Source organism: Seriola dumerili, unplaced genomic scaffold, assembly GCF_002260705.1.
Source record: "Seriola dumerili isolate Sdu_G_001 unplaced genomic scaffold, Sdu_1.0 BDQW01000092.1, whole genome shotgun sequence".
In the NCBI taxonomy this organism is placed as follows: domain Eukaryota; kingdom Metazoa; phylum Chordata; class Actinopteri; order Carangiformes; family Carangidae; genus Seriola; species Seriola dumerili.
The window spans coordinates 683,476-755,564 of record NW_019174347.1 but is presented as its reverse complement, the minus strand read 5'-3'; the positions used below and the strand labels follow the sequence as shown (position 1 = coordinate 755,564).

The 72,089-nt window shown below is 41.1% G+C and overlaps 2 protein-coding genes across 2 annotated transcripts in view; one reads left to right on the top strand and one right to left on the bottom strand.

Annotated features, from left to right (window-relative positions):
• LOC111222432 overlaps positions 1 to 12,184 on the top strand; it is a 13,890-nt gene extending 1,706 nt beyond the window's left edge. The window contains exons 3-19 of the mRNA XM_022746158.1: positions 592 to 743; positions 1,078 to 1,357; positions 1,478 to 1,611; positions 3,610 to 3,622; positions 3,981 to 4,061; positions 4,871 to 4,935; positions 5,603 to 5,888; positions 6,634 to 6,788; positions 6,932 to 7,211; positions 7,288 to 7,437; positions 7,790 to 7,808; positions 8,899 to 8,983; positions 9,737 to 9,805; positions 10,128 to 10,422; positions 10,747 to 10,901; positions 11,173 to 11,452; positions 12,034 to 12,184. Coding sequence (XP_022601879.1) covers positions 592 to 743; positions 1,078 to 1,357; positions 1,478 to 1,611; positions 3,610 to 3,622; positions 3,981 to 4,061; positions 4,871 to 4,935; positions 5,603 to 5,888; positions 6,634 to 6,788; positions 6,932 to 7,211; positions 7,288 to 7,437; positions 7,790 to 7,808; positions 8,899 to 8,983; positions 9,737 to 9,805; positions 10,128 to 10,422; positions 10,747 to 10,901; positions 11,173 to 11,452; positions 12,034 to 12,184 — 2,650 coding nt within the window. The remainder of the gene's footprint in view (positions 1 to 591; positions 744 to 1,077; positions 1,358 to 1,477; positions 1,612 to 3,609; positions 3,623 to 3,980; positions 4,062 to 4,870; positions 4,936 to 5,602; positions 5,889 to 6,633; positions 6,789 to 6,931; positions 7,212 to 7,287; positions 7,438 to 7,789; positions 7,809 to 8,898; positions 8,984 to 9,736; positions 9,806 to 10,127; positions 10,423 to 10,746; positions 10,902 to 11,172; positions 11,453 to 12,033) is intronic.
• Positions 12,185 to 19,476: 7,292 nt separating this feature from the next.
• dpy19l1 (dpy-19 like C-mannosyltransferase 1) lies at positions 19,477 to 48,325 on the bottom strand. Its single transcript, XM_022746186.1, has 22 exons — positions 47,939 to 48,325; positions 47,502 to 47,526; positions 47,313 to 47,400; positions 44,485 to 44,622; positions 43,392 to 43,512; positions 39,458 to 39,551; positions 39,126 to 39,183; positions 37,451 to 37,542; positions 36,159 to 36,258; positions 33,342 to 33,419; positions 30,947 to 31,033; positions 30,667 to 30,726; positions 29,841 to 29,921; positions 29,215 to 29,316; positions 28,689 to 28,760; positions 26,658 to 26,737; positions 26,138 to 26,162; positions 24,370 to 24,489; positions 24,047 to 24,221; positions 22,378 to 22,477; positions 21,422 to 21,547; positions 19,477 to 21,293 (listed from the first exon to the last, which is right to left on the bottom strand). The coding sequence occupies exons 1-22, from the start codon at positions 48,159 to 48,161 to the stop codon at positions 21,122 to 21,124; spliced, it is 2,217 nt and encodes a 738-aa protein (XP_022601907.1). The 5' UTR covers positions 48,162 to 48,325; the 3' UTR covers positions 19,477 to 21,121.
• Between the last annotated feature and the right edge of the window lie 23,764 nt (positions 48,326 to 72,089).

The following is a 72,089-nucleotide window of genomic DNA, read 5'->3' as shown; positions in this document are numbered from 1 at the left end:
CATAATTATGGCTGAATGATATATATGAAATAGAATAATCATATTGTGATTATTGTGGCAAATATTGCGATAGTTGGAATTGTCATTTTTGGCATTTTACTTTCGCTGACAAAAATTTTTATATGATGATGGTGTGATTTTTCTTGAGGCACCACTATGCTTATTTATGGTACATTTAAGGCACATTTTACCTTTATAAAAATAATTGCTTGCCATAATGCAATGTATATAATATTCCAATTAATTGTGCAGCCCTGGGCATACTTATAAAACTAATACCATTTGCTGTCATCAGCAGTTTGTTGTTTACATGGACAACATGGTTCCTGGTAAAAACAAACTGTGGGAATACTATGGAACTGGATCTACTTTTAATTTATAACCATAAGTTTTTAACAAAAAGAGAGATAAAAATGTATAAGTGACTGAATGACTGAAGATTTAAATTAGATGACATAAGAATGGCCAGGTGTTAGGTATTATTTCTTTACATTGTTATGTACCTTTCAAGTACTGCAATTATAGAACAAGATTCATGCCCTGCTTCCTCTCTCGCTCTCTCTCTCTCTCTCTCTCTCTCTATAAAAAATTTGGTATAATTAATCAGATCCCAGCAGGAAAGTCTTTCAGAATGTTTTTTGCCAGACGTGTGGAGGGACGTTATGTGACCGTGGTTCTACCTGGTGTAGACAAGACGCTCACACTCTGCGAAGTGGAAGTCTACGGTTACCGTTCCCCAACTGGTGAGAGATGTGATTTGTCCCGTGATGCTGCCGCCTCAGTTTGCTTCTTCCTGTTACTAATAGATATCTACCTGTATATCTACCTGTGGATGCTGACACATAACACGCTACTATACTACTGCTGCTAGCTGCTGGTTTTGCAGTGTTGATCCAAGAAAACAACAGGCATCAATGCAACTCTCCATTTTTCTTACCACTGCAAAGGGCAACAATGTGCAAATAGCAATACATTTCAGGTTTAAGACATTCAACCACTGACATGTTTTTCTGCAGATAGCATTGAGGAGGACTAAGTATTACAGGGCTGATGTCTGTGACTGTGTCCTTTGTGCAGGAGAGAACCTGGCAATCCAAGGAAAAGCTACGCAGTCATCACTGTATTCTACAGGCATCGCATATAATGCCATAGATGGGAATCGTGGCACCAACTGGGATCAGGCTTCTTGCACTCACACAAACTATAACTTAAATGCCTGGTGGCGAGTGGACCTGGGCAAAACCTTTAAGGTGTTCTCTGTTACCATAACAAACAGAGATACTTACCCACAAAGACTCAATGGAGCGGAGATCCGCATTGGAAACTCTATTTCAAACTTCGGCAACGACAATCCCAAGTAATTTATCAAAATACTACTATAACTATCTACCATATTGTTTATTTGGAACAACATATTTGGCATTAAATATTATATTTAGATTACTTATCCATTTTCTCTCCTTTCTTCTTCTTCTAGGTGTGCTACTATCTCAAGCATGCCCGCAAGTTTCACCCAAACCTTCGAGTGTAAAGGGATGGATGGTCGCTACGTTAACATCGTCGTTCCTGGAAGAAGCGAGTACCTGACCCTGTGTGAGGTGGAGGTGTATGGCTCCAGATTAGATTAGGTTTGAGGAGGTTCAGTGACATTTAAAGTACAGATGTTTAACCTTAACAACCTTTGGGCTGTAGAATATGAATTATGACAGATCCTGCTGTCTTGAGTCTAGTTTATTGTTCGTTTAAATTGAGCTCTTTTGTTTTATAGTTCTTTGTTTAAAATTTTCTTCAATAGTCGAGTGACTGTTCAGTGAATAAAATATCAGAAAATAATCAAATAATGAGAGAGATTAAAAATCACTCTTCATCGGAGCAGGTACAAACCAAACCTCTGTCCTTCTTTAGTTTCATAAGTCCTTTTGAGCACAGCGGTGAGACTGAACACTGGCAATTATCTCCACGTGCAACACCTTTCTCGTTACTCGTGATCATTTCATTCAGTGTGCTGTGAATAGAGGTGCTGCTCGGTGTTAGCAATCACGATGCAGGATGTAGTTTGTGGTGCTTTTGAATTGCAAAGAATTCCATGTTTGTATTTGTTTGGAATATATTTCATTTGGTCTAATTTTGTAAATTAGTTTTATTTGAAGATTTCTATTTCCTTAGTTAAATAAACCGAAACAACAGAAACAGCCTGTCGTGTCTTTTCTTGTTTTCAGTTAGTTGGAACAGTCTGTAATGAATTATCTCCAGAGATGATTCTACTGTTGCTGCTACTAATATTAAATGATATATGTTTGAATCATAGACAATCAAGAAACTGCCGAGTTAGTTTATCATTTAACCCAGAATGCTTGGTTGTTGATTCGGGTAACACCGGGTGATTTCCTGCCTCATTCAAACTGGTGGGAGTCTGCAGAAGCTGAAGTTAAACTGTGTCTCTGCCTTGAGTTCGTATGAAGAAGACGAACAGACATTTCCCCCGAGCTATTCTCTTGCCACCACATTTTCAAAACTCTTATTTTGCCACATTGCAAAAGCAGCCTAGAAAACAAATAAGCCTCCTTTCAGTCATCGGGCCAAGTGGCTAATTTGATTTTCATTGCAACACAAGCTGCGTTATCAACAAAAGTAAACATCATGTCAGCTGTCTGGCATATCGTTTGGTCAATGCTGACATCTCTTACACACTGGAAGCCACATCACAGCATTTCTTAAGTTACAGAAGAGAGAAAAGACGATGCAAAAGTTTAAGATGAACTAAAGTTGCGTCACACACAAGTTATAGTTGAGAGTTTGGAACATTTTGACAAGTGATGCTGCTGTTACTGTCTGGGACTGGTGAACCTGCTGCATTATTAGAGCCTCTCTGTGGTTTTAAGGATTTATTGCAGCAAATTATTTGTAATTAAATAATTGATCGACTTACTACTGATTAAAATGATCATGTAAACTTGAAAGTTCTAGGATTACACTGGACTTGACTTAATGAATATGAGCAAAGCAGGAGAAGCAGTCAGCAGGTAAAGTACTTTTGGTACTTTAAGTACATTTTGCTGCTAATATTTTTGTACTTCAAGTCGAATTTTGAATGCAGGACTTTTACTTTTGGCACCGTATTTCTACACTGTTGTAGTGGAGATCTGAGAACACTCATTGTGGGCCATAATCAGAAAAAGGCATAACCACATATTAAATCTGAAATAAATTCATGAGGAATTGGATGTGTTTGTGTGTTCAGAGACCAAAACAGAGAAGTAGCAAAGCATTTGAACATTTGACATTCAAGTGACGCATTAAAGAAGAGAGAAGTTCCTGGGCAAGTGAACATTGTGCAAGGTAAAAAAGTGCAACTAAGCATTTTCAGTACAAAAAGATTTTTATTGTTTGCCTTTAACTACTTGATACTTTGGTAACTTTCCGCTGCAGTGCTGCTCCCCAAAACCACACGAACCCCTTTAATGTATCATACACTTGTCTTTTTTACGTTGAATTATTGCAAGAATAAACAGACAAATATCTGTGCTGGTTGGTTATAAGTATAACTATATATATTATACTCAGTTTACCAGTTCATGATGTGCAAGTTATCTGCCCGTGCTCCAGCAGGCCTTCTGCAATGGTTCGTTTAATTCACTCCAGCAGTTGGTCCAGTGACACCACTGTGACATTGATTTTATTACTTTGTTTTTATTGTAAACTCTTGACTCAATACTACTAATAAAAAAAAATAATAAAAAATCAGTTTATTGTGTAATCTTCTGCAACTTCTGGGAACGGTCTTGGCTAACCTCTGACACATGAATCACAAATAGGGAAGTGAAATACACAGGCATGGGAGTAAACCAATGGGATGTGATTGGATAGTGTGGAAGATGAATCTGATCTGATTTCTGATGATTGGCTGGATTATGGTTAAACTGATGGAGAGGTGAAGAAAGAGATGCGTATAAAGAGCAGAGAAACTGCTGAGATTTTAGGGGTTTGGAAGATTTTTTTTTATCTCTTCTGTTGAACCATCAGACTCCAGGGAGAAAGTTTTGCTCTGTCAGAGTCTCCAGGTAACACGTCTCGTTTCTTTGCAGCATCAGATCGTCTAAGTGCATTCATTTCTGTGTATCATGCTCTTTGGATGTTACTTAATAAACATTTTTTGTACAGTGGGACAGTGGTCTTAGACTTTTGGACCTCTGCAGCAGAAGGAAGCAAATAAAGCCTGCAATATTTTGAATCTTTGCACATTGGATTGAATTTATTGTAAAAATGTTAACTTCTGATTTGTGTTTCAAGTAATGCAATTTAGAAAACTTGATTTTAATATATTTTTAAGGTTCACATTTTGAGATAGGATAGAAATTCAAGCGTCTGGTTTAAAGTGGGCAGGGCTGAGCTGATAGACCTCTAAGGACCAATCAGGATATAAAAACACATTTAAATAAGAATGTGATGATGATGATGTTGTTGTTTACTCATGTTGCTGCGTCACTGTCAGTCAAATTGGGTCAGACCACACCCACACAGTTTGTGTTTTTCACTGTTAAACTCCTAATAAACAATAGCTAAGGACATTTTTTCCCCCTAGACTTTGAGTGTTGCTTATTTTGTCACAAACATTTAATGTTATAAAGACACAATCAGAAGCTTTGATTGTTTTTTGCCACATTAAAGTGACGATGGTCCAGATTCTTTCACTCAGAAATACAACAAAGACACAGCTGTGCCAGTAACTGTCAGACTTGTAAAACACAGTGATGTTTTTTTCCAACACAATCTCATTTTTCTGTTGTCACACTCAAAATCTAATACAAGAATCAGAAGCGTAAATTTTGAAAATATGGTCTATTGATGACTGTTATTTGTCTCCTACCAGAATGATGAAAGTCAGTGTTGTCCTCCTGCTGCTCCTCGTGTGGACACGCTCAGTTTCCACTTATGGCAAGTATCATCTGAGAGGATCTGTTACGTCTTCACTCTTCAAACATCAACAGATCCAGTGACGTGCGTTCCTGAAAAAACATTTGTCAGTTCATGATTATGTGTAATGACAAATGTACTGTAAAATACACATTAGAGGATAGGAGGAGGTGGATGAAGGTCTACTCTGTAAAGAGAAGGTGCTCTATTGAAAAGTGCCTTGAGATAACCTCTGTTGGGATTTGGCACTATATAAATGAAAAATTGATTCTGTAATCAGTAAAAGTAAATAGTATTTTTTTTTTTTTACAAATTATGTAAAATCCTTGGAGTAGTAATTGGTGTAAGGAAGCAAATAATTTTCTCCACAGCAAAATACATTCATCAGCAAGTCAATAAAGTTCAGCTTTACCACAATAAGTGTACGTGACTTTCAAATGTAGTTTTACCACCAGCAACTCAGGCCAAAACAAATGCTGTGACTCAGTTCTTTCTGTGAAGCTTGCAACATTTCCACGTTGGTTGTGTTGTCTGGACCTGATGGTTTGTCTATTTCCACATGTTGTCCTTGGTTGCAGTGTGTTGAGCTCTCCGGGAAATGTAAAATTATCAGTTGAGATACCGATTTAAGTTCAACAATTCACAATCTTCAATCTTTTGATGTGTATTTCACCTGTCTCATTGATAGAGAATGTGGCCCTGCGCGGGAAAGCGACCCAGTCAGACCGTTACGAGCACATATTTGGATCTGCCGAAAGCGCCATCGATGGAAACCGTGACTCGACATTTGCGGCGGGGTCGTGCACCCACACCGACGAACACACCAACCCCTGGTGGAGGGTGGACCTGCTGGAGTCCTACATCGTCACCTCCGTCATCATCACCAACAGAGGAGACTGCTGTGAACACAGAATCAACGGGCTGGAGATCCACATAGGAAACTCACTACAAAATGACGGTTTATTAAACCCAATGTGAGGGAATAAAAAAAACAGAAAAATAGAGCAGTTTTTATTTTACAGAAGCCTAGAAAGGCCATACTCGCAAATATTTTTTCAACCTGTTATCTCGAGATAACAGACCTTTGTTTTCTCAAGATAACAGAGAAATGATCCTGTTATCTCAAGATAACGGGATAAAAAAATGTTTGCAAGTATGGCCTTTCTAGGCTTCTGTAGTTTTTCCATTTTTGTCGTCAGAGTTAAAAAACTAAAAACAAAAAACAAGGAATTATTTACCTTTACTTCCGTGCCATCTGACTACCTTTCATTATTCTTCAATTCAACAAGGAAAAATAAAGAAAAACAAACTGCCTGAAAGTTCACACACACTTATGGAGAACAGGATTTGTTAAAGGCTGTTAAAAGCAGAACGACAGAATAAAAACTTACTGTCCTTCTCTCAACATATGGAGTGAAGAGCAGCAACATGTTCTCCAGTAAATTTTGAATTTTTAGTCAGTCAAACCTTAACTTCAAAAAAAGGTTTTTATCCTCTTTTGAAAAATGGGAATTTATGCTGTAGTTTCATTATAGTTCATATTTTCCTTACATGAAATCTGAGGACAAATCAATTTTCAGTTCAACTTTAAAGAACCAAACCTTCAGTCACCAGTAACAACAAGTCTGTTCCTTTAATCTTCATGTTACTCTATTCAACCCTGAAGGACTGCAGGTGTAAAATCTGATTCGAGTCTCTCTCTCTCTCTTTCTCTGTTAGTGTTGGTTCAATTCCCGTCATGGGTGCAGGCGTGTCGTCCACTGTGGAGTTCACTGATCGTGTGGAGGGACGTTACGTGATTGTGGCTCTACCAGGTTCAAAGAGGATGCTCACACTCTGCGAAGTGGAAGTCTACGGGTACCGTGCCCCGACTGGTGAGAATGTGAAAACTTACAAAGCCACATTTGCATTAGAGAAAGACATGGTTAATCCTGCCTTTATCCCGAGTCATAGGACAAAGGAAATGGAGCGATGTAAGAAAAGGATCTGCATGTTTATATTGATGTTCTTTCTGCAGGAGAGAACCTGGCAGTCCGAGGAAAAGCCGCACAGTCGTCTGTGTATTCGTCTGGCTTTGCTTATAATGCCATAGATGGGAATCGTGACAGCAACTGGGAGCAGGGTTCCTGCACTCACACGAAGAATAACATCAGCCCCTGGTGGCGACTGGACCTGGGCAAAACCCACAAAGTGTTCTCCGTCAACATAACAAACAGGAATGAAAACCCAGAACGACTCCACGGGGCCGAGATCCGCATCGGAGACTCTCTTGAAAACAACGGCAACAACAACACCAGGTAGTTTTCAGAGCGGTTACTCAAAGTCTGTGTGTGCTGCGTAGAAAACTGACACAGGTGTGCTTCTTCTTCCCAGGTGTGCTGTGATCATGAGCATCCCGCCAGGTCACGTTGCCGAGTTCCATTGTAACGGCATGGACGGTCGCTACGTCAACGTGGTCATCCCCGACAGAGAGGAGTTCCTCAGTCTGTGTGAGGTGGAGGTGATTGGATCCAGGCTGGATTAGTTTCTGAAGAAGCTCAAAATGCATCACAATAACACTTTGCTCTTGCTCATACTAACCAGAATCACAACTTCAGCTTCAATATTGTCAGAAAAAAAAACAACAAATGGCACCAATTTATGTCTGAAATCACTTCATGAACTTATTAATCAGCTCCTGGTATCAGCTCCATTTTTGTTCCATTGTGGGATTTTTTTAGGGCAATATTTTGTGCATAAATATTATGCTTACAGTCGAGACACGGATACAGTTTTGGAAGGTAAATGTAGTGCTAGATAAGGAGCTCTTTCAGATAGTTTGTCATAAAAAAATAAAAAATAAAAGTGTCCTGTCCTCCTGTTGATTCACCTGAAGCGATGAGATGTTCTGGCCTGTGCAACGTGCTGCCAATTCACTGTGAATGAAACCTCAAAATTTTATAGTTAAATGTAATCTTTATAGTAACTGTGAATGAAATGACAGTGTTGGATCAGCGCAGTCGTCTCTCTGTGAGCGTGTCGTACACATTATAAATGTCATGCTGATGGATGCTCCTTAGATGACCTCTGAAATGTAGTTTAAATGTGCGGGAGGAGACTCCATGACATCTGTGATTAATGTTTTATATTAATGACTGACTATAAGGGGGATGTCGTTGAATTGTCTAAGTCTGTGAATAAAGGAAAAAGTTACACACAGAGCGAGCTGATGTCTTTTCAGTTAAATTGTGTTGTGCAACAGGAGGAAATACACAACACCAGAAGTCTGGTCCTTTCACTAGAATTCAATCTTCACTTGTGCATCTATGTTAAAGTGTATTTATAGCCGGCCTACAAGCTACCTGCTCCCTTTAGCGCACACATGCTAGCACACTGCAGTTTCTACTTCCTGTCCCTGAACACAAAGCTCCTTTGAGATAAGACAAGATACAGTTGCATCTCTGTCCATTCGTAAGGTCACAACCTTTACGTAGCCCGTATGTAGCATATTAACAAACTGGAATTAAAAGGAGACCTTACACACTGTGCGATTTAAATCAGATGGCAAGTTTGCTACAAGCAAGATGATCTATATATATATATATACTGTATATATATATACACAAGTTTAACTTTTTGGATGTTTGTTGAAAGTCAACCACGGAGAAGATTTTTGTTATTGTTGGTTTAGTAAATCTGGAACGATAGAACTGAACTGAAGGGGTGCGGGAGCAAACGAAAGAAGTTGAAAATGAGTAAAGGAGTCGCCATAACGTAAGTAGAATAACATAAGAAGAGCGCAGTCGTCTCTCTTTGAGGAATGTAATGAGTGTGTATTAGATGAATCTTCTGGATTAAGTCATGGTGTGTCCTTAGCTGACCACTGAAATCTAGTTCAAATATGTACAACCATGATGTTTGCGATTAATGTTATCTGTATTAATGATTGACTGTACGGGGGAGATTATTGCACAAACAACTTGTTTTTAAGGGTGTTGAGACCAGACACAGGAGCTCATCCTGTCAGCTGAAGAAGAGCTGAATAACTGGACCTCAGGGATCAAAACATTTGTTGTCACCAGGAATCAGGGTAAGCATTTCTTTTCTCATTTCTTTCATTGTAAGCCTCTCTCAGACTCTCAGACGGTCAAGTCTTGGTCGTATTTACAGGCAGCGTTGCAGACTCAGCGTCTTTATCCTAGATGTAGAAATATAAATATGTATGTGAATGTGAGCGCAGAGTTTTACAGCGGTTCCATAACAGTTTGAATGTTGACTGATACAAATCCATCACTTTAACAGACGGATGAAGCCATCAGTGTTACGGCTTTATTTATCTCATTTATGCCTGTTGTGGTCTGCATCCTTTGCTGTTCTTTGATTCACTTCACAATAGTAGAAAGTCCGAGTAATGTCTGATTGACCCGATGTGTGAACAGAGCAGGTCATTGTCCGGAGAATTGACAGTGAGCGAGCGGGCGTGTTGATGGCCTTCTTCTATCCTGCCTCCTGCACGCTCTAACGAGGAGCCACACTCACCTACAACAAATTAAGCACTGAGCACTTTTATACTTTCACAGTATTAATATAGAACCTAGACCCGCTTTATAATTAAAAAAAAAAAAAAAAAAAAGACATGGAAATCTTTCTACAACATTGGATCTTTAATGTTCCTCTTGTCCTTCCTTAAAAAATCCCTTATTGATTGCAGGTGTTTTCTCTTTCTTCCTTCTTCTTCCTGACGGTCTTTATCAGTCAAACGGTCAAAATATACTTGGAAAGTGTAAAATGCCACTTGAAACTTTAATTCCATGAACAAAGCTCTCTGTTCTGACTCAAACAGAAACTATGAAGCACGCCGTAGTTCTCCTTTTGCTGCTGTTCTTGCGGACGTGCTCGGCTTATTCTTATCGTAAGTATGATGTGAGAATATCTGTGTTTATGTGTCAACTATAAAACATCAGCAGAGGTTTACATTTCTACCATTTAAATAATGGCTAATACGGAGGGTGGGATATTGCTGTTCAGCTTTTATGTAGGAGTGGAGGGAATCGACATCTGTGTTAAAGGAAGAGTTGGCATGGCGGGACAGATGTCGAGGCTGTTGTGTCACATGTTGCGCCTCTGATCCCGGGACCCTGGCACGCTGTCTAGAATCACGCACCGCCGCCTTTGTTTGGTTAAGTGTAAACAAAGTCACCAACAACATAAAGCCATGTGTATTTCCGTCACAGAAAATGTGGCTTTGCGTGGCAAAGCGACTCAGTCGCACCGCTTCGAGGGACTGAAGGATGTTTTCGCGGCTGCCTACAACGCCATTGATGGAAACCGTGACTCCAGTTTCACAGCTGGTTCATGTTCCCATACTATAACACAAGCCAATCCCTGGTGGAGGGTGGACCTGCTGGAGTCCTACATCGTCACCTCCGTCATCATCACCAACAGAGGAGACTGCTGTGCAGAAAGGATCAATGGGGCAGAGATTCACATCGGCAACTCGTTACAGGACAATGGTGCTGCAAACCCAGTGTGAGTGCTCATTAGTGGTTATAGGATTTAGATGAAAAAAACTAAAAACAACAGCATGGGCAGCCATTTTGTTCCTTTCTTTCCTTGTTCAATATTCATCACCACATTTTCCCTCAGGACTGGGAATGGCTCAAGGCTAAAGCAAAGGAGGAATCATTCATATTCATATTCTGCCCAGGATTTCAGAGTCCAGTCCAGACTGCCCAGTCACAACTGACCTGTTCCATTAACCATCACACTGCTGCATCCCAGAATCCCCCAAGCACATACTGAGCATCATTAATAAAACGATTCCTCTCTTTTTGTCTCTTTTTTTAAATTTAGGGTTGGTGTAATCTCTGAAATCCCTGCAGGGAGCTCACACACTCTGACTTTCACCAGTCAAGCAGAAGGACGTTATGTGACTGTGCGTCTACCTGGTTCAGACAGGGTTCTTACACTCTGTGAAGTGGAGGTTTATGGGTATCGTGCCCCAACTGGTGAGAACTTGAACCATCCCACGATGTACAGTTAAAATGAATGTCATTCTCAGATTATTAGTGGCTTCGTAAAGATTTGGGCCACTCTGGGAAAATTAAGAAGATTTGAAGTGAAAAGAAGTAAATACAACTCCTGCAAACAGGAGACTGACTTTCAAACTCCACAACTACAGGTTGTGACACGTTTAAGAAAATCCACAGTTAGTCATGACTTTAACGTGATTGAAACATAAATAAAGGTATCAGTGCTGATACCGTGTTGTTTTTGCAGGAGAGAACCTGGCACTCCAAGGGAAAGCCACACAGAAATCAGTGTTTGGATATGGCTTGGCATACAATGCCATCGATGGGAATCGCGCCGCCAAGTGGGAAGACGCCTCCTGCGCTCACACAGATTACCGCTACAACCCGTGGTGGCGACTGGATCTGCGCAAAACCCACATGGTGTTTTCTGTTAAGATAGTCAACCGAGATGTCTTTGCAGAACGACTCAATGGAGCCGAGATCCGCATCGGAGATTCTCTTGACAACGACGGCAACAACAATCCCAGGTAGTTTACAGACTGTTAATTATAGTACTAACATAATTAAAAGTAAGCAGGTCAGAATCTCCAATCTTGACAGTACAGATTGTATGATACAGCTCGACCGATACTGATACAGATATCTAACTTTCTCTCTGACTGATCATTTTATAATTAAATACAGCTGAAATCTCAGCTCAGTTTTTGTCTTTAATTTACTGCATGCGTTTGGTGATTTTGTCAGATGATGTCGCAGTTATAAAATCAGGATATGACCATAGGTGGGCCAGACATATACTTAGCTTTGACCAAGTCTTGTTTCTCAATTAGCTCAGTGCTAGTTTGGCATTTCTTCACTTTATGTTACTTACTGGTCAACATATACTGACACATATGCAGTAAGCTAATATTGGCTGATAAATCGGCCAGATGATAAATCAGTCGAGCCCTATTGTGTGGAAATGAAAGAAAATGTGGTCACTCCTTTTATCATTACCAAACCTCAATAAAAACATCTGACACCAACAGTTAAAGAAAGTGAAGCCTAAAAAAGAATCTCTTCAGCCGGTCAACCTTTGCAAAGATAAAGTCATTTCTGCTTCTTCCAGGTGCGCTGTGATCTCACACATCCCGCCAGGTGCTGTTCATGAATTCCAGTGTCATGGGATGGACGGTCGCTACGTGAACGTGGTCATCCCTGAAAGAGGCGAATACTTGACCCTGTGCGAGGTGGAGGTTTACGGCTCTGTCCTGGATTAGTTTTAGAGGTTTAATTCATCTGGAAGAATTTAGCCGACACTGTTATATTTACTCAAACTAATCGGAACAATAGATTACGCTTGAATTTGATTGTTTGCATGAGAAACAAGTAAAATTCATTGCAATGTCTGGTCTTAAACTAAAACGCTGCCCTCTCACTCATTTCAAAGAGACCTATGGTAAAAGAAAGCAGGTTGAATCGCGCCTGTGTGTTTTTTATTGATAATGCTGTTTTGAGCTCTTTGTAATGCCAAACTTGTGAACTGCACTGCCTCTGCTGCATAATATCACATCTTTAATCATCATAAAAGAGCCTTACACATCGGAGCATAACATTCATAACAATTGATATTAAAGCTTTAACAAAACTGCATCAACATGGAACTGTGTTTTCTTTTTTCTACTTGTTTCCTTGTCTCCACAGCTGCCTTCTGCCTCAGCGCCATGAGTTTTAACTGGTTGACAAATGTAGTTTTACTTTAGCTCATTTGTAAACGCAGTCACGGTTACAGTATTTGTCCTTTCGTCTGGTAACTCCTTTCTAATATGAGTCCATTACAGGTGACGTCAAGCTCACTCGGTTCAGGTAAGGCCCTTATGTCCAAGAACAATTTCCATCGTGATCTTTGACGTAAAAAACTACAACTAACAAATACAATGTGTATCACCAATACAATCAACAATACAAATCACTCCAATCGATCTAAATATTTCCACTGCAGAAGCCGTTAAAGTTAAAAGTTAAGATAAGAAGAAAAGCCTCATGTTATTAATGCTGGTAAGTGCTTATGTGGGACTGCTGCAGTCTCTCCCATCTCGCCTGTTAAACGGAAAAATCCAGGCAGCAGCAGCAGCAGCACAGAGACACAGACGGGACATTTATTTAGCTTAGTGTTAATTAGCCCGCCTCGTAGCACAACAAATCACCATCTCCAGTGCTTCCTGCACCGTGACGACAGGTTATCTCTGCAAGTTAAATGCATCTCCCCCCTCGGCCAATCCCGAGGTTATTAAAACGTACGCTTTCCACTGCTGTGAGACGAGTTTAGAGAATCTGTGAAATCACACAGAATCAGTGACAGAGTGAAATGCAGACGAGGACACGCTGTAGATTCAGCTTCACTGCAGGAACACAGAGGATCCTCAGCTTAGACCCTCACTGCTTGTTTGTCATTGAAACATCTTGACTGTAACACAAGATTATTTTCATTATCGATCTGTGGATAAGCTTTTGATTAAATTAATTAATCGTTTTCAAAGAGATACAGAAGAAAAATGCAAATCCCAACTTCGCAGAGTCCAAGGTGACACTTGAAAATGTCTTGTTGATCTGAGAAACACCTCGAGGGGAATTTCTTCAAACTTGGCAGACATTCACTTGGACTCAAAGATGAACTGATTCAAATTTGGTGATCAAAGGTCAAAGGTCAAAGTCACTGTGACCTCTCTAAAACACATTTATGGCCATACCTCACGAACTTGAATTTATACGCTACTTATGACACAATTAAACTCAAATGTCTATAAAGGATAAAAATGAAGTGATGACGTTTTATATCCAAAAGGTCAAAGTTCAACTTCACTGTGACATCATAACATTCTGTAAAAACACCTCTGGCCATTGTTCAAAGCTGTAACTCAGGAAGGAGAGACTGTGACCACACTTCCTGCAACTTGACTGGTTGGCGGAGGAATACAACCACGAGGCGGAAATTCTAGTTTTTCTGTTGATTGACACAAGATTGTTTCAGTTCATATTTACTTTATTCACTTCCTGGTCGACTTTCTCCTGTTTGAGACTGATGAGTCAGGATCAGCTGTTTAATTAAGCCCCAAAAACCCAAACTCAGATTCAGTATCACCACTTATCAGTAAAATCAGAACAATGTAGATCCTTACAGGTCCTCAAAGGTGCACCTGACCTGTAGGTTTGCCTCAATATCTGTAAATTTTATGACTGTAGACTGGATTCATTTGAGCAGCCTTGGTTCTCTCCAAGCGGCAAACTGCCGTGATGAAGCCTCGAGTTTGGCTTAATGGAAGTCGCCATCATGGTTTTTTGGAGCCAGAAGAAACCATAGTTGGATGAAAGGGTGGAGCTGGGAAGTAGTGAGGGGTGGATCTGACATACAGTATGTCCCCGACAACACTGAGTACGCCCACCTGCATCGGCAACCTGAAAGCAACAAGGTCCTGGCCGAGCCCTGCGAAGATGCTGCTAACACGGTTAGCTGTAAAACCACAGTGTAAAACCTATTCTGGTTCTGCAGAACATGAACAAGCTTCAGAACAGCTTCTCCCTCAGACTGTGAGTCTGCTTCATATAAACTGTGTCACACACGAAGACTGATGGTGAATAATGGCTCCTGGACTTTTTGCACCTTCCCTCCATCACTAATGAACAGCAGCAATAGCTTACAGTCAACCTGTCAGACTGTTGCACTATCCTCACTGAGCTATTAAGTATTATGTTTACATTTCTACTATAATTTATACTTGTTAATAAATAAGATTTATCCACTTTATTATGCAAGCTTGTCTTGTGACGGTGAAGTTCACCTGTACCTTCATTCATTCATTTAATTTGTCAGTTACATTTGATTGTAAATTGTCTGTGAATGTTCTCATTCGTCCAGGTCATAGTTATCTCTCTCTCAAATTAAATCGAAGGCAACTGGACTTGTAAATTCTGCAATCTCCAACACAAGACAATTAACTCAGGTAACAAAGCAGGAAACTCAAAAAAGGAACAGGAGGCAAACCAACACACAAAAACAGACAGATGGGTAAAGAACTTATCTGACAGGGAACTTACCCAGCCCGAGAAGGAGGTCCTAACCAAAGGGCTAAATTTTGCTGTTACACCAGAACAAGTTCCTATAGTTGAACTCATCACAGCTACAGAATCAGCTATAAGGAAAAACAACCTGAAAGAAACTGAAGCAGAACAGCTAAGGTTTAAGGTGTCAGCAACCCTGTCCAATGCTAAGGCCCCACCTTCGAACCTCACCTTTCATGAAAGAAAAGCTGTGATATCCCTAAGCAAGGATAAGAACATCACTATCCTTCCAGCTGACAAAGGGAGATGCACAGTAATTCTGAATACAAGTGATTACCATGCTAAGGTTGCCACTCTTTTAAATGACACAAGCACCTACGAAATATTGAAGCGAGATCCGTCCAGTGGCTACAAAAGAAAGGTCATTGAATGCCTCCAAAAACTACAACAAGATGGAGCCCTTGACCGGCCACAATACCTCCGTCTCTATCCTCAGGACACCATCCCATGCCTATATGGACTCCCCAAGGTCCATAAGGAAGGGGCACCACTCCGACCCATCGTAAGCAGCATCAATTCAGTAACCTACAATATCGCTAAGCTTGTAGCCAACATCTTAGCCCCCCTGGTTGGGAACACACCACATCATGTTCGAAACTCGTTAGACTTTGTAAATAAAATCAAAGGCTTGAAAATGGCACAAGATGAAACCATGGTGTCATACGATGTGACCTCCTTATTCACCTGTATTCCAACCATGGAGGCAGCGGAAACTGTGAGGAATCACTTGAAACAAGATCACACGCTACATGACAGAACAAACCTCAAACCAGACCAGATTTGCCAGTTACTGGATTTATGCCTCACAACCACATATTTCCAGTTTAACGGCAACTTCTACAGACAAAAGCACAGCTGTGCTATGGGCTCACCTGTGTCCCCCATTGTGGCCAATCTATACATGGAAATGGTAGAGCGAAAGGCCCTCAACTCCTTCAAGGGAACTCCACCAAGCCATTGGTTTAGGTATGTGGATGACACATGGGTAAAGATTAAAACACAAGATCTACAAGCCTTTACCCAACACATCAACTCAGTGGACAAGAACATCAAATTCACAAGAGAGGATGTCAAAGACAACCACCTACCTTTCCTTGACTGTGATGTCCACCTTGCTGGGGACAGGAGCCTCCACATTGGAGTATACAGGAAGCCCACGCACACAGACCAATACCTTCTCTTTGACTCACATCATCCACTGGAGCACAAACTGGGTGTTATCAGAACCCTGCAACACAGGGCTGACAACATACCAACCTCCACTCGGGCCCAAGCAGAAGAACATAAACATCTAAAGGGAGCTCTGAAAACTTGTGGCTATCCGAGTTGGACTTTTGGCAAAACAACAACACGCTCCAGAAAGAATACCAACACGGAGGATGCTGAGAAAATGAAAGATAAACGCAGAAACATCGTCATTCCATACGTGTCTGGGGTCTCAGAGAAACTCAGGAGGATTTTTAACAAACATCAAATCCCTGTATGTTTCAAACCCAGTAACACGCTCAGGCAGAAACTGGTACATCCCAAAGACAAAACACCACACAATCAGAAAAGCAACCTGATATATGCGGTCAAATGCAGTGAGGAATGCAATGACCTATATATTGGGGAAACTAAACAACCTTTAAACAAACGTATGGCCCAACACAGAAGGGCAAACTCTTCAGGCCCTGTCTCAGCTGTCTACTCCCACCTAAAGGAAAAGGCACACTCCTTTGAAGACAGCAATGTCAAAATCTTGGACAGGGAGGACAGATGGTTTGAAAGGGGAGTCAAGGAAGCCATCTATGTAAAAGTGGAGAGGCCATCGCTAAACAGGGGAGGGGGTCTGCGACACCATCTATCCCCCATCTACAATGTCGCCCTTTCATCGGTACCCAGGAGAGTCAACAACATAACCTCAGACGACTCTCAACGATCGTCATCCACCAGGGGCTCACCTGACCCTAACGACTGTCGTCCACATGAGACCACAACAATGGTCAGGTGAAACCAGTACTTTCACAGGTACTTTGGTGGACCCACCCACAAGAGGTTAAATACCTGGGTCCTACTCCTTGGTCAGACTAGTGCGGACTAGAGAGACCAATACATAAGAACTGATGAAGCCGCTTGGATAAGAGGCGAAACGTCTTCCACAGACAAATACAAGTCCAGTTGCCTTCGATTTAATTTGAGAGAGAGTTAATGAGATAAACCTGAATGTTTTGCTGCATGTAGGAAAATTCTATCAGCGACTGATTTTTTCTAATAAGATGAGAGTGAGTTCATTGTTCAACTATATTTATCCTTGTCCTGCAAATGTTTGGGACCAGGTACGGTTAGCATAGCAAACACTAAGTTATCAGCTAGCTAGATTAGCAAAGTCCATCCGTAATTCACATTAACGCTAATATTAATTTGGATGTTAACTGTCTCCTGTTCTCCGGTCAAAACACATAGAGAAAAAAACGTACCAGCTTTTAGGAGCATCACACACATTAAAACTGTAGGACGTTCAGAAAATAAACATTTACTTACCGAAAAAAAACTGTATATCAGCGTCTCTCCAGTCTGTTAGTGCCGAAGAATGAACCATAATTACTGTGAACCGAAAACTCATTAAAACTAAAGAACTAACAGCAAAACTGTCAGTGCAAAATTCCTCCTCCACCGACAAATATTGAGAAAAATGATAGAAATTTAACACAACTGATTCAATACGATGCTCACACGACCCAAGCTCTCCTCCGGTGACCATCCTCCCGGCCTGCCTCAAAACACCTGTTTTTAAAGCCTAATATCTAATTAATTAGATGATTATTTTCAGATGGACCACCAGAACACTGAACGAGAGATGTGAATTTAGCCAAAGACATCGTAATGAGCTCTGGAAAAGATGTATCGACTGAGTATTTCATGAGAGAAGTTGGCTGTTTTTGAACGACTGTGTATTGGAGTTTTTTGGAGCCGGCCCCTAGCGGCCCTCGGTGGTTTTGCACATTAAGGCACTTTCGCATTGGCTTCGCTTCTCAGCCCCGGACACTACGTCCATTTTTATACACAGTCTATCCACTTCCACATGTTTTATTTACAAACACAGCAGATATTAGAGCGGTTCTTCTCAAACATCCCGACCTTGACTTTTTGTGGGGCAAAACATTTTTATAACATTTACAAAAAAAAAAAAAAAGCTCTACTGCTGATGGCAAATATTTTATTTTTTTAAAATACAGACAAAATAGACAAAATATTATAAAAGACATCTGAAACACGCCTACGCCTGCGACAGGAATAAACTACTCATGTCAAAGCGTTTGGGGAAGTGTGACAACAGCTTCACTCCTTTAAAAAAACGGGCACTTGACTCACAAGACCACTTGCACGAGATATAAGGGGATAAACGTGAGTTGTGTGATTTGTTCAGCCGCTCAGAAGCTCTTTTTGGATGGTGAATGTGTGTTTGTTTTGTTTAAAAGGAACATTGCACTAATCTCATTTGTTCTTTCATCTCAATCTGATGCCCAATCAATGAAATCATCCATCCCGAGGTGTGAAAATGATTTCAACCTGTTACAAACCAACAAAAATACATTATAATATAATATTATATATATATATTTTTTTAAACTCATCCTGGGATATCTGATAAGAAGTGACCGATGACTGTTAAGGACATGCTGCCATGTTGGAGTAACAGAAAACTGAGTCTGTGTGGTGGAGGTTTAGATTCAAGTTCCTGCAGGAGGATGAAGCCATGTTGGTTTCTTCAGTTCAACATGGCGGCTCCTCTCTGTTAAAGCAACACTTCGGACAATACACTTATTTGTTTTCTTGTCATTAAAGAAGCACCTGGACTGAGATACAGTCCAGCACACAACTCCACAACCTGTGGTTCCCCCTGCCTCCAGTCTCCATGCTGTGCTAAGAACTGAATCACTGCACTGGCTTCCTGTGTGTCAAAGGACAGATTTTAAAATCCTACTACTTGTCGATAAAGCGCTAGACGTTCTTGAGGCCAAATACATCCCCGATCTACTCCTAGACTCCGCAGGTCTTCTGGGAGGTTCACTCAGTGTTCCCAGAATCAGAACCAAGCTTTTAGTTTCTATGCTCTCCACCTGTGGAACAAACTTCCTGAACACCTGAGATCTGCTCAAACAGCTCATTTAAATCCGGGCTTAAAGGAGCTATTTGTAAGTTTAGTTATTGCTACATAGCTAACGTTAGCATTAACAGCTGTTTACTTACCAGCTCTTCCCGAGAGCTTCAGTCATTGTTGCGTTTACAATACAAGAGGTTATAATACGTCCTCTGAGCAATTACTTCTTCAGAGCAGACTGGACGCTACAGTTACTCGGTTTCGGAAAGTGACGAGACGGGCCAACCAGGCCGGGGCTAGCTGAGTAGCATGCTAACTTCAGGAGAAGAAAAAAAGTGATAGAAATAGAAGCAAAACAAGAGGGTGGCTTTCCACCACTGGAGGCAGCTCTTGGCGATAAAAGGAATGAAGTTTGTTGCTGAAGTTAACAGCTGTTGATGCTAAGGTTAGCTATATAGCAATAACAAATCTTACAAACAGCTCCTTTAAAACGTTAATATTTGCCAATAAATCACATATATTACATCTTTTTAAACTTGTGCCATGTTTGCATTTGCTTGTTTTTAATGTCTTCTATCACAAATGGTGTCCTCAGTTTCTTACCAGATTTTATGCAATCTTGATTTGACTTCTTTAAATACTTTTATTTATTCAAATTTGTTTTTATTGTTTTTAAATGCTATTGTACTGTCATCTTAACACTATATGCCTCTGTAAAGCACTTTGAATTGCCTAAAAGCCCCGCCAGCTGTAACTTCACATTTACCTTACAGACATGAGTTGTAACAATCTTCTCATTCAACTCTCGGCAAGGAAGCGAATTAATCATATTTCTTAAAATAATAAACATTCATCATTGTGACCCAAACCAAAACAAGGACAAACCAAACACCTGTTACCAATTACATTAAATTCACTGCTACGAATAGTTTGGATTGGCTGTAACAGAACTCACACACTGATGCTACAGAACCCCGAACACCCAGCTTTGATCACAAGACTTTCCTTTGGCAATAAACAATAATTCAAGAAAAACACAAAGAACCTTTTAAAGGCCGTATGTCGGTATTGTACAAAACAACAGTTTGCGTATTTACAAAGATGATGTAACAGGGCACAGTTAGGTTAAAACTACTGTTTTTTTTTTGTTTTTTTTTTTTACAATGTTTGGCCACAAAAAACAAAACAGTTTATAACTGAATTATTCTTGAGTGGAGCGGAGCTGGACACTGATGCTGAATGATATGTATTAAAAAGATTTTAAAAGCTTCCAAACACAATAAACTGAATTTTTCTCTGTGATTCTCAAGACTCTTAAAACACTGTTGGCTTCAAAAGAAAATTTCCATAAAAATATTCACACAAATAAATTATAAAAAAAATCTGATATCATTTTTTTTTTTTTTTCACAGATCAACACTGTGCATGACGATAGAAGAAGTCAGCTTTTGTCAAGTTTGCAAAGGGTATTGCTTCACAGTATGTGGACATCATCGATTGGTCCTGCCAGACAAAATTTACTTCTTAAGCGAAAGTCACAGAAACGTTATTACATAAAGTGAAAAATGAAGTTTGAACAGCTTCTCTTCAAATAAGGGCTGTTTGTAACAGAACTAATGTAACAAGCTAAACGAGGAGCTACAACACCTTTTGGCTTTCACTTGGGTACCGACTGGAGCATGATGGGAGACGTCGCCGGATGACGAAGCAAGGCGAGAAGGATGATTGGCAAAAATGTGGGGAACAGGGAAATACTGAGAACCATGAGGTTACCAAGAGCGGAGAGACTCATGGCAGATTGTTTTGGCATATCCAACCTGTTACCTGTCCACCACTCAATGAATCTAAGCACCGCGAAAAAAGGGGGAACCGGTTTGAGTTTTGGGAGGTAAAAAGCAGCAACGGCAGTGACTGACCAAAAAAAAAAAAAAAAAAAAAAAAAAAAAAAAAAAGAATATAAAAAAGAAGTGGTGGAAAGAAGACGTTTGGTGCTGGACCGGCCCATCCAGCGCTGTTATCTGAGGTCTTTGGTGACTTTGGGGACTTTGAGAACTTTGTAAATGTCATTAGAAAAGACTGTGGTGAAGTGGGGGCGTGAGTTCCTGGACATGTGGGTGCAGAGGGGGATTTTACCAACGTTCTGGGGATCCTCAACGTCCCAGATCTCCGGCATGCTGCACCCGGGCCTGGGCGAGGAGAGACGGAAGGAAAAAGGATGAATGAGAAAGAGAAAGAAAGGAGATTACACGAAATCTGAAATAAAGGCAACAATGCGAACTCTTCTGTGAGAGGGCACTGGTGGTGTTGGGAGTACCTGGTTCGCCTGGTGCACCAGGAATCCTCCAGGACGAAGAAGTCCACCCCCAGCTTCATCAGATTCCTCTTCACCGTTTCTCCAGACATGCGGCTGTACATGGAGTAGACGAGCTTGGTTCTCTCCCTGCAGTCAACACAATACAACACAACACAACAGACAATAAACAATAAGCAAAAGAAGCCACTCTCTTCTCACTTTGCAACGGTTCCTGTGCCACACAAACCCAAAATAATATTTCCACCCCCACTCTAATTTTTTTTTGTTCAATACTTTGTTGATTAGCTTTTGTTCATTTTGATTTAACAAAGTAAACAGAACAAACATTTAAACCTCCTTCCCACCCCCAAATAACACAACAGCCTCTGTAAAATTCAAAAATAAAACTTGATACTTAATAAACATAATTTCCACCCCCATGCTTTACAGACAGCAAAGAGGACGATAGTAAGTACTGACTTAGTTCACACAATTACTGTTTAATTCAGTTCATGAAATAAAAAGTAGCAGTGATTTAACATTTGACATTTTTACTGTATAAAAAACTGTAATGTCAAGTTTTGATAATAATTGATGTTTTCCATGATGATGATGATGATGATGATGATGATGTGATGCATGACTCATGTTTGTGATAACACAGTTAATATTTAAAGAATTTCTCCTCTCCACAACTGTCCAGTGTAATAATGATTATGAGTTGAAACTGTACAATGGCAGTTGGAAAAAATATCCAGGGCACTCTGATTATAGACGTGAAACTAAAAAGAAGTCTTCTTCTCCTGTAATTCGTTGGTTGGATTTGAAGATTTAATCCAGTTAAAATATCCTGCTGTGTGCGGTTGTATTGTATATGTTGTATATTGACCAGGACACAGACTCCAACTGGAACCTGGATTATTTCTTTTTCTAGTTATGTCTCTGATCTGATCTGATCTGCTGTGAGCTCCGCTGACCTCAGACCAGTGTCCTCATAGTGGGGATGGTTGACGATGGGTCGACCTGTGGACAGCTTCACACTGGCCATGGTGGGCATCGCTCCCGCAAACACAGAATCTGTATCACAGAAAAACAAACAGAAAAGAGCCCAACACCTGGTCACGGTATAAAAGAATACAATAATGTCCTGATGTAGAGAATAACAGACTCTGGTCAAAAGAAATCTCTTGGTAAAATGTGGTTGAAAAGTTTTATGCAGCGCTTCAAAAACAGACCATATTTCAATAGGACACACAGTTCAGAGCTAAACATTCATTTAAATAATGACAGACCTTCAAATTACCAAGAATTACAAAATCAAACAACCTGCTTGCGCTCAGAAAGTGACGTTACAGAGTGATGTGTCTTTTGTCTGAATTCAGACGCCAGCTGCAGAGAGCACATTAACACCAGACCAGGCAGCTGATACCTGTTATTTCAACCAGCTACAGCCTGACATCTGCGTGCTTTCCTCTTATCTCTTAGATAAAAGGTTTGATGAGGGATTCATTAACACTGGAGTTTAACAATCTAGGTAATCAGGCATCAGACCCAAAACAGAACCGACCAGCTGAACCCATCCCTGTGTCTGAGCAGAGTCAACTGTAATGTGCATTACTGCTCCCTACAATAACATATAAAGTGGAACCAGGGGCTTTCTTGACACAGTGTGCCGTAGCCACTCACTGTGAACTTATATAATAGGTTCATATAATGTAGAAGTGAGGTCACTAATCGTGATCCAGACCCCATCCTTTCCGGACTCGGACGTATACGCTTTAAATTATTGAGAATTATCATGTTTTCATGGAGCGTTTAACTCACACAGCTTTTTTTTTTATCCTTTACAGCTCTGGTCATGTGACGCTTACTCAGCCAATCACTGCCACTCGAGTCAGTGAGCGAGATACAGACACGGTGAGAGACGAGGCAAGAGAAGGTGGAGAAAGTGGGATGTAAAAGGGAAAGAAAGAGAGAAGGAGGAGCTCAAGCTGAATTTCTGCTTTATTCTAACATTGTTAATGTTTTAAGGAAACTCACTAAGAGTTAATTAAGTACATTGTCTTGCAATCATCTCTTTGAAATGTCACTAATTGCTGTAAATTACTTTAATATTGTTTCTTTCCCTAAAATCTTTATTTCCTGGTTCAGACTCTGGGTTTTAAACTCTTTTACCTCAGTTCAACTGCTCCACATAAGGAACGCTGCTCCCCCCCGGGCGCCTCCTTTGATTTGTGATTGACAGTCATTAGTGTAATTAGTGCTGACAGGAGGTGACTTCTTGGCATCTGTGAGGTGTTGGATGTGATTTTTTCACCATGAAACTTCCACTGAGTTCGTTCCAAGTGATAAAGAACAGAAGATTTGCGTTCAGCGCAAATCTCAACTTGACCCAAAACAAACTGAGCTGTAAACTGTTTCAGGAGGCGGCACCGCAGCTGTTGGTGGAGTTTTGAGTCATTGTTTGATGTTTTCTGTAACTTTAAATGCTTTACACACTACATCACATGTATTTCTTTATGTGGATATGGAAGAAACATGATTCTCAATCAGTTTTCCTGTAACACTATCCAATTCATTATAGTGATCAGAACGATCAGGGTCATTATTTTCACTGTAACCATGGCAGCAGGAGGCTTCACTTACCAGTACGGGTGTTGTCCTGGATCCAGTCCAGCAGCTCCTCCTGCGGCAGGTTGCTGAACTCTCCGATGATACCCCACTGGGCCTGCAGGTTGGCCACTCCCTGAACAGCCATGACGGCCATGACGGCAAACACCACAATCTGGTGCTTAAACCTCTCCCCGATCCAGCCAAACAACTGACATGACAAGCAGAGAGAGCGTTACTGAATCACAGTGTGTGTTCAACAACCTTCTCTTCACAGGTCAAACATTAATGACCTTAATCAAACAAATATCTGAGTCTTTTATGGTGTTGGATCCCTTTCCTCGCGGTGAGGGGCAGACCTGTTTGGAGCAGATGAGCGAGGCCATGATGCACATGTGCGGGGTCAGGAAGAGCTTCAGACGCATGATGAGGATGGCGAGGACAGCAAATGCCACCAGCTGCAGACTGTGGTACACCAGCTGGAGGGTAACAGGTTCACAGACAGTCTGTCATCACAACTGACAACAAGGTGCAGAGAAAATAACATGGAAAATAATAAAATAACAGCTCTTGTGAGGTCACCTTTTTCAACCACAATGATCTATCAGTCTCAGCTGCGGCAGATGAAAAACACAAAACTCAGACCAAGATGTCTGATCCAGATGACCACAGCTGGAACCTTTAAAATCCTTCTATATATAATTTCACATCTCGGCAACTTTGATCTCTGAATACAAACTAGATTTAAGATGAACATGAGTATGAAAGTTGATTTTCGTTCACTCTTGTGACTTTTAGTTGCTGCTGAAAAGATTAGTTGATTGACACAAAGTTAATGAACAATGACTGTGACAGTAAATGTGATGCTCAGTTTCTGATCAAGCTGTGACATGTTAAATGTATTTCCTTCTTCATAAAACATTTGCAAAACAGGAGGAGTTGAGGATCCAACCTGTTGATTAGTGGACAACACACTGCACCTCCTCCGCCCTAGAAAAGGCGTGAAACCTTGACCGAGAGTTTGTATTGTCACCATGTCCTGATGCATTCACATTCATACACAAACAAACCAAAGGAGAACCTACTTGCTCCATAGTGCTACTAGTGTTCCAAAACTACACAGTGCACCTTTAAAAAATGTGCAGTTTTTCTCATTTTATATCCATATAGAATAAATATCTTTGGGTTTAGGATGGTTGGTCTGACAAAACTAAGCAATCTGAACACGTCACAATGAGCTTTGAAAGAGTTTCATAATTTTCCAACACTTTAACGATTTTTAGAAGTAGATTCATCAATAACAGGGCTGTACTTTTGTCTTTGAAATTCAAACTACAAGCTGAAGATGGGAAAAATCAAATATTCAGTCTTTATTTATGTCTTCAAATTCCTAAAATGCTCTCTCTGCCTGACCCACTGGCTGCCCTGAGGTCAGTAAACTGTGGTGTTGAATCCAAAGCATTTCCTCACATTACATCACAGACGGAATTAATTGTAATTGTTAATTATTAATTGTTAATTCTGCAGTGTATTTCAGGGTCATGCTACATCGGTTGCATTGGCAATTTTAAATCTTAAGAAAAATCTTTCTGAAGTTTCCCTGTCACCCTAAGAGCTACAGTTTGTGAGCAGGCTGTATATATCGACATTTACATGACGCTTTGATGTTAAGTTTTTTGTTTTTTTTAAACAGTTTTTTTCCTGTGAGGAGCGAGAACCCTCCTAGTGTTACTCATCGAGTCATATAGAAACATTAAAGCAATTATCTGGGAAACCGTGGAAGCTTCCAGACACTGGCGGCTGGTGGCTGAACATCTGAACGTTTCTTTTCCTGCCCTGGGAGGGGGATATTAGAGAAAATGAGACGAAGCAGCAGAACAAAAGGCAGCACAGTGAGATTTCGTAGCAGAAGAGAAGCTGCCTTTCATTTCTTAGTAATGAGAAAAGGGATGAAAATCACTTAGGGACACAGTAACTGAGCAGATGTAAGTGTACTGCATGAATCTAATAAAATAGGTTAAGAGTGATGGAACAACGCTGCAGAAATGTCTGAAAGTTCACACTGAACTGTTACCAAGACGATGCTTGTGCATATACTTAACAATGACATAGGAGGTTTTGTCTCACCTCTCCTTTTGCAGCTATCTCAGACCTGCAACACAGAGCAGACAGAAATATATAAACTACGCTGTGAGAACATTTCAAAATGATTTCTCTTTCTATTTTCCCGATTTAAAAGGTCCCATATTTTACACTTTTCCAGTGTTTTACTGTAGCTTGAGCTCTATTAACAACAGGTCCGTGAGCCAATCAGAGGAGAGGAGGATCGGAGTCTCTCCTCTGATTGGCTGACTGTTTTCTGAGTGATCCAATAAAAATATAGCAGATATCAGATAACACACAGAGACACCAAATCCTGCAAGGTTGGATGGTGAGTCCAGTTGGGCGGGGCCTGCTCAGTTTCTGAATACAGGCTGTGTGCATTTCTCTGTGGACTGAGGCTTTGATACTTTCACAGTATTAATATAGAAGCTAGACCTGATCTATAATCAAACAACACATGGACAGAGACGTTTAGACTATATGGGACCTTTAAAACTGTTGGTCAATACAGGGAAATCAGGGCGGAGGCCTCAGCGTCCCTCACCCTGCAGCTTCATCAGCATCGTCGCTCCTGCCAGACGCCTTCCCTCCGTCCCTCAGGAAGCGGACTACGTCCTGGATGGTCTGAAAAGGGACAAATTGTTGGAATAAAAAAAACCGCCTCTTCCTAACAGCTTGCTCATGTATTCCCTGCCATGCTTTGTCACGTCGACTCATGTATTCTTAGCTTAGCGTGGGCAAGGCATAATGAGATTAGACGACATGAAGAGCAGTTGCTTTCATTTTTTTTTTTTTTTCCTTCTGATGTTCACCCCCCCCCCAAAAAAAAAAATTCACTCAGCTGGCAGTTTATTAGGTACACAAAGCTAAAAACTAATGCAGCCTACTCCAACAACCCTGCAAGAGATCTTGAAGCTTTCAGTGATCAAAGGCATCGATTCAGCTGCGTGATCATTTTGGAGGAGGTAGACTGAGAGGTGTTTCTGTTATTTAGCTGACTCATAAATATAAATGGTGTAGGAAAATAAATCTCCCCCTCTGCTTTCTAAAGGCTTAAATATACCCATGTAAACATTAACTACGCATCCCATTCAGAGCAAATAAGACAACAGCTAGTTTCTGAAAATAAAAACCAGAATTTGAAAAAGGGGCTCTTGCTTGTTTCAAGGCAGCAGCTCTACTCAGGGGTAGAAATGTATGTGCGGTAACCAGAGCAGATAAGACTCCCGGCCTTTCTTTCCTGCAGCGTCTCCAGGCTCTAAAGTGATTTGAACTTCATGTTTGAGTGCCTGCTGTATTGTTCTGAGAGGCGAGACTGGAGACTTCACGCTGCGGACCTGACGCTGTCTGACAGTTGCAGCATCCGTGTGATTTCTGCCACCGCACTCTGCACAGACGAACTCCTCATTTCCCACAGATTTCAAAAAAAAGGAGAGGATGTGCTGTTCATATTTAAACAGTTAGTAGTTTGTGTTGCCGTTTCCTTTTCTCAAGTTTTCATGTCATTCTATTTACTACAAGATGTATTATTTCGTCTTTTTTAAAATGTATTTTCACTCTGTTTTTTTTAACAGTTGATCAGATCAATCAAAAATAAAGCAGGAAAGATGGAAATACATTATTTATCATAAACTTCCAGGTCAAATCTCAATATTGTGTCAAGGGAGCTAAACATAATTTGAAAGTATTGTTGGTGCATTATTAATTCAGTAATTTACATAGTTCCTGGACCCAAACCTGCAGCCTTGACTAGATGCATAATAAGCTCAACTGTGATTGTTTTTTGCAGCCTGCGGCTTTACTACAGTAAAACCATGCTGTTAATTGTTGATTACTAAATGCAAGGACATAATTTCCACTGGGAATCGGGGGATAAGTCACCGCCACGTTTAAAAATCTGTTTTAGTCTCCTGTAGTTTTACAGTCTCTGTTCGATTTCATGACTAAAATCTCTCTAAACAAGCGTCATGCTACTGTCCAGCTACTGAGAGAAGGGTTTCTAAAATCACACTCACTCACTCACACTCACTCACACTCACACACACACACACACACACACACACACACACACACACACACACACACACAACACACACACAAACACACACACACAACACGCACACACACACACACACACACACACACCACGGGACCATTTTCAACGAGCAATTAAGCTTCACAAGCTTCAGCAAGGCATTTGAAAACTTTGCCCTGGGTTTTGTCCGTCAGGTTATATGCAGAACGTCCTCGTGCTGGAGGTTGTTGGGGATAAATGCAGCTTGAAAGGATGACAGCAGCACTTCCAACTTATCTGTGTGCTTTTTGTATATTAAAAAAAAGTTATTAAACAGCATTATTTCATCATAAAGTTTCATGTTTAATTAACTTCTGATGAAGCCTATGATGGAAACACAGCTGCTTCTTTTGCCACAGACTTTGAGTTTCACTTCACACATCTTTACGTCCTCAGTATGCTTTGCAACCAGACCTTCTGTAACACGCTCTCTTATTCTAAAACAAACAGAACTGCTTCCCCATCTCTGAGGAATGATCCACAACCTACGAGGAGACTCACCCTGACAGCAATGAGAGCAACCACCAGCATGTTGATGGGCAGCAGCAACGTTTTGAGATAACGTACAGGGGTCTGAGGGAGAGAGACACACAGTGAGGTAAGGTAAAGTGAGAGAAGAGAGAGTTTGGCGACAGCTATCTGATAATGTTTTAAAAACTCACAATACACAAACCAGGCGGCTGTCTATCACACAACTCTTCCCAAATTGAGCTGCCAGGTTTCTATTTGCTCTTAAATACAGAGCACAGACCTGGCTCCCCCTCCTCACTCAGCCCAGCTTTGATACAGAACAGCAGGTTTTTCTTTTCATATCTGGTATCTTCACGGGAGCCTGAGCGACATTTTGAAAGCTAAAATTTGGCGAGATTTTCACAACAAACGGCCTGAGACTTGTATTTTTTTTTTATCTGTGAACAAGGCTGCGGCACACACACACAGCTCTGTACTTATCACCATTCATTTTGTGGCAGAAAGATAAATGTCAGCTCTGATGGGAGGCCCTGATTTTAGTTAAAACAGACTTTACCTCCAACTCCATGAAGTCAAATTCTGCAGCACACGTGTACATCAGAGTGTGGAAATCCTTGTAGCTGGTGAACTTTGACTTGATCAGTCCACTGATGTGAGCCTGGACAAGAAGACAGATGATAGCTTTTATATACATTTTGTTTTTTTTTATTTCTTCTTCTATTCCCGACTTTAATGTTATTTATTTTTCAGTTTGACCTTTTTCTGATGGTGGAATTAAACATTATAATAAAATAAGGCCATTAGTTTCACAAGGCTAATCTAAACCTTAGCAGCTAAGTTGTAATTTGTGGGTCGATTAACCTCATTACTTTAATAATTAGTCAGTGTATGGAGTATCATCAAACATTTATACATTGTTCTATACTTCGCTATAGTTTTTTGTCCAACTGCTACACTTTTCTACACGTAGCCATAAACAATATTTTCCTAGAAATATGGAAACTCTTTAAGTCAAAAAGTATTATCAGTATCTTCTCAGGAATATAATTAAGTGTGGACATATTTCAAACTGAAAACCTGCAGTTAAAAAAACAAACAAACAGAAGGATGAAGAGCGACTTCACTAATAAACTGACACATACCGTATTTGGATGGACTTAGTGTGAAGTTACCGTCACTTACATCATCAGAGGCGCCGAGGACTGTGGACAACATGAATTTGAGCAGAACTGTGGAGCCGACCCACGCCATCACCTGCATCACCTGAGGGGGAGGAAGAGGAAGACATGTACACACACACACACACACACACACACACAACTCAGACAGGAACCCGGGATCAAAGCCTCGAGGTGCTGTGCGGTTGGGAGCTTTGTTGTTGTTGATTGTAAAAAAAAAAATTCAGCCAAGACCTTTTTTTTTTTTTAACCTCCTTTATCTTCAGCTTTTCAGTTCCTCTGAATGAGAGCTCACAAAACCAAATAAGACAGGAGTCCAGAATTAAGGCTGAATTATCAATTGTGTGTCTCAAATTAGTCACTCTGGTAATTTACTGAATTTAAACATTTAATATAAAATGGCTGCATGTGTTTTTTTTTTCTTGGTAGAATTAGTTCATTCCTTAAACACAAGAAGAAGAATTTTAATTCTACTGGATTATTGGAGATGGTGGAGAAAATGGATTAAATATGAGGCCCGCAACTCAATAATATAGAGGAATTTTCTAAGCTGTAATTACTTCAACGTCAAACTGACAGCATAAATGATTATGTGGGGATTCTTGGTTTTCTTATTCTCTCTTTTTGTATCCTTAATACGTTCATTTTTTTCTCTCTCCTACAATTTATGTTGATTTATTTTTCTTTCCTCGTTTCTCTTTCATGGTAAAACATTCAAGTATTTTAAAAAATATCAGAATTATGAACATCATCATAAGCAAATACAAAAAGTAGAGTAAGTGAGTGTAGTTAGGACAAAAAACACAGAAGCAGGAGTCAGTTGTACGTACCCAGATGACGATGCCGGGTCTGAAAACTTGAGCGAACCGATCCCTCAGTGCAACGATCGCCTGGAAAAATCCCCCCCAAAAAAAGGAAATTAAAACTTTAAACTCACCCAAAATGATAAAGCAGCACATATCGTCTCAGTCACGGCGTTCTGATTTCAGTCCATTTCCTTTTACTTGTACAAATGTACTCATTACTTTGGACTAACTTTTCCTGTCAGGCCTCATCTATCTCAGAACATTCAGCGGCCGCACATACATCAGACGACAAGGTCCAACTCACCCAGATGGAGACGAGCGAGGAGGCGTAGAAGGACGTGAGGAGCATGGAGTTACCGAACATCAGGATGAAGCAGACGCTGAGCGTGATCTGTGGGGGAGGGAGGGAGGAAGGAGGGTGGGGGGGGCGGGGCGGCCGGGGCGGGGGGGGTGCGACAGGAAGAAGGTGTTATTGTGATGAATAACGCCTCCTTAACATCAATCCCGGTGGTGAACAAGGCTGTGGACTGTGCGATCCGGTGGCTTCATGTGCATCATCTGTGTGTGTAATTAGAAATAATGTTCCACACGCGAGCTTGGCAGGGAGCTCAGAGGCGCAGCCAGCGTCTGTAGGTTTTCACTGGTCTCATGAAAAACACTCTGTGTCTCTAAAGCAGGAGGGTGGTCTGGGATAGATCGCATTAAGTGCCAACAATACGTCTTTCTGTGCCACAGTGTTGTTGAAAACACTCCAGAGATTTAAAGCAGTGCATTAAACTTTGAAGAATCGCAGAATATAATCCTATTACATTAACTTTCTGATGCTTAATCCCACTGTGAAGAGTGGAATAATGCTCCACTCTGTATTATGTAGACAGCGGGGTGACCAAAAAGGACATTTTTGCTGTGCTGAAACAATCAATATATTACAGAAAATTAATGGTCAACCATTTTTTAGAACTGATTTGGGCTGCAAAAAAAAATACTTGGTTATGTTCTTGATTTATTGACGGGTCCATAAAATAATGAAGAATATCCATCACAAGTTCCCAAAACCTAAGATGACATTTAAATGTATTATTTACTTAAGTATTATATATTTTCGCTTTGAGAAGCTACAACCTGTGATTTTTTTTTTTTTGATTTTTTTTTCTTAAAAAAGGTCCAATATCTTAGTAATTACCTGTTTTATTTAAAGTTTTGATATCCATATTAGATATATTTGTGGTTTTAAGTCACAAAAAATATCTAATATAGTTTTACATCTCCTTTTCTCTCACACTTCTCTCTGGAGCCATCGCAAGAATGGGGCGTTTTGTGTCCGTTTCTGAGGCCCTCTTCTGATTGGCTGGTCAGAGTGACGCATGGTCACGCCCACCACAGGTAATGGATTGTAGCCTACTACTGTAGAACTCAGCGGTAGATGCGAAGAGCAACGGTCAGTCGGCGATGAAATGAGCCGAACAGACTCAGAGGTATTTGAGAAAAGTCCTGACGGCTGGTTTTAAGGCTCAGTGTCTGAATGTGCATCTCTCTGTGGACCGAGTGCTTTGATACTGTCACAGTATTAATATAATAATAGTAACCTACAGCTGCTTTATAATCAAACAACACATGGGAATCTATATTTATATTATATGGGACCTTTAATAAGAAAATGACTTGAATATCAAAATTGTTGGAGATTAATTTTCTGTTGTTCAACAAGTCGATAAATTGACTTTCACGTATTTAACTGAGTAACTGTGTCTTTTTCAAATTAAAGTACAGAGAATACTTTGGGGTCTGAAAATGTCACTTTGGGAACAGAGAAACAATTGTTTTACATTTTAATCTGAAAAATAGACGGATTCATTGATAATGAAAATATCAGTGATGTGGAGCTCTATCGCAGTAGTGTGCGACTCTGTAACAAGTGGCTCTGCTCAGCATCGTTAACAACTCTGTAGGTCATAGAGGACACACGCCCGGTTGTCTGTCTGTTCTTGAACACGCACACACACACACAAAGCCAAAGTCATCATTGCCAAGCTCTGTAAATTATGCAGAGCCATATGCCTTCCTCTGACACAAATCTCCACCATCTTACCACAAAGGGCCTCCTCCTTATCTGTGGAGCACACAGGCCCTGGCTAACAGCCTGGCATGCTGAGGGGATTAGGGGGAAAGAATGTGGAGCAGAGGGACGAGCGGCCAGAGTAACACACACACGCACACACACACACACACACACAAAAACATCTTTACACATTCTCACATACAGAGATATACTTTTGTCCTTGGCAGAGTGAACCACATATCCTCCCCTCTTTAATGCTAAAAAGGCACTGGTACGCGCACTTGAGCATAATTAACACTGAAGAAAGTCATTTCCGTCTCCACTGGCGTCGTCCTTCCAGCTCGTGTGAAATTCTTCGAGCCGAGGAGGCGGGTGAGATAAGGAGAAGTGAGGCAGAGCACATTACACCTCAGAGGACAGTAGCTGGAAAGACTTGTGTTGGGTGCAACACATGATCCAAACACACACACACACACACACATAGCTTTTTCCTCCTAATTTCAGTGTTATTCAGGGTGTTTGTCTTAATTAATTCTTAATAATTTCGTCACAGTGCCTCTGCATGATGCACCAGCGACCAGTTAATGTCAGGTAAGGAAAAAAGAAACACTGCAGGATTTGGAGGAGACATCTACTGTACCATATGAGTGACCAGGATGGACTGCATCTTGGCGGCGCCGAGGTAACCCAGGATGTAGGAGGCAAACAAAGAAGCCACCTGAAACAAAAAAACAGTCAACCACACACTCCAGAAAACATCCATAGTCAATAAAAATGCATCAGTGTTTGCTCTGACTTTATTATATTATATGTATTATATTAGTTCAATTTAAACCACTCTGGGTTTTCAACTACTACATCTGCTTACAGATAGGACACGTAGACAGTTTACAAATCTCAGCTTTATAAATCCTTACAAGACGCTGTGTTCTTTACAGCAACCAGTCAAGGTAAGGATAATCGATCAATCAAAATACGATAAAATAAAAATCTGAGAGCTGAAACTAGGACTGTACTCCCACTGTAAAGCCTCTGTTTTCATGGCTGTAAAATGTGATAACGGCGCAGCAGTGTGTGTTCTCACATCTGCGCTGCCAGACACTGTGATGAGCTTGATGTGGGTTTCTTATGAATAGTCCGCCTACTCTGTTCAGCTTCGACTAGAGAGCACGGCACCTGTGACAGACGGCGGACAGAAAGATCTCCTTCCTGTTGTCTGCAGAGCTGCACAGGGCGCAGAGACCGAGAGTCTCAATAATGGCACAATGATATTATATAAGAAGCATATAATAAACTCACTGTTGCGTAGCTACAACAGAACATGCTTCTACACGATAAACTCAAACTCATATAAAGTTGGATTAAGTCACAAATGAACACCAGCGAAAGTAGAAAATAAGAAAGTTACTTTAGGAATGTTCCAAAAACTATACTGATGTTAGAAATTAGATTTTTAATTACGTTAAATCCGACATGGACCAGGCCTGAAATGATAAAGTCTGTAGCTTCACTAAGTTAAACTTTAAAAGACCATTTTAACACCACACAGAATGTGATTTAATTCTTGTTTTACGGTCATACTGGCCCATGTGTGAAGGACATGCATCAGTGAAAACCAGCAGGGATGATATAGCCCTGAATGATTTACCAAGTGCAGGAATTTATTGACATTTATATCACATTTTTGTTGCTACGTCCCAGGTGTATCACAATCCGTCCTAATAATATCATTAATTAATCATTAAACACAATGTGAACCTGGATAAGAGTCAGACAATGGATGGGTAAATGGATGGGAGGATTAACCGACTAAAAAATAACCTTAAGGTCCACATGTGAATATTAGTGGTCTGCAATAATGGAACTAAGACCTAAGAGAATATTTAAGACCTTTATAAATGAAGGAAATTTTTGAAATCAGTGCTTTTTAAAGACCCATTATGTAAACCAGTGCTGCCGTTCTTCATTTCAGTGCCTGCTGATAGTGCTTTTGTTTTTATGGAGTCCTGCTGAATAATAAAACACATCTCCTGTTGCATCCGTGAATATATATTAGACAAATCTATTAACACATTTCCAGTTTACACTTTTCATAAACATGTAATTAGTATTCTTTAAATAAGTCACTTCATGAAATTAGACACCAACAGTGTAGGAGTAATATTGTTGAGTGTTTTCTGTTGGCAGCTGATGGATCTCTATGGTGAGAAGAAATTTTACAAATTAACTTCTGTTAGACTGTGCTGAGATTCATTATATCGGTGGCTGAGATGCTTGTTAGAGCGTCAACCCACACGGCTCATTATCTCTAATTAGTCTCACCTTTACAGTCTTTAGATTTGGCCTTTTTCTGCAGTGGAGTTAGTGCCCTAAATATATATTGTGCATCCACTCCACATCGGTGGTGCATGTGTAGCAGTTGATTCATTGAATACAAAACGGTGTTGTGTTGATACTGCATAAACTGAAACAAAATTAACCGTACACTGAATAAATATGAGGGGTACGCAATAATAAAGGGGATGTGAGGGACCATAATAATACAGAGATCATTACTGTCAGTCGTCTCTCTCTTTGTAGACTGAGGACTGAGCAGTGACGGTGCATACGCAGCATCTGGTTTGTTTACACACAAGCGTGGTTGAGGTGTTCAATTAGCATCTTAGAAAATATAAAAACAAAGACATAACGGCTGTTAAATAACTCGTCTCTTGTTAAAATGGCCTGAGGGAGCCGCCGACAGCGTGGGCTGAACTGTTGCTGAGCACAGATGCTCGAAGCAGTGACCCCTTTGTTCTGGAGTCAAGGTTAAAACTGCAGCTCTTCTATCTGCCAGCCTACACTCTCCAACGTATTACTTGCCCGTCTGAAAGAATCTCAACTCCACAGCCTCAACTACACCACCTCTAATATTATTAGGTTTTTAGATGCATATTTTTCTACTGTGTGTTAGAAGAGCTTGAATAAAATGAAGATGAAAATGGTGTATTCTTGTAATTTCACCTCTCTCTCAGGGCTGGGCAATTAATCAAATTTTATTTTCCATTACGATTTGGGCTTCCAACGATTATGAACAAGATAATCGAGATAAAACGTTTATTGTATCACATTCTCTTTTGCACTAATTTTTTTATTTGTTTTTCTATTGAATTGTATTTAAAGTTCAAGAAAGTCCACTCAGTAAATGCGTTGCGTTTCCAAAGTAAATGAATAATCGTGTTAAATAATCGTGATCTAAATTTTTTTGCCATAATAGAGCAGCCCTACTCTCTCTGTCTCTTCTCTCTCTCTCTCTCTCGATCCTGCCTCTTCATTTCTTTGCCAATGTCTGAACTCTTTCCCTCCCTGTCGGAGTCCTCTGGTCTCTCCAAGTCTCTATTCTCTCTCTCTAATCTCCTCTGTCCAATCTCCTTTCTTCCCACATTCCCTCTCAATGTTTCTCTGGCGCTCTGTTTACCTGAGTGAGCAGCACAAACTGGGCGAACTGCCAAGGCAGCATGAAGCACAAATTGGAGATGCCCAGAGCGACCATGGCCGTCCTGCTCGGGTTCCGTGTCCTGGGGAGAGAAGAGCGAGACAGAAGAGAGGGGGGAAAAAAAAAAGAAAGAAAGAAATAGAAATGGAGTGGTGAGAGAGTGTGGGTGTAAAGGAGATAAGAGAAGATGTATTAAGACGACTGAGAGAACACACACACACACACACACACACACACACACACACACACACACACACACACACACACACACACACACACGTTCAAATTTCACTTTGAGTGTACTACAAAGACCTGGCTATGTAGTGAGAAATACAAACTGTTAAATTGATATGAGTCACAGTTTACCGACTGCACTCGCACAACTCGAGGTGGCGTCCGCTGGCTGAAGTGCAGAGAGAAGATTACTGGTCTGTGACAAGTACTTTATCTCACCAAAGAGCCAGCTTCAGAGGAGCAGGCTGACAACAGAGGCAAGCTCCACTTCACCCCAGTAATTACAACACAAAGGACAAACTGTTAGAAACTGTAGCTTGTGATGCTTTAAGAGGGAAACAGCTCTCTGATCTCCTCTGGTTATTTCACATATTTACAGTTCAACAGGCTGTTAAATGGAAAGAAAACCACATTCTTCTCTAGCTTTTTGATGGATCCACGTATCACAAATTTGGTCATTCTTCAACAGAAATAACAGATAAACACTGTTACACACAGATAGGTGGTGCGGCAGATGTAATAATTAGAGGACACCTAGACGAAGCTAATTTGTAGCCCACGCATCGATGAGGCTTTTAAATCGAGGTTTAACGTCCAAACAAATAACTTGATAGAACAGGACAAATAAAACTGACTGTGTACATGTGTGAACCCTGACATCCTGGTGTGTGCGTGTAGTATGAATCCAATCCAAGCAAAAGCTGTTCAGAGTTCACGTCTTTGTCTTCTTTGTCATTGTTTGAGCAAGTGTTTCACTTGTGGAGTGAAGACACAATAAAATGTAAATCACAAGCATAAAGATATAATTGGATTCAAGGGAGTGAATACCAAATGTTCACTGAAATAAAAGATTAATTGCACAGGGGTAAGAATAATGGCAACGCAAGATTTCAACATAAAATTAAAGAAAGAAAATGACTCTTCTTTATTTTGGTATTTTTTATGTACTGATGTGGAGAATTTGCCAACAAGTAAAAGAAAAAGACTTATTGGGGACATGTGGAGGAGTGATTTCAGACGGAGACTGAAGGTGAGTTTACCGTAGGATGTAGGTGAGAAGCAGCATTTGCAGGACTAAGAATGGGTAAGCAAAGCTCTCCCTCAGCGGTGGAGTCCACATCACACGGGTGCTCTGATAACAGACAGGAACACATACAAGAAAAAGTTATTAAATCCTGTATGGACACATGATTTTGTGTTAATACACAAAGACGAGGAGGCTCGTGTGTTCTTCATGCCGACCTTTCATGGTCTGGGACACTGTAGGGAGCGGGACATTTCTACCATCCGTTTACTGATGTGTTCCACATTCTTTCTGCTGCTGGCAGATGTTTCTCAGAGGACTGACATTACATTTATCTGACAGATGTTTTTGTCCAAAGCTTTATTTTATTGTTGGTCAGCAGGTTGCGCTGTTTCCACAAATGCTGAAAATGTTCGTACGTCTCATATTATGACATACTACTAATATGTTTAGTGCAGAGATGTCCTCAGCAGATCCTCCACTGGTATCAACTGAAATAAAACAAATCACATACTTATGCTTAACTGTTCTGTTTTCTACCAGCTGGTGCTGTAAAGCTGATCTTCTTTATGACAAGCCATGCACTCAGCCAAAGGTCATCTGTGAGGGAAGAACCTCCACTCTGTAACACTTCTGTAGAACCACAGTGTTGTTCCAACAAGTCCAACAAAGTGTCACACTGTTATTTCAGTGTGAGGATGCATATCTAATCAACACACCACAGATCTTCTGCTCCTATGTACGGTATATATTTAGTTTTAACGTGTATACCGAGCACCAGAGGCGCACAAATTTCAAGCAAAGACCCCTGAACTGACACCATTTAGATTACAGGTCCTCCCACGTTACCCCCAACTGGTAAGATTTTTGCTTTTAGATGTTTTATTACACAATAATCATACATTCTGGCATTGTGTTACTTATGGATCGATTATAATGGAAATGAATTATTCCCCCTTTTGCTAGGGACCCCCAGAAACCCCATAAAGGACCCCTGAGGGTCCCCGGACCGCACTTTGAGAACCACTGGTGTAAGTAATGGATTGGACTCTGTATCAGCAGATACTCTGTATTAAAAGGACCTGGATCTGTATAGAGGAACTAAAACAACGTGATCGTGACATCAGTTTTCCGTCCCCTGGCTGCTACATATTCTAGATGGTTTGTAAAAGAGGAACTTCACTCTGTCACTTGATAAAATCCCACACCGTTACTTCTACACAATAACACACTTCGCGCTATAATCTCACACGTTTGTCACCTCAGAGCATCTCATTTCCAACCCCAAATGTGAAAATCCTGCTCCTGAAATGTCACAAAGGGTGTCTGAAGGGACGGAGAAACACTGAGTGTAAGTGTGTGTGTGTGTGTGTGTGTGTGTGTGTGGTTGAAATGTCAGTGTATTGATCTGGAAAAATAGAGACTCGCTATTTGTTCTGGAGGAAACTGGAGAAGAGGAGGTGGGTGGAGGGACTCAGCTTTGAGTGCCAGCCCAAAACAACTCTAAGCTCCTTTGAGGGCTGAAATGAGCTCCTATTAACCACCCTCTGCTTCTCTGAGTGCTTTTTCATTCTGAGTTTTACACATTTCAGAGGCTTACACCCAGAGAGGCTTCCACTGAGCTACAAAGCTTCGCCATTTAAAAAAATACAGACACTGATAGTAAGGGGGGAAAAGGACTGTGCGCTCACCTCGCCGTGATTGAAGAAGAAACACATTGTGGTAACAATACCGCCCAGCCGGCTGCCACTAGAGAGAGAGAGAGAGAGAGAGAGAGAAGACAAAAAAAAAGAAAATGAGGATGCATGATAAGAGAGGCAGATAGCAGCAGACAGATTCAGAAAGGTCATCCTCCATCCGATCTTTCAAATCCATATTTTTGTCAGGTGCAAACCAAAAAACAGTTTTTTTTCTGTCTGGGTGTGACAGCTGAGAGATGAGATGGACCATAAAATTCATCCTCTCCTCTCTCCGATGCCCGCCGGAGCGTGACAGGACAGAGCGCCGGGCGGGAAGGAGCTACCTGAGGTAGGCGCCGTAAATGAAGAACAGGCTCATCATCACGCCGTTCAGCAGGAACACGCAGGCCACGTAGAAATATGCCGGGTCACCCATGCCTAATGTGCACAACACACACACACACACACACACACACACACACACACACACACACACACACACAGAATGAAGGATTACTGATGGAGACAAGAGCTCGAGGAGACTAAAGCTGGTGCTACAAAGATCGATCAATTAATGAGACAGTAAACAAGAGAATGATTTGACAACTATTTTGATAATTGATGAATCATTGACTCGTCGTTTATCAACCGAAAATTAGCAAAATATTAGCATGCTAACACACTAAGGTAAGATAGTGAACATGGTAAACATGCTAAGAGCTGCTAAGAATCAGCATGTTATCACTGTGGACTCTTCTTTTAATACATTCTGAAATTTTATAGAAAACATTATTAACAAAAAACATAATTAACAGATTAATAACTAATGATCACAATCATTAGTTGCAGCTCTGACTGTAAGAGGAGATGAAACGGTGAATCTTTGTTCACAACGTTTTTCTGAATTCTGCTGCACCTTCAGTCTTTACTAATGTGGAAGTGACACAAGTCTCCTTCAAACTGTGCCTCTTGCATTCTGGGTGCGGTGTAATTTGGAGAACTCCAATGTGATTAAGTCAGGTCAGTGCAAAAATAGCCCCTGAAAGAGGTAGCAACTCTGCAAAGCTCCTGGCCAGGATGATAAATTCACGGCGCTCTGCTCCACCTACGAGGACGCCACATACCCTGATCCCCTGCTGCAGGTTTTTCTGTGGCCTGAGTTTATTTTCAGCCACATTTTCCCCCTTCTGTGATTTCATGTTGGCTCCAAAACACCATTTGGAAACTGTCCCATGCACAAAAATCTATAGGAGACATATAAGCTCTAAAATGTACAATTTGTGTATGTGCATACAATAATTCGTGTTTTTCTGTTACATGATTGTGTGACCTTAAGTATGCAATTCATACTTAGGTTTAAGCTGTGTTTTGTTTGATCCATGTCACATACAAAACTTACTGTCCAGGGTCTAACACTGAATAACGATGCACTGAATCACGACACAAAACACTATCATGCTAAAATATAAAGAACAGCGCAGCTGTACAACTTGCAATTAAAAAAGATTTTACACACCGAGGTCATTCATGCTTAAAAAACTCCCTAACAAACGAATGGCCATATTTTCTGGTGGGAAACCGGTGAGGGATCATAAAAGGAGTTTAGATTAGATTAGAGAACATTTAACATTTGGGGAAGTCTTACAGAACATATTCCCGTTGACCAACTCGTGTGTTAACCAGCAGCAGGAGATGTAAAATTAAAATCACACTGAATAATAATGAGTTGAGTTTTGATACAGAAAACGAGGTTCCTCAATTTGTGCCAGTGGGTAAACACAGGGTTTTCATGGCAACAAATGGACTTTACTTCACACCCTTATTTAAACTGCATTTCAAGCACCATCGAATAATTTCCTCTCAGCGACGCTGCCAGACAAAATTAGCAGGCACACGGAGCAGATTGACAAGGCTGTAATGACTAACAAGATACGTGGAAATGTGCTGACATTACTAAGAGCTGTTTCATCAACACGATGTGACTGGAAATTACCGGAAAAACCACTGAGAAAAAAACGAAAACAAAAACACACTGGGGAAAAAAAACAACAACAACAGCTCAGCCTGAAAATCGAACATATTCTCTGCCCTTCGCTGTGTCATTCTACATCTCATGAAACTAATACAGCGACTGACTGTTACAGTAAATGTTTCCTCTTTCTGACTGTTGGCTCTTGTGCAAGGCAGCTTGCGTCAGGTTTATGTAAACACTGTGAAAGCATTGACCCTGTAGTGGCTCGCTTCACTAATGAGACTGACAGAAACGCGCAGAGACTTGCAGCTCAACAAAGGAAAGCTGAAACCTGTTTTTCGCTTGTTTACTCTCAGCAGATTCTTCTGGGAAATGCGTCTGAAAATAAAAAAAAAAAACTACTTCTGTGTAATATGTTAACATTTTTCTTTCCCTCAGGGCTGCTGTAATGATTATTGTTTCCCTTGCTGCTGCTGTGTTCTACCTGTTGTTCTGCAATGTTTTGCCATCTTGTTTTGCAGCTTTTCAGATGTGAGTCTTTCTTTGTTAATATCAGTATTCTATCTCATCTAAGTTTTTTTTTTTGTTTGTATGGACAATAGTGCTGAAATGATTAGTCAGTTAACTGATTACTAATCTACTATCAATTGGCTAGAATTCTAATAAGTAATTAATTGTTTGAAGCCATTTTTCAAGCAGAAATGTGAAACATCACCTAGTTTCATCTTGTCAAATGTGAGGATTTGCTGCTTTTCTTTTGTCTTATGTGACAGTTAAGTCTTTGATTCAAGGAATATATATTACTCCACTTCTTGGCCGGGCTAGTGACTTCCGCGTCTCTGCTGGTTGCCTGGCAACCTCACAGACCTTTTACAGATTAAACACACAAGATATAATGTGTTAATTAGTGAGATTCAGAGTTGCTGGAGGCCAGATTTTGTTATCTCTGGACAGAGCCCAGGCTAGTTGTTTCCAGTTTCGACGCTAAGCTAAGGTGAGCTCTTCACTGTATCGCAATATTTTGTATCCTTCCTGAAGCCATTGCCTCGACACAACCCTGTCTCTGAGCTCTGCAGACAGCTCCTTCACCTCGCGGCTTGGTTTTTGCTCTGATCTGCACTGTCAGGTGTGAGACCTTAAAATGTGCCTTTCCACATCATGTCCAATCAGTTGAATTTACTGCAGGTGAAACTTCTCAAAGACGATGAAGAGAAACGGAAGGAATCTGAGCTAAATTTCACGTGTCACAGCAAAAGGGTCTGAATACTTATGTCAATGTCATATTTCAGTTTTCTTCTTTTTAATAAATTTGCAAAAGAAAATTCTAAAACTCTGTTTTTACTTTGTCATTCTGGAGTATTGAGTAGAGATTGATGAGAGATTTTCTTTATTTAAGCATTTAAGCATTTAAGGCTGCAACAGAACAAAATGTGAGAAAAATTGGAGGGGTCTGAACACTTTCTGAATGAGCTGTAATCATCTGCCGGCTGTAGCCTTATTTTGAACTGACAGACGTGAAACTGCTGTGAATCCACTCATGGAACTCTTGGCAAGAAAGAAAATAAGCATATTTCCTAAATGCCAAACATTTTTTCTGGCTCCAGCTCTTCAGTGTGAGGATCTGCTGCTTTTTGGGGTTTTTTTTTATTATGCTGCTTTATCTCATTTCAATGTCTTGTTGGTGAAACAAAAGCAGTTTAAAGATCTTTGACTTGTTTCACCATTTTCTGACTAAACAATTCACTGATTAATTAAAAAAAGTAATCAGATTAATCAGTAATGGATATAATTGTTGATTGCCGTCTTAAGTTATAATATTATTCTTGTGCTTTGCTGCTTTTAATCTGTGCATATGAAAATCATACCTGAGGATTAGAGTAAAAAATCTGATCCTTTAATAATCAGTTGAGCAAAAACAGGAATCAAGAGTGCTTGATGGCTTTGTTCAGTTCCTTCTATAAAATTTATTCATTTTCTCTTAACTGCCAACTCCCCATGAGGCCGCTCTGACTGCGCCTGTCCACGAGTGAAGAAAATCATCAAAGACTGTGAAGAAATTAGTCATCCGGTCAATTCAACAGTGAGAGTATTTCAAATGTCATTGGAGCTCCAGGCAGTAATGTGATACTATGTGCTTGGGTAATGTAGATACACAACCTGCTGTGTGTCTGTGTTTCTGTGTGTCTGTGTTTCTGTGTGTGTGTGTGTGTGTGTCTGTGTGTGTGTGTGTGTGTGTGTGTGTGTATGCAGGCACCGATGAGCCTATTTGAGACTGGAGACTGGAGCTCCATGGCGACAGTCTTTACCTTCGCAGCTATCCACAGGAGTGAGTCCCTCTCCTCTGTTGATGGACCAGCACATCTTCGTGGGAATCCCAAAGTAGCCCATTACACCTGTGTACATCCGGTACCAGCTGGCCAGGACCACCTGGGGAGAGGGGGCGGACAGCGGGAGACATGACAGCTAGTGAAAAGCCTATTCAAACAACATGTCTGAAAGGACCTTTCTGTCCTGTTATCTCTGAGGAGAGCAGACACATGGGATTCTCATTGTACTCCTGCAGAAGTCGTTTACTGACTGCTTCCCTGAGCTGGAAATGTTGATCTTCTCTGCACTGCTTTGTGGATTAGCTCTGGTGAATCCAGGAAATAAAAACAGCTCATTAATGAGCGAAATCAGTTTTAAACTGAGTTCTTAAGCTGCCTTGTAATATTGCTCAGCTGTACAACCTCTGTCATACTCTTTGTTGGAAGGTGCTCTTCTTTCTTTTTTGGCTCAGATCCTGATCTGAGTCTTTTCATATTTATTATTGACAATACAGAGTCTGATCTGATGATTACTTAAATGTTGATGCATCCAACTCACTGAAATAATAAAATAAATAACATACTGAGAGTTCAGATTCACAGCTATTATCTCTGAAGATCTATTGTGAATTGCTGGAACTAGAAAAACACTCAGTCCACTCTGATGATACAGTGGCGTTTCTGTACAGAGTGCAGCTTCTTCCCTCACAGATGATCTTTGAGTACAGAAAGCAGCTGCAGAGTGCACATAAACCAGACTGGAGTAGCACAATTAACCGAGCCGTTAGTTGCAGCCCTAAACCAGACGAGAGGCAGGTTTAATTTTGGCCTGTCCTTGAGTTAATGAGAAGCTGCTTCAGCACTTGGGTGTTTCTACACTGCCCTTTGCTAATAAGCTCAGTGGATCCATGAGTTTTAACTGAACTCAGAGACACTCACCAATGCACCAAAAAATAAAAGAATTTCTTGACACTGATTTATTGTAAGATTTGAACTTTTAGTGTGAGTCTGATAACAACAAATAAAATAGGTTAACAGTGACATGGGCGACGCTACCACACTGCAAATCATATGAATAACATGTCAACATTACCTCTGGATAGAGATTAAATCTCTTCAGTGTGTTAATAACCAGGGGATACTCTGTCAGCCGATCGTTCATGACCATGTGGAGGCCGTCCAGGAAAGAGGGAGCCTCAATAATGGTTTTGTAGTAGGAATAGTACAGACCCTGGAACCAAGACAAAGTACATATGATAGATTAAACTCATGAACTCAAAATGAGAGAGAGGTTTGGTGGTGAATGAACCCAGGAACTCATTACTGACTTCTGTTGCATGGCAGATAAACAGAGACTCCATCACCATTTTTCAAATTCCTTGGAACACACATTAATTGAAGTGGAAAACTAACATTGAACACATCGTTGCAAAAGCTCAACAGTGACTATACTTCCTCAGACGTCGTAAAAAACAAAACAAAAACAAAACAAAAAAAAAAAATGGATCAAGCAACAACTTCTCGTCGTGTTCTTCTCAGCCATCACTGACTCCATTATCTCATCCTCTGTTGACAAGGCAAACCACTTCCCTCAGCTGAATCTCTACACACTCACAGAACTGCAAAGCGAGCAGACAAGATCATCTCCGACCCCTCACATCCTGCTCATCACCTCCTCCAGCTCCTTCCCTCTGGGAGGCGCTACAGGTCGTCGTCCACTAAATGACTAAACGTTTCACAAACAGCTTTTTCCCCTTAGCTACTAGGACCCTGAACTCCTTCCTGTAGCCCCTTCCTCACATTTCAGTAACATGTATTCCCACGATTGTCTTTTGTTGTCCCATCTATCCATCTATCTGTGAAATGTCAAGTGAGTGATGGAGACAGGCAGAACAAGAGAAACAAAGGAGAAAGCAGAGACTCAGGAGGAGACACAGCAGAGTGATCCAGAGAGACAGAGACAGACACTAAATATAACTCTACAACAGACAACTCAGACAGAGGAAGCAGGCGTGAGTTACACAGACTCACAGCCCATCTGGTAGCACACAGCAAGAAAAATATTCAGCTTACATATGATTAAACTGTCACCTTCAGTGTCATCTCTTAAAAAAGGTTGTGAAGCCTGAGCTGCATGTCGAGCATCAGCAGCTTTTACAGTTATTGCGGTGCATTAAACATATGCTGCATTAAATCACACATGTTTTTTCAGATCTTGCTCTTATGCAGCTGACTTTGCAGCATTCGAGGCAAAACGTGACAGAAAACCACAGATATTAGGCATGTGCCAACATTTTATTACAGCATCTGACAGCTGCAGAGTCCACAATTGTTTATACTGTTATGAAAAGAAATTATAATTTTCTCTGACTGTGCAGATGATACGAAGTTGAAGGAGTTGAGCTTTGGTCATATAGCTCTTCTGGCTTACGAATATTCACTTCACTTGAAACCTGTGCAACTGACACACAACACCTCTGCATTTTTATCTGTTTTGGCTCAATCCACAGGCTTTCAGCTCTGTGGGACTCACTGGTCGAAGTTCACCTTCAGTTCAGCTTTTGCTTTGCAAATTCGCTCCGTCGTCAAATAGAAATACTGATGCAAGATGTCAAAGTCTTTATTCTAGTGCTGTGTCATCACCCCTGTTCTGGACAATAATCCACTGCCAGATTACAAACTGCAGAATCGCTCAAATGGACTCTACAGTTTTTGATCGCGCTGCTTAATATTTATTAATAAACCACATTCGAACCATGACATCACATCCTTTTCTGAGGCTGAAAGCTTTTGAACAGAAGGATAAAGCAACAGTACCTTTATGGTGATTATGGCTGAAAACTCACAATCATATTTATTATCATTAATATGCCCTTATTTTCTTCTTCTTCTTCGATTAATTATTGTCAGAAAACATAGAAACATCCCTGTACTTAAGAAGCAAATGTCTTGTTTAACTAGGGAATGATCTGCTTGATTCAAACAAATGACTGATCGTCAAATAGCTACAGATTAATTTTCCGTCAGTCGACTAGTCGATTAATGGTTTCCGCTCTAACGATGACATGTCCTCACATCTTTCAATCTGTTGAAACAATCTGACTGCAAAGGCAAAGGAGGGTGGATATGTGCACGTTGCCTATCCACCACAGCACAGTCCTTATTAGGTTGACTTCAGAACCCAGTCACACACAGTATAACAAGAGTCTCATATTAACAGAATCACAGTATTAGAGCTTAAATAACAGACTGAGTTTGAGTCATTTTTCAAGCAAAGATGTCAAATATTTCCTGGTAACAGCTTCTTTCTGTTTTATATGTCTATATATTGAATCTCAATTGGTTTTGGACAGCTGTTCATACAAAACAGGTATGAAGAAGAAGAATGAGATAAGCTGCGCATTTTTCAACAAATTCTGACAAATTATACCTAAAATGATTAGAAAAAAATCCATCCATCCAAGTCCTTCTTCCATGCAAAAATGCATTCTAGTGTTAATCTGATACTAATATGATGTTTCAGCTGTCTGTGCTAGACAAATAATGAGGATATCTACCAATGTTACAGTATCTGTTAACACCAAATTAGCTTGTTTGCATGCTGAGCTGTGACACAGGGAAAGTAACTAACTAGCAAGTAGACTTCTGAAGTGTCATTATCTTCAGATAAACTCTGAAATGTATTTTTACACAGAATGACAACTTTAGGTTTTGTCCCGTATCACTTACATTGAAATGACGAGTAAAACCTGTTACAATCTTTTACGATTACTGTTTGAAGACAGACTTGAAAAAATGTGAACTTCTCCTTTAAGATTAATCAGTCTTGTACCTGAAATTGTACTTAAGAGTCAAGCATGTGGCTGTTGGCTAACATCAGCCTCAAAACACCATCCCCAATAAAAACAAGGAAGCATTTACCATTTCTGTCCGAAAAGCCATCTCCTTCTCCAGGTTTGACAGATGTGAAAAGTGTCTGTCATTCTCAAACAGCTGTGAGAGGTGATACCTAATCAAAAGGAGGAGAAAATGTGTTAAACAAGAAGCTGCATCTCATAGCAATTTACAGCAGTGCTGTTTGAGTAATAACATGCTGATAGAGCAACTTACCAGTGCAGATATCCAGTCAAAGCAGCTGTGGACAGAGAGAAGTAACTTTCAGTGTTGCAAAATAAATCTCACTTTCTGTTTGTAAAACTGCAATGACATCCAGAGAAAAGCCACTGGGGTGGAAACTTGGATAATGATATTTGATGCATTTACTCTTGTGCATTTCGAGGAGAAATCATAGTAATATTAGCTTGAACTTTGCCAGAAAACCTGATAACACGTGTGTAGCTGCAGAGAAGAACCCAGGGTACTTTGATGGGATTTTGATGAATGGCAACAATAGGAAGCTAACTGGTGAGCTAGTGTTTAGGTGAGCTAACGTTAGCCAACAGATCAGCAGCAGCGATAACTTAATTTAGCGGATCCGCTAATGCTAAAAAAAAAAAACACAACGTTAGCAGTCGTTAGCAGCTAACAGGCTAACGCTCCTAACTTACCGAGGAGAAGAGTGATTCCCAGCTTCACGACTGCAGAGGGAGTTAGCCCAAGCTTGTGTCTGATGCCCGAGAGCCCGTTTGGATGAGAGCCGGTGAAAGCTTTGCCCTCCCTGCCTGGTCGCCTGATGTTACTTTTGCCAGGGGGCGAAACAAGCGGGCTCTTGTCGCGGTCAGCCTGGGTCGCTGGACTCTTCCCGGTCTGTTTTCTGTTTTTAGCCACCATGGTTTCCAGGAAGAGCCGAGGTTAGGCAGCCGCGGAGCCGTTGGAGGGGGGAAAAAACACAACCCGAGGTGTGTGTTTGTGTGTATATATGTGTATGTGTGTGTGTATATGTGTGTGTGAGCGGAGCTAAGCAGCCCCACGGTTGCTCGTATCTGGTCCTCGGATCTGCCCCTTTACTACCTGAGCGACGCTTCCACTGACTCTCGTAGAAATCTGATGAAGCTTCGCCCCCAACCGGACGTTGAGCGGCACTACAGAGCTTCTGGCGGTAACCATGGCAACGTCAAGTAGTAGGTACCGAAGAGTAATACAGTAAAAAAAAAAAAGGACAAAAAAAAAACCAAAAACACATTAGGGGTCACGGTAAAAGTGCAGTTTAACAACCTGCACATCATTGGCACTTTGTGGCCTTATTCCAGTATTTTCTGACAAAATAGGCCGATATTCAATTTATTTACCAACAGAAATGCCTCCCTCAGAGCAGAGAAACAACATTTACACCTTCATTCTCGGGAATAAAAAAAACACAGTTATTTACGGTAAATTAGCAGGGTATGAAATATGAATTTATGTATGTGTACACATATATATGTACATGTTTATGTATATACATATATCATCACATATGTATGTACATACAATATATTAAAGAACATCTATGTGATGAACATTTTGCGACCATATCTATTAACTATATTCAATTTATATATGTATGTTCATTAAAACAACATAAATATAAAAATTCTAGTTTTATCTTGTGCCTTCTTGTTTATATGTGTTTTCATTATTAATTTCTCATTAACTTTAAACATGTCTATCCTTCTAATGTGGGAAAGTGGTCTCAGACTTATATTGACAGGCTTCGGGCATGGATATAAAAATATGTAACATATGTCTACAATATAAGCATACATACATAAATATACATATTTGTATGGGGTACATATATGGTAATACATGAAATTGTTCCAATTTCTAACAGGTTTCATATTCAGGCTAATTTTGTGCTTTTATTTTTTTTATCTTATACGTATATATATTTCATATATGGAAAGTCTCACATAATGCACAATAGTCAAAAGTATATAAGAGCAAATACAATTATCACAAAAGTCAATCAAAAAGAGCTGTGCAAAAAATAGTGAGCAGGGAACGTCTCCCTGATGATTACAGTATGTTCATGGCGCCCCCCACTGGTCCCCACTCTGCACCACAGCCTTCTCTGCAGGAACAAGTTCATTTGGTCCTTTAAAAACATATTGAGAACGTCCCATTTTGGTTCACCATAACGTTTTAATGGGGATGCTAAGGTTTTGTTTTTTTTTAAATAGCCTTTAATAGACTTTAATACAGCCAGATCCCAATAAGGCTTTTCCTATTTCATTTTGTTTTGAAGTGTAGGCACATCCCAGGGTTGGAACAGTTCCCAACAACTTCCAAATGCAATCTCTGTTAAATTAGGCATTTGTGTAACACACAAAAGCATGTGCCTCTTAGTTAACCATCTTATTCCACAGAGCAAGGTTAGAACAAGGCGTTCTGATGTTTAGGATACATTAGATCTGAATCTCAAAATGATTACAAAAGGCTAAAGTAGATTGATATAATGGTCTGATAAACATTGCCTTTAACCTCATTAACCAGAGCAGGAGAACATGTTTTCTGTTCAGAGTATTTACATTTATGGATATAATCTGGCTGTAATTTGCCCTCAGTGTTTCTGAGAGTATCAAGCAAGTTCCACCAGCACTTTGAAACCAGTAGATGGCCCTAAAGGACCACCGTATACTGTATCTGAACCCTGAACTCACTGTTCAACATCTCACATTGCACCTCACAGCAGTGGCTCTGATTGCCTGCTGCTGATTAGAGATTATTTACTTATATATCATTTACTCTATAATCTTTATGTGGGCTTCATACTCATTCACACATTTTTTAATTCTTAAAAAGTAGTTGTTTTTCTTCATATCTTTGCTTTTCTTCAGTTTCACATTTTATCACCGGCCTTATCACCATCATCCCTGGATGGAAGCAGATTTCTGCAGATTCCTGGGCCATAAAATGGAAACAGAAAATCCTATTTTCATAAAAATATGGCAGTTGAGGACTCTGGCAGTTTAGCAGACAGTGTGAGGCCGATGCCTTTGGGCCATAGTTTCAATCTGGATGGTGTGGCGCTCTCTCTGGCGACAGAGACAGGAACATCGGGAAAGATGAGTTGATCTCATCTGTTTAGCTTGGAAGCTTGACGAGAGACAGGGAGAGAGTAAGAGGGGGAAAAAAAACTGTCTGCCGTCTGGTGGTGACATCATGACAGCTTCTCTGAAACTCTGCAAACAGACACCCACCGGGGAACCTTGCACACCCATTCCTGCTCAGGGCGAGGTGGCGGTAGGTTTCGGGAGGGTATGCGGGTGAGAAAACCAGGCAGGGATAACAAGCTTTGGGAGACAGTGTGTTTGTTTTCTCCGCTGGCTCAACACTGAGAGCCAAAAGGCTGCATGTGGGAAACTGTGAGATGAACACAGACTCAAAGCTGTTTGTGCAGAGATCTGATCAGCTGGGGGTTCCTCAGTTCCTCAGGGCTGTAACACAGAGCCACTGAGTCGGAACATGTCTTACTGGGAGAAGGAATATTTGTTAGATCATTGGGTGTATTCGTCTAGTCAAAGCAGTGTTGCGGTTGAGTCACTTAATCTCACCGTCCGAGACGAGTTATGAGTTCCCAGTGTTCAAGTCTGAGCCACTGAAGAAGAGTCCCCGTCACCCGAGTCCGAGTCCGAGTCCGGGTCCGAGTCCGAGTCTGAGTCCGAGTCATCAACGTTGAGTCGAGTTCCAAGATGATCTATTTTGTTCTGTATTAGTTCATACTGTGGCAACAAGTTCACAGTTAAACCATATGAAGTTGACTGGAAAGCCCAAAGTAAATTCATACAGGAGAAATAGAGGCAATATTCAGAGACATGTATTCTTATAATATTTTAAGGCAGCGGCCTGAATCAAATCAAATTAATAAGCAGTTGTTGATATTCTTAATTAATTTTTGTTGGATTTTATGTTCTACTGTCGATATAATTCACATTTTTGAATGTTCAGATGTTCTGCTGTGCTAAAAATAATAGCAGACTGGAATCGGAAAAGCACCAATTGAACACTGTTTCATTTTCCTCTATAATTATTACCAAATTACAGATTCTCTCTTGGAAACTTCCTAAGAATTTACAGTTACGTAGTTAAGAAAAGTATTGGGCCCATAAAAGAAAGTGCTGCAGATGTTATTATCTTCTTATAAATCTACACAGTGTAAGAAATGCTACAATTGTCCCTCGAAAACTTAAACTTCCTACTATAAGTGACGGGATCCCACAAGAATACACTATTTTTAATTGTGCAAAAGTTGGTTATTTCACATTTCACGTAGTGGAATAATGTAACTGCCGTGTTCAAACAGGGCTTCCCACTACCCACACACATCTGACAGGATGCTTGTTGTTACACCACCCTACTTCAGTTGTTGTTGGAGCGCCACGCGTTTGTGCCTTCCCCATTACGCCTGTCCAAAGCCACGCCAGAAAACCACCAGCACATGTGGACATTGCATGGGATAAAAACCCTTCCCTGCGTGCCACATCTCTCATCATCGACCCCAATTTCCAACCCGCCAAATGAACCCACCCCACCCCCACTCCCCGCTCGCTCTCACACGGTGGTATTCTCTCAAACTCCCGGCCGATTCATGGCTGCAGAGCCTCACCAAAATACAATAACTGAGGCTGAGTGGTCGTCGGGGGCTGTCAGGAACGTCTAGGTGTCGCTGGACGGGACGACGGTGAAGGACAAGCTATCGAAAACTGTTAGCTCAGCATGTGATTACACTGAGGGAATTTGTTTTTACACCAAACACAGCGTGGCAGAGGCTCTGGCTGGGTCGAGAGTGTGGGTGGGTACAGCCAGGGGCTTTTTTGGCTGAGTTAGTGTTGGGGCTGGGGGGGTGGGGGGGGTGGGGGTGATGACACCTTCTCTCCAAGACGCTTCATGGGGCGTCTTGCTTAAGGGACCTCCTGCAAATTAAAGACAGCTGGCCTGGACAAAATATAGCTGAGTCTACACATATTAAACCATGTTCCTACAAAAGAAAAGACTCAGCAAGACATTTAACGACTGGACTTTGCAGATTACAGTCACCTGTGCTTAGATTTCAGTCTTTGACCAGCTCAAACTGCAGGATTGGTCATAAAATCAAATGTTTGATGCTGCGGACGATTTGCTAAACCCTTCCCACAAACTGCAGTTGTTCAGTCGTAGCTTAGCTTATCACGCTGAACAAAACATGTCAGTATCATAAACTTTTGTTTATCACAGAGTTTATTCTCTGCAATAATCAAAAAAGACAACTTTAAAATCCCATTGGCTTTTTGTCGAGCGAAGAAGGTTGATGATAACGTCCAGATCGGCCAACGAAAATACATCGATCCCAGAGGCACTCTGTAACCATCAGCGTCTCCAAACTTCTTGGATGGATCAATGGCCTGAAATGAGAAGCCTGCTTTTGTCTAACTCAAGGAATCAAGGAACCATTGTCTGAAGAATTTCAAGTGGTAAATCTGTCACAATTATCATAGTGAACTGCAGTACGTGCTGTGAGAGAGAGGAAAAGTCTGAGAGGCGAAGCAGCAACGACTGTGGGAGCCAGGGCTTAGCAATTTGTCAGTTGCGCTGACCACGACTGTTAGAAGGCAACACGCTACATTTGACCTCTAAACCTCCCCGGTGTGCACTGAATGCTCACCAAGTTGGTGTTGTGATCAGCTTCTTTTTTTTTTTCTGTTTGACTGTGTTCCCAGCTTAAAGCAGATATCTGTCTGATATATTGTCAGTGCTGAGGTGTGAAACAGTGAGCTGTGTTTCGGAGCTCTGAGGGCGTCTCTGCTGCGCATTCTTCTCCGGGACGACTCCAAAAACCCAGGAAGCAGAGGAGGAGGAGGAGGAGGAGGAGGAGGTGGAGGATGAGGCGGCTTCTGGCTTGAACAGCAAGGGGACCCATCGACGCCAATGTAACCAAGGAACAGTGGTAAGGCGTCTCTGTGTGTCTGTGTAGCTTTAACTCTGAATGTTTGTGTGTGTTTCTCGTTCAAACCTGAAACACAATAGTTGGTAATTATGAAATTGCGAAAGCACGATTCAGTCTTTGTTGAACTAACCTCCTCATTGTAGTGGTGGAGCAATGGGCACAATCCTGTGTGTGTGTATGTGTGTGTGTGTGTGTGTGTGTGTGTGTGTGTGTGTGTGTGTCCATGTGAAATATCACTGATAAATTGTCAAGATCCACATGTGTTTGCATGTGTGTATATGTGTTTGCACAACCTGCATTTTAGTGGTATTAGACGGAACAGGATCCTCACAAGTATAGTGCAAACATCCACATGTGTGGGTGTGTGGGTGAGGCGGTGGGGGGGTGGGGGGTGGGGAGGACATGAGGAGGGGGAGGAATAAATTTACGGACCAACTGGCTCCCGGTGTTCCTGTGACATGTTTATTACGGAGCAGAAACACATGCTGTCAATGATCACTCGTTGTTTGAGTATCAGTTATCTCAACATTAAGGCCCATTAGTATTCTCTGGAAACCAATTCAATTAGTGCTCTCCAGGGGCCCCGGGGCCGCAACACCACATCAGTCAGACCGCAGGAGAGAGTGACTGTCACAACCAGAGTGTGTGTGTGTGTGTGTGTGTGTGTGTGTGTATGTGTGTGTGTGTGTGTGTGTGAGAAAGAAAATTTACATCTTAGAAGGAGACATTTTGCCTGCTTCTTACTCCTGCTCGAGGTGTGTTTAGGGTTTAGAAATGGTGCGTTTAAGCTTAAAACGAGAATTAAAATCAAATCAGAAAAGAAACTTAACTTCAGATACACAAACTAGGTTCAACAGATTTCTTATATTGTCATGTTCAGTGGATTTCTGCAGGTGTTGTTTGATGTAAATCTGTAATTCACTGTTTTGGAGAATCAACTTTCCCTCTAACTTGTTGGACGTCTGCATATTAATGATTTCTTTTGTTTGCAGAGTGATTTTTGACGACTTTGAGATTTGCCTGTGAGCGAATATAAACTGAGACAATAATAATATTATAACAGAGTGAGTTTTACCGCAGTATCAAAGCTAAAACACGATGTCCTGTGGCTGTAATGCATTGTGGTTTATTTTCTTCTTTAACTGTGGGTATAGAAATTGTTCTGTTTGTCTGTGATTTTTAGTGTCAGATACTAAAACTTTATCATATTTACATAATTTAAACAGTTTCATCGTTAATGTAACTGATGGAAACGTATGTGGATTGACATCATACTGTCTCAGCACTGTCTCTCTAACTCCTGCAGGAGCTACAGCTGTTATACCCCCCCCCCCCAGGTCATCGTTATGGCAACAGCTGTTTTAGGTGGACAGAGCGACGGCCTTGGCCTCATCTTAATCCTGGTAACACAGCTGCCTGGATTACCAGCGCACCTTGACCTTGGGCGTTTGAATCCCTCGCTTCCCGGGACAAAGCTGTCGGCCGGTTCACCTGCTGCTCCGCTGATGGAGAGATAAACCGAGCAGGAGACGTCAGGCAGAACGGAGTCTGATACACATCAGAGCCGCTGCTGCTTCGTTTCATTAGAGCAGAGCTGCTGGTGGCTCAGCACAGTGTTGGTCTTTTACCTGATACGACTGATCATTATTGGCTTTTCATCCAAACTCATATCAGCATGTTAGAGCCATTCCATTTTTAATGAGTAAGATGTAACTGAACTGATGTTAACGCTGCATAGATACCCATGAATATGTTTTAAACAAGTTTAATTGCCTAGTAACAGTCTCAGAGGTTTCTCCAACACACCAAAAATTTTCATTCCAGCTCCGTCAAACACACATGGATTTCTTTTATGAAAAACTTTTGAAAACTTAATTTCTGGTCCAGTTCTTGACCCTGAGGGAAGTTGGAAACTCAGATTCTCATACTTGTGGCCGTTCTGACCGTGGGTCATTATAACTGTCTCCTCGCTGCCTCCGTTCTAGGAAACGTGGCAAAACAACAGATATCAGCAAAGAGCATGAGGAACATGAAACTTTCCAAATGACTTAAATTTTTTATATGAATTATTTGAAATGGTTTTGTCTGAAACAGAAACTAATGTTAGTTTAGTCATTGTAACTGTACTTAGTTTGTTTTTATGGGCAACTCTCCAGCTAACCAAACTAGCTTTATAAGTTGACACAAGATACATGTTTTTTTTCCAAATCTCTACAACCCGCGACAGCCAGGTTGAAAAAAACTCAAATTTTCCTTCTTATTTTGGAAAAATAAAAATACAAAAAGGCTCCAAACAAGGATGTGCAACAAAATACACAATGCATGTCCTTCTTAAAAGAGCTATTTGTAAGTTTTCTTTGCCGCTGAACTGTTTTTTTTGGTGATTGTGGCTTGGCAAGAGTTTCAGCCGTCGTTGCATTTAAAAGACAAGAGGTTATAATACGTCCTGCGAGCAGCGCTATGTCCTCAGGGCAGATTAGAGGCTGCAGTGAGTCGCTATCGGAAAAGTGACAAGACGGGGCCAAGGCTAGCTGGTTAGCATGCTTACTTCAGCAGGAGAAGAGACATGATACAGACAAGAGTTAACATTGGTGGAGACAGCTCTAGGTGAGTAAAGGAATGAAGTTTGATGCTGAACTTTCATCGTTTCTTCTAGAAACAGCTGCTAATGCTAACGTTGGCTATGTAGCAATAGCCCCTTTCACTGTCTCATGCTTTAAAAATACATTATTTGAATATTTGACAAAAAAGAAAGAAATAAAGTTACAAAGTGCTTCACTAGTGTCGATATAAAATATATACAAACATATCAACACAAACAAAAGACCATGAGGGGAGGATGGATTTATGGGCTTATGATATTTCGTAAGAAGTTCATAACTGAAGGCAGATATATTTGAGGACTGTGAGCATGCAATGAAGAATTAAAGACGGAAAGCTGGAAAAAATAAAAGAAGAGACAGAAGGAGCGAGACGGAGGGCAAGCGAAAGGCCAAGCGGCGGGTTGAGAGAGAGGACATGATTGGCTTAAGCCAGTGCAGAAAGATTGTTTCCTTTGGCCCTGTGCTGCGATTTCCTGCCCTGTGATCATCTCTTCCATATGATTAGGCCGATGTGCAGGGCATGCAGTCATATGACGGGCTTTGCTCCGCGCTGGCTGTGCAGACAAATGAAGCAGAGCAGCAACACAGTCAGCAGGCGAACTCACGGAGGATTAGCTGCAGCGGAGGGGAAGACACACAGGTGATGTGGTCCGGCTATAAAGCTAACTGCATGTTAGTGCTGTTAGTGTTGGCTCCATGCCTTCATAATAGATGGTGACATTTGTTTGATGGATGCTAGAGTAAGAGAAGTGTGTGTGTGTGTGTGTGTGTGTGTGTGTGTGTGTGTGTGTGTGTGTGTGTGTGTTAACCATCACAAGTACATGCCCGACCCCTAACCCTAACCTTAACCAGTAAACCAGTAAACCTTCACAAAAACCCAGTTCTGATATTTAAGTCAAACGGCCCTTTGAAGAGCGAGAGGCCGAGAAAATGCACTTTGCAAATATGCTGTCCAACTCAAACTGGTTCTCACAAAGATAGATGTACAAGAACACACACACACATACAAATATAATGACACACACACACACACACACACACACACTCAGTCACACACATAAATGCAGACCTAACCAGCCCTGAGTCGGGTCTATGTAATATAATTAGCCCAAATCAGTGACCTCCTTTTCAGACCCTACACAATGCCAGAGGGGCCCTGCTCTCCCTCAGCAACCTCCCGACACACACACACACACACACACACACACACACACACACACACTGTAACTCTCTAACCGCTAACACCACGAGCTGCTGGAGTCACCCAGCTGGGACCTTCTGGCTAATGGACACTGAAACAGTTAGCAACGTGTCCGTCTGCCAAACATACAAAGCAAAGGAAAGACACGCACTTTTCATCTCTACATTGTCAGATAAAATCTAAATTTACTGGGAGGACAAAACACACAATATGTGCAGTCCGCACAGACAAAGAAACCAGCAGTGAAATTCATTAAATTGTAATTAAATAGTCTCTTAAAAATCTGTTTTTCAATCACCATTTCAATAATAGCTGTCATCAAAGAAGTCTTACAGAAGTATTACAATGAAAATGAAAATTGTATATATATAATCGTTTTTATATCTATCTATTTATCTATCTATAATTAAAGTACATTTATATATTTTTACTATATTTATAAAGTCAATGTCAATGCAGCACTGACAACCACCTTTTATATTATTTGCAGTTTAATTTATAACACTATATTTCATCACAGTGTAATTTTCTATATTGATCATTTATTTCATATGTAAAGTCTTATTGTAGTTGAGCTAAAAGTAGCAGAGTACAAGTGGCTCAAAACTGCACGTAGAGTAAATTTACTTAATTACTTTCTACCACTGAATGTCTTTGTTGTTGTTTTCTTGTTTTTAATTGTTATTCTTACAATCTCAGTCACATAAAACTACTGCAAAAGTAAAATAATCCATAAAGTTACAACATGAGAACAAAATAAATAAAGAAGGAAGTATGTGCAGTGTACAGGGAAATAAAAATGACAGTATTGGACGTTACGATGTGCGACAGTTGTGTGAATCTGTGCTGGAAGTCAAAGTTGACTGCGAAACACTCAGAGAGAAAGAAATGTAAACATGTTCATAATCACACAAACAATCACAGGTCACTTTTCCTTTGCAGGAGACTGGCTGTGAATGAATCGCCTATTCATTCCCCGATTTCCCCATCTCTCCCTCTCTCTCTCCCTCTCTCTCTCCCTCTCTCTCTCCCTCCCTCTCTCCCTCTCTCTCTCTCTTCTCATCCTAATCTCTTTGTCTGCCTGTGTCTGTGTTTATTTCTCTGCCCTCCCTCCTCTTCCAATACTCCCTCCCTCTCTCCCTCCCTCTCCCTCTCTCATTACCACTACCATTTTGACTAAGCCTCTTACTGCTACCTGATCAAGTATTGGGGAAGCAATCTGGAAAGCCAATTGCTTTAATTGAGGTGAAGAGTCCCTGACCACTTGGAGAAAGGGGGGGGGGGGGGATCTGATGCAAGTGTGTTAATGTATGTGTGTATGCGTGTGAGTCCACCGCTGTGACTAACACACTCGACGAGGTTCTTCTGTCACTTGTCAACACCCTGACGGTTTAATCTTTCCTGCCTGTGCGAGTATTAAAAGATTATGAGCGTTCTGCATGGCTTCATGCGCGCCACATAAGGGGCTGTTTCTTCCCGGGGGCCCCTCGGTTCACTCTCACAGGCGGGGGGTGAGACAGAGGCCGGCAGGGGGAGAGAGGCGTGGAGAAGAGGTGGAGAGTTTCCTCCGGCGAGAACTTCACTAAAGTTTTTAGCTCGTTAACAGCGACTTTCAAACATGTCACTGAGACCTGAAGAGCAGGCGGGTTTCCACTTTCTAATTGGAAAAAACGGAGTTCCCCCGACTGAGCTTTCAAGACGCCCCCCGCCCCCCCCACCACCACCTGTGGCTTCTGTTATTTCTATTACACACATGTACAGTTTATAATGATAACTGGCAGAGTTACTACTCAAAATCCATAGTAACTGAACGAATGTGTTCCTGATATCAGACGGACGTAGACAAACTCGATCTGGTGAATGTGGATTTTTTACAGGCTGAACTGACCGTCGCTGGCAGCTTTTATCAGCTAGCTAATTAAGTTAACGTTAACTCCGTGAATCGGTTCAAAATGCTGGAAAAACACGTCTTATGTAACATTCAGGCGCTGCTCGGACGGTCCCATTTCCTGAGTTGGGAACTTCCTGCTTTCAGTGTGTTCAAGTGCTTTTGTTGGAATGTGGAAACAACATGGACGCTGCAGAGAAGATAAACAAAACGTTAAAACAACACGTTGATAGCTGTTTCCAGTATTTTTGTTACTTATCATCAGGTTTACTGCTAATAAATAACTTCTCTTACCAATCTCGGGTCACGCTGCGTGGACGGCAACTCATGGTTACGACCTAATACAACACAAATGTTAGCAAAACTTGATATGCAATTTGCACCATTAATCATAAGTTTCTCAACATCAACCAAACATTTACTCTTGCCCGCCATGTTTCTGCGTTTATGATGTCACAACTTTTTACTGCATTTACGTATTGTTGATCCGACTTGAGGGGACGTTCGCGTAGATTTTCCCGGCTGGAAACTAATGTTTCGAATTAATCCGACACCACCCTGAATGTGGGATTAACATTAACAACACTATTTTTATAATAAACTATTTTTATGTGGTCTACACAGACAAGTTTTAATGTTTGATTTATAATTATTATAACATTTATGTAAGTTTGAGTTGTTTGATGTGAGATTTTTACAGTGTAGGCCATAGTGTAGACAAACACTCCCACAGTGCCTCATTCCTCATCTGTCCACCTCTATACACGTCCAACAGGCCGGGTCAGATGTATAGTGTATATATGTCTTCCAGGCACAGTGTGTGTGAGTGTGTGAGTGTGCGTTTTCATTAACACAGGGTCCAGGTACAGAGGCGAGGTGTAATAGGCTCTTTCAGCGCCTCGGCTGGCTGGCGTGCTGCAGTGATCTTTCAGCGGCCGGGCTCCCCGCTAACACCTCTCTGCTCACTGCAGTCCTTCAATTAGCAGTTTATTATTACAGGGGCCCTCGGCTTCGGCCCCCAGGCGCTGATAGCTACATGCCAATACTGCTACTGACAGTGTGTGTGTGTGTGTGTGTGTGTGTGAGAGGGAGAGAGAGACGGGGTGCCGGAGCGCAGAGTGACACCTTTCAGCAGCAGTCTTTGGGGTTTGTGATGAGACGTGATGTGAGTTTCTGAGCCCTGCAGAATATACTGATCCATTTGTATGTGTGTTTGTCTCCGTGTGTTTTCGTGCCTCCCCATGAATCCAAGTGTGGATCTGTTGGCGGGAAGTCAGGAGAGTGTGACTCTTCATCTGTTACTCCTGGATACTTGAACTGTTTTACTGAGATTATATCACGCATTTAAAATAGTTTTTTATCGTGGCTTTAAGTAACTTTTAGTTTTAGAAATATTAAAGGAATAGTTTGACATTATGGGAATAACATGTATTTACTTAATTTTATTTATAATGTCAACACCACTATCATGTATGGGTTTTAAATTTGGAGCTAAAGTCAGGAGGCAAGTAGCTTAGCTTAGCATAAAGACTGGAAGCTGGTAGAAACTGCTAGCCTAGCTCTGTCGAATGTTCAGGAATACGTCAACCAGCACCTCTAAAGCTCACCTAGTGTCTCCAAGAATTACATACAATTTGCACATAATCGCAAGGATTTAATTTGCTTTATGCCAATGTCACAGTGCACATACTTGCATGCTTTGTGTGTATCTGGAGTGGGATTAGGACTTAATCATCCTGACTGAAAACAGGATATTTTCCTTGTGTGGCCTCTGTTGTGGCTGCTACATCAGGTGGAGGAGCTCGATGAGTTTCTCTTCAAAACTTCCCACCATTGTTGTTGTGATCAAAAACTGCTGCTGCCTGTACGTTCTGCTGCCACCTACAGGTTACGGGCTGAATTGCATCATGTGAAAGCGCTCCCGAGGGAAGCAAGGACGTGACGTAGCCGTGATGCCTGAAAATGCGTAGTTGAAAGTAAGTTTATCAGTGGCCTTAGTCAAATACCAATGATCACTGCCAGTGCAAGAGGTAGTGCCTTTTTTGTAGCCAGTAAAGTAAAGGTGTCGCATATCTAAATTTCATGCTGGAGGACTGATTTTGTAAATTCACAGATGTAGAAAGTGACAATTTTAAAACGTTGGCATTGAAAGTTTTGCAGGTTTTTGCATAATCGTCCAATATCAACAAAAATATTTCCAGCACGTAATTCTCTGTCAAACCAGAACAAGATGTAACGTGTTCATTTGTTGGTAGGTGTATAAGTGAACTTTGGACAGACAGACCAGCTGGTTCCCCCTGCTGTTAGACTTTTCTTTGTCGGCTCTTTGCTCTGACTGCTCATTTAACTCTCGACAAGAAAGTGAATCCATTGGTAAAACAGAGTCAAACAGCTTTTCCTCATCAGTGTGTTTGTGAGTGAGTTTGTGGTGTTTTTAAACGGAATGACACGAGCGATGGTCGTGTACAAAAGCCACATCTCTCCTGCCGCAAAAGTCCAAACACAAAGTGCAAAAACAGTATTGAATCATTTACAAGCGACAAATGAGAAGAAAGTCATCATCTGTCACCAGCTTTATTGAATTAACCATCATCATCTACATGGAAAAATCCATTATCAAAACCATCTGTCATCAACACAGCTGTGGAATCACCAACAGGGACAGAGCTTAAAAAACTGTAAAACACAAAAACAGAATAAACACACTGAAAAGAAAACAGTGGTGTAATTATTTTTAGTGTGGGTGGAGAGATTAACAAAAAAAAAAAAAGATTCAAAATAATAATTTTCACCATCACAGTTTCAGAAACATCCTCATGAGTCCTGCAGAGGTCTGATACCTCTCTGCTGCTGCTGCTGCTGCTGCTGCATGTGTGGGAGTGGGTTCACTTCACACACACAGTGCTGGCAAACTGTGGGCTTCTCTGTCTTGTTTTTTTTCTTTTGCATGATCAGAAACTACGCGCACGCACACACACACACACACACACACATACAGGGAGCAGTAGCCCCCCACTCCCCCCCCACCCCTCGCTCTCCTCTCCTGCCAATGCGCTGCTGGTTAGATATTGTTAGCATTCCATTTGCCATTTACATTTTCTCTGCTTGACATAATTGAGGAATGGATGCTCTTATGAAAATTAAACTCGCGGTCCTCCTGGGTTACTGTAACCCTGTTAAAATGTAATGAGATTCTTTATGCGTCGTCTTGTGATTTTTTTATTAAATAGAATATCAGTATGACTAATTCCCCGGGCCCAAATGTGGACTGGGACACCGCATTATTGATAGGCCAGTGCATAAGTGGTCTCTCTTGGCCTGCCTCTAATGGCCTAATAATGCATTATACCAGTATCAGTGGGCCTGCGGCTTGCAGTGCTTATTGTCGTTATTGAAAACACCTGGGCGGACCATTCATCAAGGTTAAATCACCAGGGCCCATCCGTTCATTAGGCTGTCAGTAAACATCTTTATTTAGTTTCGGCTGCCGATACTGACAGAATAGAGGCACGAGGAGCCCTGACGAGCAGCTGCGGCCCCCCCCTCCCCACCCCCGAGCGTCCAGGAAGACATGAGGGACGTGAAGCCACGACGCCGGGGCCCGTGGCGAAGCTCCACCACCGCTGGACCGAGCCTCCCCTGTCAACTGGACGGATGATAGAGCGGAACGGATTACGGTGGCCGTTCCCGGAATAGAGGCAATTTTTACGATAGCTGTGCATTGGCTGTGCATATTTATCTTCTCTGATGATTGTTTTGAGTGTAAGCAGAGGGAGAGGCTGAAAAACTGTCGGGCAATCTCAGAGAATTTTGAAGTTTTTTTTTCTCCTCGTGACGGATGGCCCCCGGCCCTAACGAAGAAAGATTGGCCGGGCGGAGGAGCCGGTGGAGAAATGATTAACCTCATTGACTCCCGTGTTTAGTTAAAGAGCAACTTGACAAATCCTCACTGCACAGGCTGCAGGCAGCAGCATGAACACATTCATATGGATGCTAAATAAGTCTCATTTAAAAACACACAGTTGGTTTCATCAAGTCAAACACAAACTGTCTCGTCAAAATTAGTTGATTTGTGAGTTTTAATTATGTTGCATTAATCGTCATGCATTCAGTATTTGGATCAGGATTGATTTTGAAGTTTGAGGTTGATATTCTGGTCATGTCTGTCCCATTTGAAAAACTGATTTTAATATGATACATTAACATGTGATTTTGATGCATTTTGATCAGAAATATTGAAAGAAATATTGATTGTACAGATTTAATGCAGAATGATAAAACATGAAGTATCTAAGCATTATTTATCCTCCATATTTCCAGGTTTAAATTAGTTTTTAAACACTCTTTAATAAAATGAACAACTGTGATATAAACCTTTGGCCTCACACTGAACAGTGAAGCATCATTAAACTACAACAAGACATGAGGCTCATTTGTTTTAGACTCGAGGCACACATGGATAAATAATTACCGTCCCTTCATAATTAATTTCTTTACAGCCTCCGGACTCTTGAAGCCCTAATTGGACAATTTAATGAATAAATTAGGCAGGTTTGAGAGAATTAGTGACGTGTGTTACTATGTGCCGTAACACAAATGCGGTTGAACGTGACATTAACAATTAATTCAGAGAAAACTACGACAAATTAAAGCGCTGGGATAAAGTTTCAGGCCTTAATTTTAATAAATAGGAGAATAAAAAAAAACAGACCCCAGACTCTGCTTTATTGGTTTGGATTCTAATCTGGAAAATGGGCTAAAAATCAAACGCTGCCATCACTGGCTTTTAGTTGGTTCAAAATAAATGATGTGTGTGTGGGGTGGGGGGTGGAGGGGTATGGGGGGGGGGGGGGGTGGGGGGGTCTGAGTGAGTCAGAATGAAGATTACAGAAGCATGGAGGTAAAGAATCTGCTGACTTGTGGCCCAGTGAAACAAATGATGTGTTGGTTCATCAGTTTATCACGACTCTCTGCAAAATGCAGATATTTACCAGAATCATCAGGCGGGTTCTTTATAAATCTTTTAATAATCACTTTCTTTCTCTCTTTTTTTTTTTTTGTTGAAAATGGCAGGAAGCTTGAATAACACTCTGCAGAGGCAACACAATATATTTTATCTTCCACGTTCCTACAGGAAACTAAGGCTTTTAAAATATATAATAATACATTTATCATTAGCTGAGACATGACACGTCTCCTTATCTGCCTCAAACCCTGTAAAAACCTTTTCCTCTTACCAACTACATGATCGCAGCTCTGTTCACATGCATTACACATTCAGGGTATTTTTCAAGTCCTGAAAAGAAGCATGTCCTTAATAATGTTTGTAATGTTCCTGTTCTTCTACANCCTAATTGGACAATTTAATGAATAAATTAGGCAGGTTTGAGAGAATTAGTGACGTGTGTTACTATGTGCCGTAACACAAATGCGGTTGAACGTGACATTAACAATTAATTCAGAGAAAACTACGACAAATTAAAGCGCTGGGATAAAGTTTCAGGCCTTAATTTTAATAAATAGGAGAATAAAAAAAAACAGACCCCAGACTCTGCTTTATTGGTTTGGATTCTAATCTGGAAAATGGGCTAAAAATCAAACGCTGCCATCACTGGCTTTTAGTTGGTTCAAAATAAATGATGTGTGTGTGGGGTGGGGGGTGAGGGTGGGGGGGTCTGAGTGAGTCAGAATGAAGATTACAGAAGCATGGAGGTAAAGAATCTGCTGACTTGTGGCCCAGTGAAACAAATGATGTGTTGGTTCATCAGTTTATCACGACTCTGCAAAACGCAGATATTTACCAGAATCATCAGGCGGGTTCTTTATAAATCTTTTAATAATCACTTTCTTTCTCTCTTTTTTTTGTTGTTGCAAATGGCAGGAAGCTTGAATAACACTCTGCAGAGGCAACACAATATATTTTATCTTCCACGTTCCTACAGGAAACTAAGGCTTTTAAAATATATAATAATACATTTATCATTAGCTGAGACATGACACGTCTCCTTATCTGCCTCAAACCCTGTAAAAACCTTTTCCTCTTACCAACTACATGATCGCAGCTCTGTTCACATGCATTACACATTCAGGGTATTTTTCAAGTCCTGAAAAGAAGCATGTCCTTAATAATGTTTGTAATGTTCCTGTTCTTCTACAAATACAATTTTTTCTTTCGCTCTGCAGTTTCTCTCCTTCAGTATTTTCAGTTTTCTTCTAGTTTCCTCGGGTTTTTCAGCCAGAGTGTAAAAACTAAGAAAGAAGAAACTAAGAAACTACTCCATCCCTCCATGTTTAAAGTACAAAAGAAACATATTAATTATTGCTGCTCAGGTGTAATTAAGAGATAACTCTCTGTAAAACCCGCCCTTTAATTCAAGGGCTCATGTGACATGATCTCTTCATCCTCTGAACATTAAAAGACACTTTCCTTTGTGCTGATTTGGTTCTGCAAATTGGTTTTAAATGTCACAATAACTAAAGCAGGTCCTGCAAAGTAACCTGATAATGTGATCAATGTGTTGTGGAGCGGCACCGTGTCAAAATCTAATCTGTGTTGTGCTCACATGATCCATATTCCTGAACAAAATTCTGTTCAGTCAAATTTCCACAAACTAATTCACCCTCAGAAAACCTGAGACCAAGTTCCAGCTCAGGAGAACTGGTCCAGTGAAAATATCCAGCTTTACTTGTTAAGTGATCAGAACAAGACAGAAACACAAATAAATATCATGTATTGATAATGAGGAGCTTCTGCATCTGCACTTTGCATGAATCACAATGTTATTTCGCTCTGTCTCTCCTTGGTGCCTTTAGCATTTATCTACAGTATACTGCCCATGCCAGCACATGTGCAGAGGCAATACACACTCACACACACACACACACACACACACACACACACCTCTGGCACACGTAGAGGAGTCGCCATATGTGAGACGGGCGGCCGGCGGTGTTGATGAATTGATGTGGCGGGCAGCTCTTCTCCTGCCAGCTCTGGACACACAGCTCGGATTCATGGGAACCAAAAGTTCCAGGGAACCATATATCTCTCAGAGGCTGAGCATGGGTGGAGGAGGAGGAGGAGGGCGGGGGGGGGGTTAAAGAGCTGCGCACGTCTGTCACTGAGCTGGCTGGGCCCCGGGGCCACAGACCAAACACAAACAAACTGCAACAGCTGGACCCAGGGAATTCAGATACACACTTTGACTCACACGTGGTCAAGTTCATACATATGGCTCACACACACACACACGGTTCATAACCTGCACACAACTTATTATCTCTTATTCGGACTGAGTACTGGGTTTGTTTTAAAGTTGACTACATTAAAAGCAAGTTAGGGGAAAATAAAATTAAGGAACTACAGTTTGCATATTAAAGGTCCCGTATTGTATGAAGGTAGATGTCCATGTGCTGTTTGATTATAGATCAGGTCTAGGTCCTGTATTAATACTGTGAAAGTATCAGAGCCTCAGTCCACAGAGAAATGCACATAGCCTGTATTCAGAAACTGAGCCTTAAAACCAGCCGTCAGGACTTCTGTAACTTTGTGATGTCACAACAAAGCAGTCACTGCTCTCAGCCTTGCCCCAAGCCCCGCCCACCTAGACCCACCATCCCTACTTGAGTGTTTTACCTGAAATCTGATATATTTTTTATTGGATTACTCAGAAAACAGTCACCCAATCAGGAGAGAGGCTCAGAGCCTCCTCTCTTCTGATTGGCTCACTGACCTGTTGTTACTAGAGCTCCAGAGAGAAGCCTGAGAGAGGAGATGTAAAACTACACTGAGATGGTTTTTAAAACCACAAACATATCTTCTTATGGTTCAACACTTCAAATAAAACACAGAAGAGGAAAATATGGAGCTTTAAAAAACACTTAATTCTCCTAGTTCATCACTATGATTGATCCCTTTCACAAACAAGTCATGTGAGCCATTGCTGTTATAATAATTGATTGATTGATATTGATTATAGCCACTTGAAATTGGCTATCTTTGTCTAAAATGTCTGAAAAATCATGCATTCATTCTGATTCTCCTGAATTATACAGCTCTGTCAGTGATGTAAGTCTGAGAAATTATAATAATAACACAATAATAATAATAATAATAATAATAATAATAATAGTGGAAATTATTCAAATAGTTTTATTATTGTTGTTGTATCGTTTGAAAATGTTTACACAGCATTCTGGATCTGGTTTATATGATCAGTGTGTGGTGTTGTAAACTTTATTCATTCATTCATAAATTCACAAAGAAACACACACACACTGCTTTAGGAAAAACATGTAATGCTGTGAGTTATGCTCATGACTTATTCTTCACCTTTAAGTTTCTTTTTCTTTCATCTTCCAAAACCTTTTAAGACCAAAACACATGTGTAATGATTGAACCAGTCACATTTTATTCAGCCCGATTGGGAGATACTGTGTGCAGCACTGGCTGTGTCAGTTCCTCCATGAACCTCTAGGGGGAGATAAAAGCACGAGAAGCATCCTGACCTTTACACACAGCGAGGACAAAGTGCTGCAGAGAAATCACTCCCAGCTCTGGAAAACATGAGGAGTCACTGAGGAGAGGAGAGGCACAAGATGAAGAGTCATATTTCTTTTCATTCCTCCTCATCCTGAAACGAGAAATCAACATGGCGTCTTACAGTCACACTTCAAATTTAAGTGATAAAGCTCAAATTTTGCTGTTCATAAATAAATAAAAAGCAAATAAAAAAATGTCCTTTTTATTTAATTGAACAGAAAAGATTCTTATTATTGTTCAATTAAACATCATGATGCAAATTAAATATGAAAAGTGAAATCTGTTGCCATTTTTCCCTCCATTTCTTAAGTCGGGTGTCTCTCTCTCTCTCTCTCTCTCTCTCTCTCTACTTCCTGCACCGGTCTCACCTGCAGTCGGCCTCAAACTCACTAAAACCTGCTTCTTCTTCTTCTTTCTTTTTTTTTTTTTTGGTCCTTCAGAGCAGTTGCCAACATATTTTTCCGAGCGACTGCAGACAGACACGAACAATTAAAAGCTGTTAAGTGACCTTGTTTGGCAGCAGCAGCAGACCGGACAGCAGCGACAGCAGCTACAGCAGCTCTCCTGGCAGAGGGAGGGAGAGAGAGGGAGAGAGAGGCTGAGGGGGGAGAATGAAGCCTTCTCGACAGCGTTCGTCATCCCGGCCGGGCCCCCGAGAACTTCTGAATGAGTAAAATGATTTGATTATGTTGAGGCTAATGACGAGGGGCATACTTAAATCCATCTCCACGGTTTTCTTTGCTTCTGCCCCTGATTCAGCGCGCTGTCAGCAGCTTGTAAGACGGGTTTTTACTGCAGTGCTTCAGCTCAATGCCTCCACAGATGAATACTGAGGGAGAGAGGGAATAAAAGAAAAGCATGAGTAAGAAAGGGAGGAGGGCAAGAGACACAGGAAGCTGAACAAACTTCTAACATATGTTTGACCCACAACGTCTGGAAACTGAATCTACAGTAAGATATCACACTTTGCTTTATTTTATTCCATTATTATTATTATTTTCATTCAATCAAAATCAATCACTAACTATTTGTATGTCACCCTCTCACACAGGCTCAAAGTAATAAGACAGTACAGAGATAAACATTAAAGGTGCCATATTGTATAAAGTGAGACAAGTCTATTTCAGGAGACTCTCCAACGGGTCGTATCAGAGGGTTTTACACCAAGGCGCTTCACAAAGACAGACGTGTGTGTCCCGACCCGGCTCTGAGGCCATGACAAGCGGAGGGAGATACACACAGTAACTTGAAAATGAAGAATAAATCATATTTATTTACATAAAAGAAAACCAAACATATCAACTAAATGCATGAAACGGGCATGAACGGCATGTAAAGGTGGTGTTGTATGGTGCAAAATAAAAGTCCAACCAGACCAAAGAAAAGAAACAATGTGGTGCGAGGGGGAGATACAGCGAAGGAGAGAGAGAGAGAGAGAGACAGAGAGAGACAATGGGGATGGATGGTCTTTAATGCTTTCTGGATGGACTGGTCAGGTGTATCCAGGTGCACTGATGCCAACTCCGCCTAACAGGACCTGAGGGGAAACGAAACAGAAGCAGCAATCAAGGACAGGACAAACCCACAGGCCGTCACATATGTACACGCATAAGGACGTACAGTATATGTGCATAACAAGATAATAAAACAAGATCAAAATAGAAGCAAGTTTAAACATAATTTACCACCCAATTAATCTTTATCTTTTTAGGGCGGGGTACACCCTGGCTCACAGGGCTGACAGCAACCATCCACGGTAACGTTCACACCAACGGACAATTTAGAGCCACCAATCAACCTGCACGTCTTTGGCTCGTGGGAGGAAGCCGGAGCTGCCGGAGGGAAACCCACGCAAACTCCACAGGTTTGACCCCAGAACCTTCTGGCTGTGAGGCGACGGTGCTAACCGCTGCACCACAGGAAATCGCTAAATACTGATTGTGACTGGTCAAATCGTGGATATGCTGAAAGACGCATGATTGGTCTTCTCAATTCTTGGTTGTTGGGGGGCGGCATCCGATCTGTCAAACCTCTCACTTGTTCGATCGACAGGTGACAGGGAGCGCCACTGAGGCGCCTTTCTAAACAACTGGAAGGATTTTTGAAGTTTATTCTGAAATGAACAGGAAGCCGGTGGAAGGATGCAAAGATAAGGGTGATGGGTATCCTGTGGGACATTCATGATGAAAACAACAAATGAAAAAGAGAGAAGTTTAAATCTTGGATTGTTGCTTCAGGAAGTTACGGCAGAGGTCGGCACAGCCCCGCCCCCTCAATCCGAAGCCGGACAGGTGTTGGAGTGTCATAGATCCATGGAAGAAATGAATGGGTCAAATTAGATCTGTACAGCCATGAATGTGTTTGTATGTGCGACAGCCCACCACCCACCTTCACTTAAGACAACTAAATAAAAGCGATACGGCATATCAGTGTTAATTAGTGTCCCTGCAGCTGCAAACATCAATACAGACCATATGGAGGCGCGCGGTCACTTCTCCTGTAATTGAGAGAATTTTAATAACTCAACAATCAGCGGCGCGCGGGCCTCGTCCGTCCCTGCACTTTAACTGACATATCAAAGCCGTGGAACACAGCTGGTGACTGACAGACAGTGACCTCTCCTTCCTGCCCGTCAACACAACAAAGACGCCCGCCGTCCATTTTAACAGACAGCTGCCCCCCCCCCCTGCCCTCCAACCCTCCGAAACCAAACAAATTACTGTAAAGAAAAGGAAATCACGTTAGAGCGGAGAGTGGACGTGAAGAGGAATCACAGCGCTGTTGTTCTAATATCAGCAAAGCTATTGTTGGAGGTAAAGCCGCGGCCTGCTGGGAGCTCTGTGAATGGTCCTAATACAGAATAGCAGTCGTGTCACTGTGATTAAATTTTGTACTCGGGACAATGTTCAGAATAATTTGTGTGTGTTGTTTTGTTGTGTCTCTATTCTCCCAGATGCATTAGGTCCAATCAGTGGACGTCAGTTTGCCCTGTTACTGTCTCATCCACTGTGGTGTGTGTGTGTGTGTGTGTGTTTGTGTGTGTGTAACAAGATTAGATCAATATATTGGGATGATATTGAGCTCTTATTAGATATCTGCAATCGGTCGGTCGCTGTTGTAACTTGACAATAAGATGGAGACAGAAATCTGACACAATTTAGATCAAAACTGCTTCTAAAACCTACAAATGTTATTTTCACATTGGCTCTTTAAAGTATTTTCTTCTCACTAGTCGTCATTATAAATACCTTATAAATGTTTTTAACCATTATATTTATTCTTTCTTGTATCTCTGTCACATAAATACGATGATCAAAAAAGAAGAAAAACCACACAGTGTATACACAAACTTTACTTGTATGCATACGTACATATACAGTTGCATTAAAGGGAAAATCCATAGATTTTTAAAAGATATGGACACCATCTATGGACTTCCTGAAAATAACTTTACACATTAATCAGAGCTGCCAACTTTCCTAGTTTTATTTCTAAAGATTTCTATTAAGACGTTAATGGGGGCAGATGTTGACCTACTAACAATTCTTTTCATTGTTTCTTAATTATTTTTTTAAATGAATCCACGAGTCAATATAAGGAAAAAAAAATATAGAGAAAAATAAGTTTTGCAGAGGTGAAGATGACATCATTAATCCAACAACCAAAGATTTTTCATTTACGATGATAAAACAGAGAAAAGCAACTCATCAAATTACCGGTTTAATTAATAATCACTGCTTTAGGAATTGTCAGTCAATGATCTAATCATTTCAACACTTGTCAGCTCGTGTTTTTTCACGCTGACAGAAGTAAAACTGAAAACAGTAAACATCAGCTGTTAGTAAAAAAGAAAATACAACAAATAGTTCGTCGGCCATTCTTCATCTGCCTGCTACAGTGTGTGTTATTGTGTGTGTGTGTGTGTGTGTGTTACTGTGTGTGTGCGTGTGTGTCCTGTTAGTCTCTCAGTGTTATCGTCACTTCCTCGTCCTGCAGCAGGTCACGGCGGCGAAAAAGACAAAGAGTGATCACAGCGAGCGAGATGGAAGAAGGAGAAGAAGGAGAAGGAGAAGAGAGGAAGGAAGAAGGAGGAAAAAAAAGAAATGTTTCACCGCTTTCATAGAGTCTCCATGGGTGAGGACCACCCCCCCCACCCCCCTCCTCCTAATCACATTACCCAAGAAAACTTTTACTTATGGCTAATGGAATTCGCTTAAAATTGAACCGCTGGGGTGAAAGTAGATTTGCATTGATCCAGATATGTATAGAGCCAAAGTCAGTCTATCTATTCTGTGAGGGAATTAAAGGCCGCTAAGCCTATAGAGCCAGACTGTATAATCCTATGTTAAAAGATCAATACTGGCTGGAACCCACATGAGCTTTTTTCATTGTGTGTTTTTGTGTGTCTGCCTGAATATACCCACATTATATACAACTGTCTGTTTTTATCCAGATTGTATATTTCTACCTGTAAATCCTTCGGTTTGTGGGAACTGGCGCTCCGCTGCTCGTCTTTGGCCCCGGTTCATCGTGAAGGAAGAGCTCTTTTGGAAGGGTTGAAGGGGAGCGGCGGGGGCTTCGCAGTCAAACTGTTAACACCGTACAAATAAGCCCGGCTGC

What these genes read in the sequence shown, in the direction of transcription:
- dpy19l1 (XM_022746186.1), bottom strand. Translation starts at nt 48,161, where the DNA reads ATGGTGGCTAAAAACAGAAAACAGACCGGGAAGAGTCCAGCGACCCAG. An exon ending in CCTCGCTCGTCTCCATCTGG is followed by an intron (nt 30,727 to 30,946) that starts GTGAGTTGGACC and finishes GGATTTTTCCAG; the next exon opens with GCGATCGTTGCACTGAGGGA. An exon ending in TTGACTTCATGGAGTTGGAG is followed by an intron (nt 28,761 to 29,214) that starts GTAAAGTCTGTT and finishes TCTCTCCCTCAG; the next exon opens with ACCCCTGTACGTTATCTCAA.